We start from the raw sequence: 72,089 nt of genomic DNA, 5'->3' as shown, positions 1-72,089 counted from the left end.
TTAAGGTATAGAAAATAATTGGCTATTTTGATTATGACCACAATTAACTCATGAAGTAACTGAGAATTTCAATTTAAAACAATTAATGCATCAAGTAGTTTGGCCATCTCAATTCTAGCCATTTTGAATGCAATTTTGCAATTAGAGCCACATAAACCTAAAATTGAGATGCAATTGATTTTTTACTTGATTAATCGAATTTCTTGATTTAACGGAGTAAAATATTTATCAATTAACCATTATAGTTTTGAGCAATTAATTCAATAATTGTCTTTACTATTTTGAATTAAAATTTTGATAAATGTTTAAAAATTCTTGAAAATATAATACATATACAAAGATGATATACAATAGTATATTTGATAATATTTTGCCAAATGAAATGGAAAAATGTCATCGAAATAATTTTGTAAAATCATTTTTGACTTGTAAATGTATATTTTACTCCGTTTGAGACTCAAGAACTCCGAATAATTAAATAAATTTATTGGAGGGCAAAAATTAGGTGTCAACATTCATAATGAGACAACAACAACAACAACCCAGTGAAATCCCATAACGTGGGATCTGGGGAGGGTAGAGTGTACACATACCTTACTCCTACCAAGGTAGGACGGCTGTTTCCGAAAGACCCTCGACTCAATAAAAAGCATAAAAGAAGGTCAGATGATGCTAAGAAATTCAAAGCGATATGGAAATGCAAATAATGAAAGTGACACAGATAAAATAGGATAATCAAAGTACAAGAAATAACAGATAATAGCAGAAATCAAAGCACAAGAAATTATACTGCGATAATGCGACTACTAATAAGAAAGGATAACGAGACTATCTACTAGCCTTCTACCCTAATCTGGGTCCTCCAAACCCTCCTATCTAAGGTCATGTCCTCGGTAAGCTGTAACTGCGCCATATCCTGTCTAATTACCTCTCCCCAATACTTCTTCAGCCTACTCCTACCTCTTCTGAAACCATCCATGGCCAACCTCTCACACCTCCGCATTGGGGCATCTGTGTCTCTCCTCTTCACATGCCCAAACCATCTCAGTCTCGCTTCCCGCATCTTGTCTTCCACCGAGGCCACTCCCACCTTGTCTCGAATAGCCTCATTCCTAATCCTGTCACTCCTGGTGTGCCCACACATCCATCTCAATATTCTCATCTCGGCAACTTTCATCTTTTGAACGTGAGAGATCTTAACTGGCCAACACTCTGCCCCATACAACATAGTCGGTCTAACCACCACTTTATAGAACTTGCCCTTAAGTTGTGGTGTCACCTTCTTGTCACATAGCACTCTAGAAGCGAGCCTCCATTTCATCCACCCTCCCCCAATACGATGTGTGACATCATCGTCAATCTCCCCGCTGCCTTGCATAATAGACCCAAGATACATGAAACTACTTTTCTTCTGGATGGCACGGGTACCAAGCCTCACTTCCACGCCACCTCCCCGAGGTGCTTCACCGAACTTGCACTCCAAGTACTCGTCTTGGTCCTACTCGCCTTAAACCCTTTAGACTCCGCAGTATGTCTCCAACCCTCCAGCTTAGCGTTAACTCCACTACGAGTCTCGTCGATCAGGACTATGTCATCTGCGAAAAGCATACACCATGGCACCTCACCTTGAATTGGCCGCGTCAATCCATCCATCACCAAGGCAAATAAAAAAGGACTAAGAGCTGATCCTTGATGCAACCCCATCACAACTGGGAAGTGCTCTGAGTCTCCTCCTACTGTCCTTACCCCGGTTTTGGCTCCCTCATACATGTCCTTGATCACCCTAATGTACGCCACAGGTACACCTTTAGCCTCCAAGCATCTCCATAGGATCTCCCTTGGAACTTTGTCGTAAGCCTTTTCTAGGTCGATGAATACCATGTGTAAGTCCCTCTTCCTCTCCCTATCTTGCTCACCAATCTCCTCACAAGATGGATGGCTTCGTAGTTGAGCGTCCCGCATGAATCCGAACCGGTTCTCTAAAATAGACATGCCTCTCCTCACCCTCATCTCCACCACCCTTTCCCACACTTTCATAGTATGGCTTAGCGACCTGATACCTCTATAGTTGTTGCAACTCGGATATCTCCCTTGTTCTTGTATAGAGGATCATTACACTCGACCTCCATTCTTCGGCATCATTGCCGTCTTAAAGATGACATTAAACAACCTAGTCAGCCACTCCAAACCTGCCGAGCCCGCGCTCTTCCAAAATTCCCCAAGAATCTCGTCAGGTCCAGTCGCTCTTCCCTTGCGCATCCTACGAACAACACCCTTAACCTCCTCAACCTTAATACTCCTGCAATACCCAAAATCGTGACGCCTCCCTGTATGTTCTAAATCTCCCAACACAATGTCTCTGTCCCCTTCTTCATTCAAGAGTTTGTGGAAGTATGACTGTCATCTCCGTCTAATAAGACATTTCTTGAGACATCTCTTGTATAATGAGACATTTCTTGTATAATGAGACATTTCTTGATTTAAATTAAGAGAGACCACCTACTTCAAGAAGGAAAAAATATTATTTTGGACATTATTATTTTCATTCATTTGTCCAAAAATATAAAATACAATGCCAAAAAAGGGAAAAAGGGCCTTGGGGTGCGGGGATGGGGGATATCCAGTTGCTTGAACACATTCACTTTTCAATAAAAATACACACGTCTTGTTCTTCTTCTTACAATGTTACTGCGAATAAAAACTCATTTTTAATGAACAAAAAGGTTTTGACAGTTAATAATTATAGAAATTCTGAAAAAGGAAATGTCGGTGTAAGTAATCTACTACTGAAAATGAACAAACCGTCAAAAAGGATTAAAAAGGCCCCTTCTCCTTTTTATTTTCTTTTTTCAGAAAACTTTGCTTTAATAAAGAATTCATTTCTTTCTAAACATTCTACACTCTGAAAATGGAAGCAAAAAAAAAGAGCACAACAGTACTTCATGAACTTAGTCAACAGAATGAATCAAAAAACAGGGCAAAATCACAAGCAAATGCATGCAAATAATCACAATAAATCTAAAAAGATTACAACTTGGTAAAAATTAACTGGAAAAAAAGGGTACCTTTTACCAACATCAAGAGTGCAAAAGTAGGGCCATTTTTGCAGAGCTAATTTCTACTTCTTATGAGAAAGAAAACCAAGAGGTGTAAGCAATGAAGTTGAAGAAAGGGAGTACTTTTTACCAACTTCAAGACCGCAGAAGTAGTGTCATTTTTGCTGATTTTTACTTCATCAAGGAAGGAAAGCCAATAAGTATGAGCGATAGGATTGTGTGAAAAAAGGGTGCGGAGAAATCAAGAAAAGGTAGAGATGCAAGTCCACACTATAGCAGTACCACAATACTTCTCCTTCTCTCTACTACGATGTGTTACTCCACGCTCATATAGGATATAACTTTGTTTTCATAATTGACTGGAAAATCGATTAGCATTTTCTGATAGGTGAGATCCTCAATAACGGAAGAGGCAAGATTTAAAAACAAAAAAGACAAACAGAAAGAGAAAAAGAAAAAGCCTAAGATAGAGATGTAATTAATGTTAATCAACACCGAAATTAGTTTACCGAAAAGAAAGGAGCGTTATTAATGTTTGGAACAACTCTTGTATGCAAGCAGCCGAGCAATATACGAAAAAGTAAAAAACATGCACATAATTGGCACGTATTTTTATGAATTTGAGAAAAATGCACATAATTTGCACGTCTTAATTAATTTGAAATGACCAAATGAATGAGGAAGTTTCTCGTGTTTTAACTAGGGGCACTTTAATCTAAATTTTATTTCCGCATTAAATATCAATTATATTTTAACAATATTTTAATTGATGTCGAAATATTAGTAACATGACACTTTCGCCATTCAAAGAGGGGGTGAATCTCCTTCAACAACAACATACATGCAGACCTTACCCCTACATGTAATAACTCCTTCACCCCCCCTATAAATACTCATTGCCTTGTTCATTCACTCCCAACACCACTACCATTGAATTCTTCCTTTTACAGACACCATAATGTCCAAACTTAATGAGAGCTCCTCTATGTTGGAATGACTGGTCTTGGTGAGTTTCCCAAGGAGTGCTTCTTTTGCAACTCCAAGTTCAAATCAGATCATGACATCTTCATCTATAGGCATATATGATTTTTTAATTTTTATATCTGATTGGAATAACTCATTCTTATAGGTGGGATCCTCAATAACGGAAGAGGAAATTTTAGTCCAAGCAAAAAAGAAAGACTGAAATAAGATTGATTAAAGATTGAAAGCTAAGACTTTATAGTTGCAAAATTGCAATTTGATAGACTGAAATAGATTTCAAATATTTTTTATTTTATTTGAAGTTGGAGTCGAAGATTGAGTTGTGTTTGGTTATACTTTTGGCATTCTAAAAAAATGAAGTATGATTATACTCCTTAATTTTTAAAAACTAGCAAAACCAGTAAACTTGACTAAATTACCTGAAATAAACAACCAAATCTACTCTAAAAGAGTAATATCACATAATGGGTAGTCACATTATGTCGTATATTGCATTCACAGAATTACAAAACTTAAAGCAATAATTGCATTAAGCATCAGGATCCCATTTACAATCTACTACATGCTATTACACTTCTTCAATAATACTATTAGAAAGATCCATTTGATAGGGTTATTTTTATAAAACCAAAAATTTCGGATAAAATTAGAAATCGGAAAATTTTAACTGTAAAAAATGAGTTGGAAAAGAATTTTGGAGCACTTTTTCAAATTTAGAATCCAACTCCAAATTTGATTCGGAAATTTTATAACCAAACACTGAATATAAATATATCCTGTTACTTAAGCACATTTACTTTCAAACCAAATAGAACTCATTTTTAATAAAAACAAAAATAAAGAAATAAAAATGGTAGGAACAATAGAAACAGGAAAAAGGATACTGGCATTCAATAATCTTAAAAATTCTAAAAAATAAAAAATTAAAGAAAGTTTGTGTAAGTAATCTCCTCATGAAAAAGTACAAACTGTAAAAGAAATAATAAAAACTAAAAAGGTCCCTTCTCTTTTTCTTTTCTTTTTTTGGAGGAATGGTTTTTTTAGCCTTTAAAAACCATTTTTAGTTTTATGACCTTTTTACGAGAGATCTTCATTTTTTACACATAAAAGATCTTAAAAGAACACATAAGAGATCTTTTTTTTTCCACATAAGTGATATGGAAAAAACACATAAGAGATATGAAAAAACCTTTTTCTTCTATTCAAATTTTCTTCCATGAGGAGGACCACAAAAGCTAAAGAGAAAAATATTCTTCTCCACTAGAATCGAACCGCGAACGGGAATGCATTTTGAACACCCGGGACCGCTTGAGCTAACCTTTTGATTTTCTTCAGGGTATGCAAAACATATATATGTACATAAACACAGAAACTCTACCCTATATATTGTAACGACCCGTTAGGTCGTTTTGGCTATTTTGACAATTTTACCCCTGTTGACCCTTTCCCTAGCTTCATTAGCATATATTTGACTTGTGGTGGGTGGTGCGATTCTCGAGACAATCGGGTGTGATCTGAGTGAGAAAATGGAGTTTTTGGAATTTCATAAGTGTAACGACCGAGTCGTTATACGCGTTTTGACCATTTTACCCCCGTTGACCCAGTTCCCAAGGTTATCGAGCGATTCTAGTGAAAATTGGAAGAATTAGCACCCTTAAGTGAAAATGTTTGATCAATAGTTGACTTTTGGGTAAACGGACCTTTTTCGTAATTTCGTAGATTTTGTGAGGTTAGGAGGGTCGTTTATGACTTGGTAGGGTGTTTGGTTCGGTCCCGAGGCTCTTGGGGCATTTTGGGTACTTGGTTGGAAACTTGACTTTAGCCATTTGGGGGTTGACCGAGTCAAGGTGACCTCCGTTAGGAATTTCGAGGTCACGAGTGAGTTCGTTGCTGTCACGACCCAAATCACGGATCGCGCGGACACCTACCCATTCCCTCATGGTAGGCGAACCCGACCATTAGTCAATCATACAAAACAACATAATGAAATAACTAAGAAGAAATAGCAGTCAAAAATCATAGATAGATAATCATGTAGAATCTACATCATACTATCCCTCGAATCTAATCTGAATAGTACAAGAGCATCTAAGTACAAATGTCTAGGAAATACAAGTCTGAAAATAAACGTTTGTCTCACAACGGGAAAAATAAAGACAGCAGGATTGAAGAGTCTCCGGGCAGCAGATCGAAACATGACTCACCCTGGAAACTCATCCACGAAGGCCTAAAGTTGAATCTGCAACAAACTCTGCACTCAGAAAAGAATGCAACAAGGTAGCATTAGTACAACAACAAGTAATGTTCGGCATCAAAGGCCGACAATAATAAGTTCGCATATACGAAGAAAAATCAACAAATAGGCATATAAGCAGTTAAATATAGTCACTAAGCACATTCACATAAGACTTGCAGTAATATGATCCACAATAGATCTCAGTAGTCTACAGTTAAAGCCTAAGCGGAAACCTCTAGTCCTCGAATTCATCAAGTGTCTAGGTAGGTGATCAACAAGCACACATCAACTCAAATAAATCATCAACCAAGAACTCAATGCGGAAACATGCCATGCAATACAATAAAAGCAACAACCAGAATTAGTGATATAAAAGGAGGTAATATGAATGCAGGTGTGATGCAATTGTCACACCCCGATCCTACTAGGGTGTGATGGGCACCCGACCCCATATTCGGAGCCGAGCGAACCCGCTGACTCTTATTACATACCTACTTTCTTTGGATTCTTAGATTAAACAAAAATAAAATACATAGTAAAGCTTTCAAAATCTTCTGTCGTTCCCAATTAAACACAATTTGTAAACATAAGGGCTCGTATCATAATGTATAATAGAAACGCATCGGCTCGTGGAACCATTTTCAAAACTCCACCCGCAAACCCACGACTCCCGCAAAGTCTCTAACTCGAACATGACATCATAGCATAGGACTCTTGACCCGGCAACTCCGAAATAGAGATGCCAACTCCCCGGAACATCTTCTCGAATGGCTTCATCAACACCGCGCGCACGAAACGCTTCCCCCGACACAAGAGGGGTCCGAGCATTGTAATATGTAAGGCATGAATAGTAACATAATAGGAGATATAGCTATGAGTAGCAACATAGTAAAAACGCTCATGAGTAATAAATGGGAACCGTAGAACATATCATGTCTTGTAGAAGTAGTACCGTACATCCGAGTGCCTCTCAAGGCGGACATGCATGCTTACTACTCTTATATGCATCCATAGCATCACATAACATCATTAGCCCGCGTCCGGGGTAATCATCTCATTTAGTGGTGATCATGCCCGGCCCTCTAGGCTCCTGTAAACATAGCAATCGGTGACATGCCCGGCCATATAGGCGCGGTGTAATCATCCAATAGCACCCGCCTTAGCGGTGACATGCCCGGCCATCTGGCACGCACAACTTAAGCATGCACAAGAGCCCAATCAAAAGCTATAACTTTATCGGAGTGACGTAAGGTCGGAAACCTCCGATTACATTATGGAATAATCATCATGACTTTGTCTCGAAGGGACTATTAATATAAGGCGAGACTATCAATGGAGAGTAACATGGCATGGGAAACATAACACGGATCATAAGACATCGTTCGTATAATTGGAATCTTTAAATTAGTCATTATCCATAGATAGAGTGAAGAAATCAAGAAATAGCTTAACATTTCCATATTGTCATATTCCTGGTAGGAACATATCCTCGACATAGTCATCATAGGCATTTACTCATATTCGACATCATCGTTGTCATTATAAAATCATATCCGTCGTTTTAGTCATAAACACTTTCAAAATCATAAAACTTGGTTTTTGGAGAAAGAGGAATACTTTGGAAAACATTTGTAAACTTTTAGGAAGGAAATCATGTTTTAAAACCATTACTTTTAGCTTTTGAACATGAAATCGTTATGAAAACGTTTAACACATCTCCCATATGAATCATGCCATAGAAAGAAGGGAATGATACCTGGGGCCGATTACTAATTATCTAGGTTTGTTGCCGCTAGTCTACATTCAAGACGATTAACGCAATTGTTATTCATTATCATATGCCTCTCTTAACCCTTCAAATACATTTACTTATAATCTGCCGAAATTTCGGAGATCTCCCCCGAAATACACCGTCCCGAGAATATGGCTACAATTCATCCATTAACAACAATCCGAGAATTCAACTCGGCCAAACCAACAACAATGCCAACAATCTTACTAACAACATTCCATTCATATTCAATTCAATTCAATTCAATTCAATTCAATTTAATTCACATAATCTTTCAACAACTCAATCAACATTTTACTTTACCCGAAACCTTCCAATTCCACAACAACCATACATGTCATCATCATTCATATACGTTAACTTCAACATCATCCTTCATTCAACACCACATAATCCACAATGACAACAACTAGAATATCAAATCACATCAATTTACCACAACTTACCAAATCCTCTACCATTCGGCTACAACACTTCTCACATAGATTTTCATGAATTTTCATTCATTTCTATACATTACAACAACAACCAACATACTACATAAAATAATTGGTTCATCACCCTTACACAACACCAACATACACGGCCAACACACCACATGCATACGGAACACAACATCAATATTCTTCATGAATTCCATCTATTTCTACACACCACAACATTCACAAGCATCCATAACATGGAAAAGAAGGTTGAATTCTTACCTTTTTCCTTCAACTTCCTCACTTAGCTAAGGTTGGGACTTTGCACCAAAGAGCGATTCTCTTTGCTTCAACAAATATACCATGTTGAAGAGCATCCTTGAATTAGTAAAAATACATGAAGAAACAAATTTTTGGAGCAAGATTTCCAAGGCCTAATTTTTTTCCATGGTTGGCCGAATGGCCCTTTCATTCTCCCTCTCTTCTTTGTTTTCTTTCTTTCTTTCTTTCTTTCTTTCTCTCCTTGTTAAAATATGACCACCCCTTTCTTATATATATACATATTGCATGCATGTGAGGGGCACATGCCCCCTCTCTAGATTTTTCTTTTCTTTTTCCCCTTCCTTTATTTCTAGAATTTTCTTATTTTCCATGGCAAAGATGACTTATCTTTTTGTCATCATTTTCATTTCATTTTTTCTAGAAATTTCTTGAAATAACAAAGAAGACTTAATTGTCTTCCTATGTACACTTTAGCCCTCATAAAAAAAATGTGAGCATACACTTACATGTGCTACATTTTCGGCCAACATAGCCATTCCATGAATTTTCTAGAACATCATAAATTCCCATTTTACCCTTAGCCTTTCCGCAAAATTACCATGATGCCATTTGCAAATTTCCCTTTTTGCCCTTAACCTTTCCCAACATTTCCATACTAATAATAGTCATAAATAATATTTATAACAACTCGTCCATTAAAATAATTTTTAAGAATGGTCTCGCCCTTAACTTCCCACGACGACCTCGAAATTTCCAAACGTGCAATATACGGGCTATAACAGCAATGCAATGCACTATTAAGATATCGTACACACATATACGATCCACGTCTCGATAGTCATGATTATCCATGCACCAGTCATTCCGCATACAACCCTGAGATGACTTTCACAACACTAGCCACTCCGCATACAACCCAGAGATAGCTTCCATGTCAAATCTACCCATAGGCACTCCGCACACAACTCAGAGATCATTTAAATATTAGATTTTGAACGTTCTGAGGCACTTCGAAAAGGGAAGGCTCAAGTCTGATTGTTAATGGCACCCGTTCGGCAGTCGAGGTTGGTTATGGCTTACTTTAGTTAGACTTTATTAGCGATTCATATATGTTATGTATTATCGATGGGGGAATCATGATAGGTCTTCGGATATGGTGTGGAGTTGTGATCTAATTAGGTTGGTACGATTTCTAATTATCTAGGTTTGTTGTTGTTATTTATGCATTGATTGACATGTGGTGTATTTGATTACGTGATTTGGAGTTGTGGGATGTGATAGACTCATGTGTAGTAGTTGGGACTTAATATTTGATACGTTTCCATGACGATTGATGATTCATGCAAGAATTGATTGGCTTATGGTTCTTTTTGTGATCTGCATATCATTCATTGGCATTGATTGCATTGATTTCTCATTCTTACATTAATTGATTTCTCATTCTTACATTCATACATTCATTCATGATGGAAATATTATGGAAAATAGTTTGAAAAATGAATTGTGGAATAGTTTGATGGAAAAGGTTATGGAAACCTTCGAAAAGAAAGAAAGAGAAAGATGAAAGTGTATTGTTATTGCTATCGATCTGAGGTATATACGGACGTACAGTGAAAGGGTCACAGTCAGGCGGTACAGTGATGGTACATGGACTTTTCAGGTCTCCCATAGGTCATGACTATTGAGACGACAAGATTCCGTTCGTAGCATATGTGTACAGGTTTGAGTTATTGGCTATTGCATTGCATGGCATTCATCTCATTTGCATTGCATTCTTCATTATCCTATCTCACATTGACTTACTGGACTTGTTGGTTGTGTTCGTGTTGTTGTTACTTTAAGGAATTATTGAGGACTTGACAGACTTGTGGTGTAGGAGATTAATCTTAGGCGATGACTCCTTTGTGATATTCTATAACTTTGATGGTTAAATGCCATGATTGTTGATTCTGTGTTTCCATATGCGTGAACTAATTCTAGACGGCCTATGATGCTTACCGATACGTGTGTGTACTGATACTACTCTTGCTGCACTTTTTCCGAACCGGGATCCTCGTCGAAACCATGATTCTAACCTTGAGGCTACCTTCTTGATTTATTTGCATCCCTGGAGTCCATCTTATATCGTCTATTATTCATTCTACTAGATAGTGTTTTTATGTATTCAGACTTAAGTATTACTCTTAGACATCATTTTGGATAGTCATTATTGTATTGTGACTTCAGTTCTTGGGGGATGTATTATGACTTAGTATTTTTCACCCTTTGACTATTTATGATATGACTTAGACTTATTAATGATTGTTTTTATTATTTATGTTGATTCATGAATCGCCTAAGAAAATGAATTAAGGGATGGTTTGCCCACCAGGTGGGTTAGTATGGGTACCATCACGATGGTGATTTGGGTCATGACAAGTTAGTATCAGAGCCCTAGGTTCACCGATCTCACAAGTACAAGAACATGTCTAGTAGAGGCTTGCGGATCGGAATGGAGACATCTGCACTTATCTTCGAGAGGCTTTGGGACACTAGGAAAACTCCATTCTTTCATTCCATTTGTGCTACTTGGCTCTAATTGGTATCTAGTTGGTTCTAATTGGTATCTAATTACTCCTTCTATTCTCTCACAGATGGTGAGAACTCATGCCAGAACGGCAGTTGATGAGTTACAAGTGTCGGTCGTTGGGGCCGCGGCACTTGGTAGGTGTCACGGCCCAATTTTGCAAAGTCGCGCGGGCACCTGTCTATCCCACCTCGATAAGCGAACCCTTAACCCAACATTCACAGACACAATATATATAGCGGAAAGATTAAAGTAATGTAAGTCTAACATATAAATAGATAAATAATGTGAAAATACATCAAACCACCCCAATATCTGGTCTGGTCATACAAGAGCATCTAACTAGAATCTACAAGTCTGGAAGTGATAAAAATACATCAATAGTGTCAATATATCTCAGAATATCAAGTAAGACATAAATAAAGAAGAATCTTCAAGGCGGCAAATGTCCTCGTGCTCACCCTGAAAGACTCGAAACAAAGAACCCTCAAACTACTATCAGTCACGAGGCGTAGAGGTCGAACCCACCTGGAACTCTACATTCATAAAAGAATACAGCAAGTGCAGGTCAGTACAACAATAAGTACTGGTAGGTATCATAGGCCGACTATGATTAGCTAACATATATCAAGGCAATAAAGTAAGATAAACAGGTAAACCAACACGGTATAAGTCAACACGAGCCGGTAATCAAGTACAAGTCATCACCTATGTTATAGCATCTAAACCCAACTGTGCCAAGTCTCGGTACATTCAATTCGAATCCGTATTTCACAAATACATCACAAGAATATCGCAATAGAAGCCATGGTACAATGCAATGCAATGCAATGCAATAATGTATGAAGTGTGAATACAATGCATATGCACGGTACACATGTACCCCGATGATGGAACATCACATCTTGGCAGTACAACCCATGGGGACCCGCGAAGTCCATGTACCCTCACGATTCCGGCAAAGACCTTGGCAATCGCTATCAGCACTCATACCTCGATTATGGGATAAACATCGAACATCGGTCCTCACGTCACTCTCATCCAACTGAGCCTAGCTCATAACAGTGTTTCCTTGTATATCATCAATGTATCAACAAAAGATATCATGAAGGATGAGAATGCGTGCAACGTATGAGTTCAATGTCAATAATCAAGTCAATATCAAATGTACCACACATGGACACAACAACAATATCAATAAAAAGGCTACACAATAAGTCAAAATAGAATCACAGTCCTCGTCTCAAAACAGCAACAAGTAAGGTGCTATAATATCATCATCAAGATATATCAATAGTCACTAATATCTACTATCTCCACGTGGAACCGAGCCATAACAATAGAACAAGCTAAGTAACAACACAACGGGGTGGCTAGCCCCAAATCATATAACAAAGCCCAACCTAAGGCAATATCTAACCCAACTTCATACCCAAAGGTTGACATGCATTCTCCGACAATATCATCTAATATATGCTTCGCTAATCAAAGTCTCACCATGGGATAAACCGTAACCTACCTGGAAGGCCGAACAGCAAACTCTCCAACAATCACACCTTAGTCTTTTCTTTCCTTTGAGCCTCGAGATAATCTAAGCATATTCAAATCATGAAATTAGAATCAAGAAGAACACCAATTAACCCCTACTTCTATTCAAGACCCAAATTCCCAACCTATCGAATGGGGTTTATGAACTAGAAAGGGGAAATTAGGAATCTAAAGGTCTCAACATGAAATTAAGCTCTAGGTGATCAATTCCCATCAATTACAAGCTATAAGAACCAACAATTTACTTAAATTTGGATTCTATAAATTCGGATTCTAGGCAAAACCACCAAATTTAGGTATAAACCCTAACTTCTAATCCCATAAATTAGCCACTAATTTGGAAGAATAATGCAATAATAGGTTCTAGTCATCAATTCCATGCTTAAATAAGCTAACACAATCAATAAATCAAGGTTTAGAAGCCTAGAAAGAAGAACTCATCGAACCCTCTTTTAATAATCCACCCTTAAGGAACTATCATGATAATAGAATCCTAAGGTGATTAAGGAAAATGGAATAGCAAAGAAAATAGAAGAACTTACCACTAAGAGTTTCTCCCAAGAATCATCTTGAAAAGCTCTCAATAACTCCAAGATCGAAATAATAAAGAATGAGGGACTTAGGGCTTTTAATACTCATTTACTGAAATAATCTGCCCGATATCGCTTCCGCGACAATGAGACTGCTGCGGTGGTCCCACCTCGACGACCACTCAGACTGCTACAGCGGTCAGCCATCATTACACTTAACCATTGTTGTGGCAAGTCTACCGCTATAGCAGTGCCGCTGCTGCGTAATGGTGCCGCTATAGCGGGCACCAGAACCAGAATTCCCAAAATCACAATCTCGACCCAAAATTCTGACTGTTACCTGAGGTCATCTGCTCACATGCCATATATGCAGGCACATATAAAAACATGCCACTGATGCACCCGTGTACTCAAAATTCCAACGGAGGTCTTGTTAACCGAGTCAACCCTCGATACCTTAAATCTAAATTACCAACTCAAGTCCCAAAATGCACCGAGTGCATTAGGAATCGAACCAAATATGCACATAAGTTCTAAAAAATCATCCGGACCTCTCGGAATCGATGGACTTTCGAAAAAGGTTCGTTTACCCAAAAGTTAACTTTGAGTCAATCATTTTTTGTTTTAAGTCAAAATTTCCCCAAAAATTACCCAAATCTACTCTGATAACCTCGGGAAGTGTGCCAACGATCCTCGCAGGTCAATACATTATCTAATAAAGCTTGAAAACTGATCAAAAGGGTCAAAATGCAATAACGATCAAATGGTACGTTACAGTAGGGGCTGAGCTAGAGACCGTAGATGTGGCAGAAGCAGAGGGGAAGCACCGGCTAGGGGAAGGGAACCCATGGTTGGTCAGGCCCGAGCTAGATCCGTCTCTTACAAGCCACCAGCGGATTATTATGATGAGGTCTTTGAGGAGGAGGAGTTGGGACCAGCACCAGCTCAGCCTGATATTATTGCCACTCGCCTGTCTGATGCTTTGGTTTGAGTTTTGAACCTACTTGAGGGGTGGACTCGGGTGATTATTTTACCGGCCACACCAGATGGTCTAGGGGTTAGATTAGCCGAGCAGATTCTAGAAAGGTTTCGTTCTCTATGAGCACAGCTTGTTGCAGCTATGGCTCCCCGTATGGATAAGATTCCAGGACCAGACATCTTTTCTAGGCTCGTAGTAGGCCCAGTAATGACCGGAGAGAGCATGACTTATTTTGGAGGTTCACCAAGATGAAGCCTTCTATTTTCAACTACACTCAGTAGGAGGAAGACTATGAGTTTATCATCAACTATCATGAGAGGCTCCATAAGATGGGGGTGGTGGAGAGCCACGGAGTTGATTTTATGACCTTCCAGTTATTGGGTGATGCCAAGCTTTGGTGGAAATCGTACGCTGAGTACAGGCTAGTTGGGTCACCTCCGTTGACATGGACCCAGTTTTATCAGATCTTTTTGGAGAAGTATGTCCTGTGTACTTTGAGGGATAGGAGACGTGAAAAGTTAAGTCACCTTGAGCTGAGGGGGTCATCTGTTTCTGAGTATGAGGCTCGTTTTCCCTCCTTGTCTGGATATGTGCTTCAGTTGCTTCCCACAGAGACGGAGAGAGTGAGGAGATTCGTCAAAGGATTGAACACTCGTCGAAGCCGCGCACTTCGCAAGGGACCACGGGGGTTGCATTTTAGGATTTGCAGATCATCTCACCCCCGCCGAGCCGAGGCAGAGAGCAATGGTAAGAGTGATGATAAGAGGGCCTACAAAAGGGAGCAGTTTTAGTGGTTCATTCTCTAGAGGGCGGGGCCAGCATGGGCAGAGTTCCTAGTTCTAGTCCGATCGCTCGATTCAATCAGCTATGCAGACATCAGTTAGAGGTTCTTCAAGGCCCAGCCGCTACTCTTCAGGACAACCAGTCCAGGGTTCTTATTCTAGGTTCTCAGATCATAGAGGGTATTCGGGTTCTTCGAGCCTTTTCGCTCAAAGAATTTCCATACTTGACGGTTTGCTTTGAGTGTGGTAAGCCGAGACATTTTAAAATAAACTGTCCCCGACTAAGACAGAGTGGTCAGAGTGGTCAGAGTGCTCAGTATCAGACTCCACGGCTCTGGCGTCATCTATTAGAGGGGGTGGATCTTATGGTTGAGGCAATGCACAGCCTAGGAGGAGTAGCCACTCATCTAGCAGAGGCAGATCTCAGTTTGACAGAGGTAGATATCAGCTCGGTAAGGGCGGAGCACAGTCAGGTCAGAATGGTCGCGGAGGTTCGCAGGCTAATGACGGACGGGTTCATTGTTATGCTTTCCCTGGCAAGCCAGAGGCCGAGGCTTTCGATGCTATCATCACAAGTAATATCTCAGTCTATCACCAGGCGGCTTCAGTTTTATTCGACCCGAATTCCACTATCTCTTATGTGTCTAAATATCTCTCTGTGGGTTTAGATATGGTTTTTGATCTACTTGACGTACCTATTCATGTTTCTACTCTGGTCGGAGATTCAAAGAGAGTAGTAGATCGAGTTTATCGGTCCTATACAGTTATGTTTATGGGTTATGGTACGTAGGTAGACTTGGTGATTCTGGATATGGTAGATCTTGATGTTATCGTGGGCATGAGTTGGTTGTCCCCTTATCATGCGATCTTGGACTGTCACGCCAAGATAGTCACACTAGCCATGCTGGGTATTCCTAGACTCTAGTGGAAGGGTACTTCTAGTCCTTCCCCGAAGAAGATTATTTCATTCCTTCGAGCCAGGAAGTTAGTTGATAGAGGATGTTTGGCCTAATTGGCCCATATTCATGATACCAGTGTTGACACTCTGTCACTTGATTTTGTACCTATTGTAAGCGAGTTCGCGGAGGTGTTTCCTACAGACTTGTCGGGTATGCAACCCGATCGTGATAGACTTCTATATTGATCTAGAGTCGGGCACTCACCCTATTTCCATTCCACCATATCGGATGGCACCTTCTGAGTTGAGAGAGCTAAAGGAATAGTTGCAGGATCTTCTGAGTAAGGGTTTCATTAGACCGAGCATCTCCCCTTGGGGCGCTCCCATGCTTTTTGTAAAGAAGAAGGATGGGTCGATGCGGATGTGTATTGATTACCGCTAGTTGAAAAAAGTCACCATTCAGAACAAGTATCCTATTCCCTGTATCGATGATTTGTTTGACCAGCTTTAGGGTGCCTCAGTGTTTTTCAAGATTAATTTGAGGTCGAGCTACCACCAGTTGAAGATTCGGGCCGAGGATATTCCAAAGGCGGCCTTCAGGACTCGCTACGGTCATTATAAGTTCCTTATTATGTTTTTTGGGCTTACAAATTCCCCGGCAACTTTTATGGACCAGATGAATGGCCTTTTCAAGCCATACTTGGACTCTTTCGCGATAGTTTTCATTGATGACACTTTGGTGTATTCACGAAGCAAAGAGGATCGTGAGAGACACTTGAGGATTGTACTTGGATTGTTAAGGGAAAAGGAGCTTTATGCAAAATTTTCTAAGTGTGAGTTTTGGCTCGACTCTATAGCATTCTTGGGACATGTTGTGTCAAAGGAAGGGGTTATGGTAGATCCCAAGTATCAAGATTCAAGATTGGGCTAGGCCCACTTCGGACCGAGGTCCGAGTTTTGTGGGTCTTGCCAGTTATTATCATCGGTTTGTGAAAGGGTTTTCTTTAATTGCTTCCCTCTTGACTCGTTTGACTCAGAAGAATGTACCTTTTCAGTGGTCCGATGATTGTGAAGCGAGATTCTAAAAGCTTAAGATTTTGTTGACTTCGGCTCCTATTTTATCTCTACTAGTCGAGGAGAAGGACTTCACGGTGTATTGGGATGCTTCGCGTATGGGTTTGGGCTGTGTTTTGAAGCAAGAAGGTAAGGTGATTGCTTACACTTCAAGGCAATTGAAAGTGCATAAAAAGAACTAGCTTTGGGATACGGATGTGTATTGATTACCGCTAGTTGAAAAAAGTCACCATTCAGAACAAGGATCCTATTCCCTGTATCGATGATTTGTTTGACCAGCTTTAGGGTGCCTCAATGTTTTTCAAGATTAATTTGAGGTCGAGCTACCACCAGTTGAAGATTCGAGCCGAGGATATTCCAGAGACGGTCTTCAGGACTCGCTACGGTCATTATGAGTTCCTTGTTATGTTTTTTGGGCTTACAAATGCCCCGGCAACTTTTATGGACCTAATGAATGACCGTTTCAAGCCATACTTGGACTCTTTCGCCATAGTTTTCATTAATGACATTTTGGTGTATTCACGAAGCAAAGAGGATCGTGAGAGACACTTGAGGATTGTACTTGGATTGTTGAGGGAAAAGGAGCTTTATGCAAAATTTTCTAAGTGTGAGTTTTGGCTCGACTCTATAGCATTCTTGTCACATGTTGTGTCAAAGGACGGGATTATGGTAGATCCCAAGAAGATCAAGGCAGTTCAAGATTGGGCTAGGCCCACTTCAGTGACCGAGGTCCGGAGTTTTGTGGGTCTCGCCAGTTATTATCATCGGTTTGTGAAAGGGTTTTCTTTAATTGCTTCCCTCTTGACCCGTTTGACTCAGAAGAATGTACCTTTTCAGTGGTCCGATGATTGTGAAGCGAGATTCTAAAAGCTTAAGACTTTGTTGACTTAGGCTCCTATTTTATCTCTACTAGTCGAGGAGAAGGACTTCACTGTGTATTGGGATGCTTCGCGTATGGGTTTGGGCTGCTTTTTGAGCAAGAAGGTAAGGTGATTGCTTACTCTTCAAGGCAACTGAAAGTGCATGAAAAGAACTACCCCATTCATGAATTAAAGTTGGCGGCTGTGGTATTTGCTTTGAAGATTTGGAGGCACTACTTGTATGGGGTTCATTGTGAGGTTTTCACTGATCACCGTAGCCTTCAGCAAGTGTTCGATCAGAGGTATTTGAATTCCAGACAGTGCAGGTGGATGGAGTTACTAAAGGACTATGACCTGACCATTTTATATCATCCGAGCAAAGCCAATGTGGTGGTTGATGTGTTGAGCCGGAAGGCAATTAGTATGGGCAGTTTGGCCTGATTGGTAGCTCAGGAGAGGCCTTTGGCTAGGGATATTCAAACTTTGGCAAACAGGATGGTGAGGCTTGACATTTAGGATTCAGGCAGGGTTATGTCTTGTGTTGAGCGAGGTAATCTCCTTTAGAGCAGATCAAGGCACAACAGTTCGATGATGTGAAGTTGTGCAAGATTCGTGACAAGGTGTTGAGTGGAGAGGCCAAGGAGGCAATTCTTGATGGTGAGGGAGTTTTGAGGATTAAGGGGCGTGTTTGCGTTCCTCGGGTTGGTGGATTGATCAAGTAGATTTTAAAGGAGGCCCACAGTTCTAGATATTCTATTCACCCTGGTACTACTAAGATGTACCGTGATTTGAGATAACACTATTGGTGGGGCAGGATGAAGTGGGATATAATTGAGTTTGTTTCTCTGTGTTTAAAGTGCCAGCAGGTTAAGTATGAGCATCACGACCCAAATCACGAATCGTGCGGGCACCTACCCAAGTGGACCCATACCTTATTCAACGTCTAACACAACATAATTAAGTAAATAAGAAGATAAACAGTCTCAAATCATAGATAGGTAATAATGTGGAATACTACAACATGAACCCCCGAATCTGGTCTGAATAATACAATAGCAACTAATTACATATGTCTAGAATATACAAGTCTGAAATAATAAATCTGTCTCAGGATATGAAATAAAGACAGTATGAAAGAAGAGTCTCCGGGCAGCGGATCGGACCATGGTTCACCCTGGAAACTCACCTATGTGGGCCTGAAGTGGAATCTGCAACAAAATCTGCACTCAAAAACGAACACAAAAAGGTAGCATCAGTACAAACAACAAGTACTGGTAGGCATTGTTGACACCCAATTTTGTCCCGCCTTTCTTCCAAAATATTGTTGACACCCAATTTTGTCCCGCCTTTCTTCCAAAATATTTATTTGTGCTTTTAATATTTTTGACAACTTAAGAATAGTTATTTACATTTTATTACAATTTAGCTCTTATTAATATCGTCGTTTTTCATTATCCAACTATAGTTGTTGGCTATTATCATTATTATTACCGTTATTATTATTATTATTATTATTATTATTATTATTATTATTATTATTATTATTATTATTATTATTATTATTATTATTATTATATTGCGATCACTTAATCATAATCGTCATGATCAATTTTAACATCTTATGCATCGCATTTATTTTATATATATATATATATATATATATATATATATATATATATATATATATATATATTTAGACGATAGCATTTACTTACTTTTAAACTTTATAAATATTATCGTCAACTATTACGATATCATATAATTTTAATTTTTAATTAAGTAATATTTTAGCACGCGCTAATATTAATTAACTAGAGAGCATCTTTCATCTTAACTTAGAAGCCCAAGAGAAGGCTTAAGGAAGAAAGGGCCATCAGTTTCAGCCCAAATTCGCAGCCCATTAACCAATAGAAGAGTCCAGCCCATAATTCTTTTAACTCATTGTTTTCAAACCTAATTCCTATCCCACATATTCAGCCGCACATGTCTCCCTCATCCATTTTTCCTTTCAAGCAAACCTCCAGTACTCTACATCAATGGCAGTGGCTTGCCCACTCCATTTTCATAAAAGTCTCCAGATCTTGGCGTGTCCACTGACAGAAGGACACTCCCCCTTTCATATTTGACCAAAACTATTCGAAATATAGAGGTACATGTCATCTTCACTCAATATTTTCACTCTTCCTTCTTCCATTTCGAGCACAAATCTGACCAAATCACGTGAAGGTCTACAAGTTCGTCCAAAATCTTCAAACGGGCATTTTGACTCAAGATTCAAACCTGATGCTCTAAGAATCCCACCCAAAAACATCCCAAAACCCTAGCTTGCAGTTATAAATATTGGTCTTGCATCCATTTTAGGACCACGATTTTTTGGGAGCCATCACCCCTCACTTTAAATTACTGTTGAAACCAAACTTCACTCTAAAAGAAAAAAGGGTGCTTTTGTTTCTGTCAAGATTTCGAACTCAAAGGGTTTTTCGAGTTCAAAGTGGTCGAAGTTTGAGCCTTAGATCGGTGACCTAAAAGCCCTAGTTCGCTGCACCCAAAAAAGGTCAGTAATTCTCCTTCTCCTTTTACTTCAATTCCGTTCTTTGTGTTTAATATTTTTTTTTTTTAGTTTGTTTTATGTAGATTCCAGAATGTTAATTAAGGTTTAGTTGTCTAATTTCAATAGGAATATGAGTTAGTCGTAGCTTTGTTTCGATTTTATGTGAATGCATATATCTTTTGTGCCTTTATTGAGCTTATTTCTCTTTTCGTCGAACTTGCGAAGTATGAACCATTTACAGCTTTGTTACCCTTTGTCTGCTCAAAAAATGAGTTAGTTTAAGAGGATTAACTCAAAGTATGGGCTGCTAGATGATATGGTTTAGTTTTTTTTTTTTTCTCTTTTTCAGAGTACATAGGAGTTTAGTTTTACATTATAGTATTTTTTTCATTTGAATCTGCTCTTGTCTTCCATTAAATGGTTAGCCTTTAGTTGTTCTTTGGTAGTTTAAGAGTATGCTTTTTTATTCCTGAAATTTTGATCTGAAATGGTTGATAATAGCTGCTGCTAATGTGATTTTCTAAATCTATAGTATAAAGTTCATTTAGGCCTTATCATTAAACATATCATGTTGCGGGATTAAGTTAGGTAGAGGTTAATATAACAATTGATGTATGGGCTTTCTATTTTTAAACATTATCAAGTTAGTAATTTTATATGAATGCGAATAGGTTGAATCTTCCATTCGAAACTCAGTCTCCATGATCATTTAGTTTAGAATTATTATTAGTATAGTTAGCCAAATTCTCAAACTGGTCTGCTTCCTGGCTTGAACAATGTTTTCATCTTTTCCTTTCCTATCTGTTTTTCCTTTAAGGTAATATGAGAATGAATTTGCTTTCGGTTAAGTTGTTTTCTTTAGTATTTTGATAAAATGAGGTGATCCACTCTTCATTTGAAATCGTACTCTATTTCCTGGAAAACATTTGTTGTTGGTTAAGATAGAGGTCGATCTTGCCCTTTAGTATGCGTTTAACTTAAGATATGATATGCGAAATTACTTGGTTCTTACACATCGATCTTTCTTAAGTTTGCCTCTATTTTCAGAATGTTTGGTTTGGTTAAATTGATCTGCTAACTCTTGTTTTGAACGTGATTAAGTAATAACCAGGAGAGTCTAGATGTTGTTCAAATGTTTCTTTTTCCGAAGAAATGACTAAGTTTCAATTTGCTAAGTTTTGAAGGATCTTTCTGTTGAGGTTTTTGTCTCTAATTTAGATCAGCTAGCTAAGTTCAACAATGTTTCCATCCCAGTTTTTTTTTCTTCATTATCCTGTTTTAAGGAAGTGTATTTCTGATCGTAGGGTATTTTGACATACCTCTTGTGTGAATATGCCTTCGCTTTTCAATATCAACCACTATTTTGAACCGTTCCACATTTCTATTCATTTAGTAAGACGATGAGTTCTAAGTGTTGTTTCTTAATAAGTCATAATACGAAGCACCTGTTGATAACGTTCATTAAGATCCAATCGTTCAAATATTTTGTAAGAATTTTCTTTATTAACATGGACGACATGTTTACGAACAAGTCTAAAACCATAATATGTACAGCATGTTTAAGGTGTATGTTAATTATATAGGAAGGGTTGTGAATATCTATTATGTAAAGGTTTCTGGTTCCCTCGATTAAAATCATGGCATAGGCTTATATTTAAACAATGTCTATTTAAATGAGAGTGGAATTAAGGTTAAAGTCTAGTCTTTAAAATGACTTATATAACACTTCTTTGAACTCTCTGAATTTTAGTTTGTGCTTGCAATTAAGTTTTCATGTTTGTTTCTCTTGCAATCTGCATCTTGTTGGACGCTGATGGTTATGCTATTTAAGAATTTATCTTTGTCTATTTGTTTTCCTTATTAAATCTGCTCATTTCCTAATCCTTTTCTCTTTTTTGTTTTCATGACATATGGGAGCATTCTTGAGTCTTGCATTGAAACTCGACATCGCTGCTAGGCTCGAGACTTGCATTTGCATCTCCAATAGCACCTCTCATCCTCTGAAAAATGCACCTGAACAGAACGCCAAAAGAGAGGGGAGAAGTAGTGGATATTCTCTCCTATCGTGTCGATCGAGTTTTGCTTCATGATCTGCTAATATTTTTCTTAGTTCCTTTCGTGGATATAGCTAAATTAAATTAAGTAGTTAATCCAAGTAGTTTAATAATGGATATATAGAGTTCTAGTATGTTTTCTTTTCGTAGTAACATATTTAATGGTTATATTTAGTCTATTCTCTCGGTTCAAGATTTGTTATTCTTTTACAACGTAGGAGTTTAAATCGTATTTAAAGGTTTGTTAATCCAATTACACCAAGTGAAGCATGGAGTCTAATAACTTTTTTTTTTTTTTAAAATAAATAAATAAATAAATAATACTAATAATAAAACGAGCCTTTTGAAAACTAAAAGATCATCTTTGCTTTGTTTCTTTAAATAAAAGGAGTACATTTTTCTGTATGTTCTCAAAATTTATTTCTAAAGGTCCAAATCTCCATTTCAAAAAAAAAAAAAAAAAAAAAAATTCTAAACGTATAAGACAAGATTTCCTATGAAGTATAATCACTTTGTTGTGACTTAGTTAATCACTACTATTGCTTGATTATAACGATTAGCTAGTATATTAAGTACTAAATCCATTGTGTTACCAAATGCAAAATCCTTCACTCAATCACTGAAATACTTAAATAGGAATACTTTTTTCTTACATCACCAATAAAATATTAATATACTATATTTTGTCAGAATTTCTTGTATTAATCTAAGTTTGGTCGGTAACCGTATTTAACGGATTCTAATGGATGCCTAAGACCTTCCCATTAGGATATTTAGAACCCTTACCTAGAATTTATTAGGTTAGTAAGACCTTTAAAATTAGAGTTTATTTAGGTATTTATTTAGTTAAAATAGGTGTCCTAATTCACCGTTAAAATAATTAGGTGGCGACTCCTTGAATTAAATATTTAGGAATCACCAATATGTTGTACTCCGCTTTGATCCGGTTAAAATGGGGTATAACAAGCATCACAAGCCGACAACAATTAGCTCACATATATGAAGAAAGAAATCAACAAATATGCATATAAGCAGCTAAATATAGTCACTAAGCACATCCATGTAAGACTTGCAGTAATATGAACCACCATAGATCTTAGTAGTCTACAGTCATAGCCTAAGTGGAAACCTCTAGTCCTCGAATCCATCAAGTGTCTAGGTAAGTGATCAACAAGAACACAAGAACTCAATGAATCATCAACCAAGGAATCAATGCGGAAATGAACCATTAGATGCAATAAATCTATTAATAATAATCAGTGATACGAGTGGAGGTAATATGAATACAAGTGCAATGCAATGCACTGACCAACTATCTCATACCGTACACATATGCTACGGAGGGAAATCCTCCACATCTCGATAGTCACGACCCATGGGGGACCCACGAAGTGCATGTCAGTCACTCCGTACACAGCCCAAAGATGACTTTCACAAAACCAGCCACTCCGCACACAGCCCAGAGATGGCTATTATAACAAATCTATCCATAATCACTTCGCACACAACCCAGAGGTGACTGTCATCCTTCACTTCCTTATCATACGTTTCCATAATATTTTTCCATCAATTTCTCCATTGGAACCACACAACAGCACCATGAGAAATGCAAGATGATATGTATGCATGAATGTCGAATTCAACAATGATCATGAGGGTGAATAAACATAACAGCATCAGTAAATTAATTACCAATACAAACTTATGCCCAAATCTATGCAATGCCACGTCCGGAACAATTTCCCTTCGGACCACATAGATAACATCAAGTAATATATGCAAGGGATGCCATATGAAATATGCATGTAGCAAACACCACAATAAGAAGCCTTGGGTGTTTCAATTTCTCTCTTGTCATTATTAATATCAAATCACAGTTCATAACAATGAATCATTTAGAATATGTATGAATGATAATCATGATATCAACCTCAAGTATAAATCCTAATCCAGCCTAATTCGTGCCTCTACATGAGCACACATCACAAAAAAATACCGAATCTAATTATTCCTTTATCAATGATAAATGACAAGATAACTAAGAGATGAACGTATCACAATCGCAACATAAAAAATAAGCAACAAGCCCAACACCACACACATGGCAACAAGCCAAATCACAATAAACGAGGCGGCAAGCTCACAAAGTCATCAGCAATACCAGCCTAAGAATATCCATCCCAACTTCATATCCGAAGGATTAACATGATTTCTCCATCAATAACTAACTTCTACATATGATTCCCAAATTAAAATCTAACCGAAAGGTAAGTCGTAACCTACCTCGATATCGAGCTGATGCCACGAACAATCAGATTTGAGCCTTGCCCCTCTAAAGAGCCTCCAAATACTCAAAGTCTAGCCATTATTGAATTCTAAGTTAGAAATGAGAAACAATGGTACCCATATTGCTATACATCTGTTTGAATCAAAATCAACTAAGTAAAAGAGGGAAATCGAGCCCACAAGGGTAAAACGGGTATTTCAAATATGGAATAGGTAACTCAACATTCTAGAAGTTTAATTATACTCTCCAATTGCTAATTTAACTTAAGTATTGATCAGTTTCATCATTCAAAGCCAAACCCCCAAATTAGGCATAAATCCTAACTTTTCCGTATTCAAATTATCAGCTAGAATGGAAGATTCAAGCCTATTGGTTGCTAATTAATGAAATTCCATACTTAGATTAGTCAAATCCATCAATAGATCTCATGTTTGAAGACTAAAATTTAAATAACAAATTAAGGTTAAGACTCATCTTCTTCCATTAGTGTTCTAGATTCTCGCCATTGATTCAAGCTTAGGAAAGACAATAATGGATAACAAGGTTAGAGAATCCACTCAGAAACACCTCAAATCGCTCTTGAGACACTTAGGAGAAATATTTTTTGGGAATGGGAAATGAAGGGTTTAACTTACTTTTTAAGGGAACAAGGAATTCCGCCGTAGTGGATCCATCAGTAGCCGAATTCCGCCACAATGATCCACTCGCAAATAAATACATCTTACCACCATCGCTCCAAATAATACCATCCGCTGGAGCGGACTTCCATGGAACCCACCTTTCAGCGCCCGCGGACCAAACCTCACCTAGGCGGATCCGCCGGGGGGTATCCAGTCTCACTGGGGCAAGACACTAGCCACTAGAATATTCCTGATTTTTCACTAAGTCCTTCCCAGAACCTGAGAATCACCCGATACCTCCCAGATGCAAACCAGACATGTAAACATACATAAAGATATGCTACGGACTCACTCGTGGTCTTGAAATTTCCATCGGAGTTCTATTTGACCGAGTCAACACCCAATGGCCAAAAACCAACTTTCCAACCAATAACCCAAAATGCTCCGAAGTGCCTCGAGAACTGAACTAAACATTCCACCAAGTCATAATTGACGCTTCGGACCTCACGGAATTGACGGATTTCTGAAAAAAGTCCGTCTACCCAAAAGTCAACTATCAGTCAAAGATTTTTTACTTTAAAGTTCTAATTCTCATAAGTCACCATAAAACTCACCCGATTACCTTGGGCACCATATCTCCCACCCCTGCGGGTCAAAATCATACTAACATAGCTCGGGGAAGGGTCAACGGGGGAAAATAAGTCAAAATGCAATAACAACCAAACAGGTCGTGTTTGGTCGTTACAGGATCTCAGTACCGCTTTTTACCCGCAGACTGATGATCAGTATGAGCGAACGATTCAAGTTTTAGAGGATATGTTCCAGGCTTGTGTTATTGTTTTTTATGGTCATTGGGACTAGTTCTTAACTTTGGCCGAGTTTGCGTACAACAACAGCTATCACTCAAGTATTAACATGGCTCCATTCAAGGATTTATATGGGAGAAGATGCCGATCTCTGAACGGTTGGTTCAATGCTTTTGAGGTGAGACCTTGGAGTACCGATCTTTTGAGAGACTCATTGGATAAGGTGAAGTTGATTCAAAAAAATCTTCTAGCGGCTCAGAGTAGATAAAAGGAGTATGCAAATCAAAAGGTCCGAGATCTAGAGTTCATGGTTGGTGACCGGGTTCTATTGAAGGTTTTGCCCATGAAGGGTGTGATGCAATTTGGGAAAAAGGGCAAGTTGAGTCCGAGGTTTATTGGCCCCTTTGAGATCCTTCATCATGTTGGGGAGGTAGTTTATGAATTGGCACTACCTCCAGGTTTATCGAGCGTTCACATGGTGTTTCATGTGTCCATGCTGAAGAAATACCATTCGGATGAGTCTTATATCATCCAGTGGGATTCAGCTCTATTCGATCAGAATTTGTCTTTTGAGGAGGAGCCGACAGCTATTTTTGGATAGGGAGGTTCAAAAGTTGAGGTAAAAGGAGATAGCTTCAGTGAAGGTTCAATGGAAGCACCATCCAGTTGAGGAGGCTACATGAGATACCAAGGCTGATATGCGTAGTAGATATCCCAGCTCTTTACACAGTCAGGTACCTTTCCTTTGTTTCATTTCTTATCCGTTCGAGGACAAACGGTTGTTTAATTGGTATTTGATGTAACGACCCATTGCATTTTGACCATTTTACCCAGTCAACCCTATTCCCGAGGTCATCAGTGAGTTTTAGTAAGATTTGAGAGAATTGGAACCTTAAAGTGAAAAACATTTGACTAATGGTTGACTTTTAGGTAAATGGACCTTTTTCAAAATTTCGTCGATTCCTTAAGGTCCGAAGGGTCGTTTATGACTTGGTGGGGTATTTGGTTTGGTTCCCGAGGCTTTCAGGGGTGTTTTGTACACTTGGTTAGAAACTTGATTTTAGTCGTTTAGGGGTTGACCTAGTCAAGGTGACCTCCGTTGGGAATTCCGAGTTCACGATTGAGTTTGTAGCGTGTTTTTACTTGTGTCTGCATATTTGATTTGTATACGGGAGGTCTCGGATGGGTGTCAAGATTTTGGGTTGAACTTGGTGAAATCTGGTTTTCTGATGTTCCGTTTCTGCAGAAGTGGGTTCGCATCTGCGGGTCTGTCCATGAAAGACTTGGTCCCCCAGATGCGAGTGTTAACGTGGTTAAGTAGTTCCGCAAAGGCCAAGCATTCTTCGCGGTAGCGATTCCGCATCAGCAGACAGGGTGTCCGCGGGTGCGAAAATCGCTAAACAGAAACTTCTCTTTTATTTCCCAGCCTCTAATCATTCACTCTATCCTCAAATTCTAAACCTAAAGAGTGTTTGTGTGGGCGATTTCTAGAGCTTTCGGGGTAGAATCTTCCTTGGTAAGTTCCTACTCCTTTCTTTGTGGTTTTCTTATATTTAGGAATGGAATCCATGGTAGTTAATGAGTTATTTGGGGAAGATGGGTTTATGAACCTTACGATGTTGACTATAAATGTCACGACCCAACCGGAGGGCCATGACGGGCACCCGGAGCTAACCCACCGGGCACCTCTCATCGTACATTCATATTCATACCTAGGTGAGCCACATGGCCTATTAACAATTCTATGCCTCAATAATACCATTTCCAACGGCTAACACACTTTTATATATCAACGTTAATAACTATACTCATACACATATATATAAGCCGACAAGGCTAACAAAATAATATACCAAAACATGAGCCGACAAGGAAAAAGACATCTACTATACATGACTGTCTACGAGCCTCTAAGAAGAGTATGAATATCATCATAAGCACGGGACAGGGCCCCGCCATGCCCATATGTATATACACAAAAGAATAGTACCAATAGTTGTGGCTCCGAATCAAATGGAGCTCCTCTAAGTCTCTGAACAAGCAGTCTATGGGTCAAGTCTATCTCCCTGTCCACCTGCGGGCACGACGCAGCGTCCACAAACAAAAGGACGTCAATACGAATAATGTACTGAATATGTAAAGCATAATTAATAACATAATGGAAGCATAAGGAATAACATAAGATATAAGAGTCATAGGAGAATAAAGTCATTTATGCCTCTAGCATCGTTCATCGTATTTACTTACCCTCTTTCTAATGGGAACATTCCATTTCATACATTTATACTTATAGTAGTACCATACCCGAGCATAGAGGTTCGGTGACTCACATACCCGGCCATGACAAGACTCGGTGTTATACATACCTGGCCCTACCAAGGCTCAGTGTTATCCGTACCCAACTGCAGTGGTGCGCGTGCGATAGATGTCATACCTGGCTATATAAGCTCGGTGTTCTTAGTAGTCATACTTTAATATATAAACATGTATACAGGTGTTCTTAGTAGTCATACTTTAATATATAAACATGTATACATAGGAGTACATACATATCCTCAACATCATCATCGTCATCATCATTTTCATTATATCCTTCCTTAGAGAATCAACTATCATAGGATGGGACCAATGGTATCATGAGATTTATCAAGGATCATGAGCCTTAGCGATTCTAGGAATGAAGTCATCTTGGAAGACAATATGGAATTCACATGAAGGTATACAATGATGGGATCATGCCTTAAGAAAGAAGGGTTAGCCTTACATACCTCTTTGTCTTCTTAACTACTTGGCGTTCACCGCCCAAGCTTGAGAAATCTACATTTAAAAGGATTCATACCGTGGTTAAGTCTTAAAGACACTCTTGACTTCAAACTAGAGCAATTCATGAGCAAAAAAAAATTGGGCAGCATTTCCCCTATTTCATCGGCTTCTACCATATTGCGAAACAACTCCCAAACAACTATAAAAACATCCACAATATCATAGTCAAGTAGTCATATTCCATTAAGTCTCAAAATTCATACTCGTGTTCAACTTATAATAACAACTTCACACCAACCCTTTGCACATTTTCATACAACGCTTCCTCATTACCATTATTACCTTCCATAACAAGATTATATCCATATCATACTAAGAATCATGACTCAAGTTAGCTTACTACTCAAAAACATCATGGAAACTACATTTAAACCTCATCTTCTACTTTCTCATTTTACCCAAGTTGTTCAACAACTAAACATTCTTGATAACATGTAATAAGCATGAAAACTAACCTTTTATCTCATAAGAATGAGCTTTGGAGTAAGCTATTAACTTATATGAAAACCCTAGCTTCAATACCCAAAGAATTCTTGAAGTCTACTAACCCTAGCAAGAATTCTAACACATGGATAACTTGGTTCTTGCCTCTTGATCTTTAATTTCTCTTGGATTTTGGTTTGAATTAGCTTATAGACCAAGAGAGAGGGTTTTGGAGAGCTCAAGGATCTGTTTTGGGGAAATAATGAGTCCAAATGATATGAAATGAAATATATATAAAGCGTAACTTAAAATCCCGTCGGGCAATCCTGCGCCCACTTTGACGGGCCGTCAAAATGCTCCGTCAAACTGCCCAGCCAAACATGGCTCACTGTGACTATTTTACGCTGGGAAAATACAATTTGACGGGCCGCAGAAATTTCTGCGGTCCGTCAAACTGGTACGTCAAAATGTCCTGCGCGAGCAGTCTGTCTTAAAACACCCATAACTTTTTACTCCGATGTCACATTGACGAACGGTTTGTTTCGTTGGAAACTAGACTCAATGAACTTCAATTTGGATAAAAGAAACACACCTAAAATCCTCATATTCTAGGAGATATACCTCTCCCAAGTTGGACCAAAATCCTGTCCAAAAATTTTGCCAAGTTTTCCCAAAGTTCCGACAAACTCAATTCCTTAATTTGCTTGTTCTCAAATCCTTCCATAACTTATTTCATGAGATTAAACCCCCATAACCATAATATAGGAATATATAATCTTATATATCCTAGAAGATAACTCCAGTTTCCACGATTAGGACAACTAACACCTAACGAATCTCAACGGACGAAACTACGAGGTGTAACAAGAAATCTCTCTTAATCTAATTGGGTTGTATTGATTTATATTTATTTACTGATTTTTACTATCTAATCATTGGGTAATGAGCTTCTAGGATTGAATCTTCCTTTATTTCAAGAATCAAAGTTATGAAAATTAGGGTTCCTACCCAAATTTGGGGGTTTTCTTCTATTGATGAAATTAGGGCAAATTGGGAATTAATTGGTTTTGATTATGAGTAATTGAACTTATTAAACTTCGGATTGACCTTTTCCAACCTATAATTTCCCATCTTATCTTTTGTAAAGTCGTAGTCACCTTTAGGGCTAATTTGGGGCTTTTTCTAAAATTATGGCAATATTTATATCTTTGGATTCGTAGTCTAATGTAGATCGTTGAAATGTTAGACTTTAAAAGTTTTGAGGCACTTCGGAAAGGGAAGGCTCAGGTCTGATTGTTCGTGGCACCCGTTCGATAGTCGAGGTAGGTTATGGCTTACTTTAGTTAGACTTTGATTAGCGATTCATATATGTTACGTAGTATTGATGGGGAAAGCATGATATGTCTTCGGACATGGTGTGAATCCAATTAGGTTGGTATGATTTCTGATTATGTGAGATTGTCGTCATTATTTATGCATTGATTGACATGTGGTGTATTTGATTACATGATTTGGAGTTGTGGGATGTGATAGACTCATGTGTAGCTGTTGGGACTTAATATTCGATACGTTTCCATAACGATTGATGATTCATGCAAGAATTGATTGGCTTATGGTGCTTTGTGATCTCCATAGCATATTTATTGGCATTAATTGCATTGATTTCTCATTCTTGCATTCATACATAAATTCATGATGGAAAATGTTGTGGAAAATAGTTTGATGAAGGAATTATGGAATAGTTTGATGGAAAAAGGTTATGGAAACATTTGAAAAGAAACAAGAGAAACATGAAAGTATATTTTTATTGCTATCGATCCGAGGAATATGCGGACGTATAGTGGCAGGGTCATAGTTAGGCGGTACAGTGACGGCACATTGACACCGCGGGTCCCCCATGGGTCATGTATATTGAGACGTCGAGATTCTGTCCGCAGCATGTGTGTACAGGTTTGAGTTATTTGCCATTGCATAGCATTCATCTCATTTGCATTGCATTCTTCATTATCCCATCTCACACTGACTTACTGGACTTGTTATTTGTATTCGTGTTGTGGTTACTTTGAGGAATTATTGAGGACTTGACAGACTTATGGTGTAGGAGCTTAATCTTAGGCTATGACTCTCTTTGTGATATTCTATAACTTTAATGGTTATGATATGCCTATCTGTTGACTTGTTGATTCTGTGTTTCCATATGCGTGACCTAATCTTAGTCGGCGTATGATGCTTACGGGTACGTGTGTGTACTGATACTACTCTTACTGCACTTTCTCTGAGTGCAGAGTTTAAGCCAGGATCCTCATCGAGACCACGATTCTAGCCTTAAGACTACTCTATTGCTAAGATTCTAAGGGTGAGCTACCTGCCTGTCTACAGCCCTGGAGTTCATCTTATATTGTTTATTATTCATTCCAATAGACTGTGTTTTTATGTATTCAAACTTAAGTATTACTCTTAGACATCATTTTGGATAGTCGTTCTTGTATTGTGAATTCAGTTCTTGGGTGATGTATTATGACTTAGTATTTTCCGCACTTTGACTATTTATGATATGACTTAATCTTATTAATGATTGTTCTTATTATTTATATTGATTCGTTAATCAGTTAAGCAAATGAATTAAGGTGATGGTTCGTCCACGGGGGGTTAGTGTGGGTGCCATCACGACTGTGATTTGGGGCGTGACACCGCATAACATTCATTGAAGGAGGAAACGCTCCCTAAATTTGCACGATTTCCCTTCAAAGGCGCTGGTCTTTAATTTTTGTCCCTCAAATTGCTAGTCTTTAATTTTTGGCCTTCACTTAAAAAGGTGGCCGAATACCCTGAGGTTCTTGGTTCGAACCCCCCTCAGTCAAAAAAATCGCAAGGCATAAGTTCATATGAAACTATGTCTACTCGCTATGTAGTTACATAGAAAATATGTCGGACACGGCAAGGGTTTCTATGAAACTACATAGAACCTATGCCTATAGGCATAGTTACGAAATTGAGGCATAGATTCTATGCACCTTCGCCCGAATAGGCATAGGTTCATAAAAACCTATGCCTTGCGAAATTATTATTATTTTTTACTCAGCTGGGGATCGAACCCAGAATCTGTGGTGCGAAAAGGGTACTTTAGCCTACAAATTTTCATTAATGAGTAGGGCCAAAAATTAAAGACCAGCGAATTGAGGGCAAAAATTAAAGACCGGTCCGTATGAAGGGCAATCCACGCAATTTTTTGAAGATTTGTCGTATGATCAACCATTAGAGTTGGACCAAATTTTCCTGAACTGTTTTCTTTTTCCTCTGTGTTTATGATCTTCTGTTAGCTGATGGGCTGATTCATTTGGCTTAAACTTTGGCTTTGTCCTATTCTGATTTCTGAAACTGAATTTGGATGCTATAGCAAATTATGACTTGTCTGTCTTGCATGATTTTGTAGAAGGGAGTAGAGACTCAAGAGAATTTTGTCTTTTTCAGGAGTACAGCAAAAGTGTGGCATTGATGTGTAAACAAATGGTCGTGTAACTTGAATTATAATAAGCCAATCAGGAACAATGATTGAATCTTTAGTTGTAGCTCCTTTTGCTTCATTATACTCCCTCCGTCCCATATTAGTTGTCCTCATTACTATAAATATCCGTCCCAAAATACTTATCCAATTACAACATCAAGATAGAATTAATTAAATTTTTCCTAGTTTGGCCTTAAAACAATTGTTTTTTAAAGTAACCAATTTTTATTAGAGTGCAATTAATTGGAGAGAGATAAGGGTAATGTAGTAAAAATATAGTTTATTTATGAGTTCTTAAAAGGAGTGTAAAGGGGAATGTGGACAAATAATATGGAACGGAGGGAGTATTTAGCCACTTCTCGTTCTTAAGTATCCAAGTGAAAAAGAACTATTCCTGGAGTAATACTCTAGTACAATTCTTTAACCAGGTAGGGGGAAGACCAAACAGAAACATACAGCTTATACATCTTCAGTACCTGAGTATATTTAGAGCTTTACCATGATATGATTGGTTCTCTCACGTCCAATCCATGAGCCTCTTTGTGTCCCTTTGTAATCATACACATTTTTAGAGTCAGAAAATTCTTTTAAGTTTCTTTCAAGATCATGTCATTGTTAGAAGCCAAAACAATGCATGGAAGAATAGAGCTAGAGCAAAACCCCATGGCATTAAAAACTAAACGTTAATTAGACAAAACTTGTACTTTAGAAAGACACATAACCACTTCACATTTGCTACTCTATCTACATTTATCTCACTCTTCATCCTTTACATGAATAATAATAGGTCCTTCAACACAAACTTTTCCCTTCCCATTTCTGCTTGACAATTCCAAGTCCATCCATGTAAGCTCAGTGCTTTCGGACACGAGATTGGGCTCTTTTCCGACTATCCACTCATCCATTGGGTCAAGAACATCACCTGCAACGTCATTTCTTCCTTCGGGATCAAAAGCTTGTAACTGCAAATTACAGTGGACAAATACCAAGTCCCGCGTCCTCTGTTTCTCTATCTGATTCATCCCTTCTGTAAATAATGTCTCGATCAAGCTCCTTTTCAGCCTATAATGTGAAGCACCATTGCATGTCTGACTAAGGATTCGAACAGCAAGCCTTTGCAGTTCGGGACAGTCACCTCCATATTGAGACCACCAAAGTGCTGCAACCATAACTTACAGGTTAACATACAAATTAAAGGACTTTTTTCATTTTATATGCATATTTATTCATATAAAATATGCAAAACCTATTCACTGATTATGTATATTATATGTATATTTTACTTAATGTTCAAACCTATACATTTGCTGCGTATTATTCTTTGACTGGTCCAGAAACATCATCCCCAAATCAAATTAAATAGCAAGGTAAAAATAGCAGAAAATGTATAAAGCATACCACCTGGGGAAATATTTGATAATTTATCTTTGAAACTTCCATAATGAAACGTGCCCTTTCCCAAGCGGTACTCATCAATTTGCGACGTGATCAAATCCTGTATATGACGATCGTCTGCCATGCGAACAACACAAAAACAAAGACCACAAGAAACTTCCACATCAGTGTGGAAATCATTTGAATAAAAAAGGGTTGGGTTCAAAAAGTAACCCGCAGCATGGAGATGACTATGGAGATATTCATCCCATATTTTATCTATGGCTTCCCAGAATCTAGCATAACGGGATTTCTTGTCTTTGAATTCCTTTTTGATGGTCTCTTTAGCTTGATCTAATGTATCATATATAAAACCAACTTGTGGCTTATTAGTACCATTTAACAATTTTATAACTTCCACCAGAGGAATGGTTGCCTTCACAGCCATTAAAGCCCCGGTCCAAAAGGTTAGATCTTCAACCATTTCCGACATTCTTTTACCCTCACTTGTAGAAGCCAAGATTGAGGTATGCCAATTAGAAGACTGAAACATCATAACTAAGTGTTCTTTCTGTGATACAATGTTCTCCAGAGTCAAAAAGGGCACAATTGACTTTATCTTTGAAGGTTTCACTAGCTCATCCGGACAAGCATCTCTTAGAAGCTTTAGGACAGTAGCATGGCTGTAAATAAATTGGGTGAGAATCTTTGCCTTGTCCAAAACTTCTTGTATCAGGTCTATCTTTGTGAATTTCTGTAACATAAGTTCAATGCAATGAGAAGCATCGACTGTCCAAAACACTGTCTTACGTTTTTCCATTAATTTCTTGCCTGCTTCCATCATGCATGCAGATGTCGAGTATGCAACTATTTGGACCACATTTTCAACTCCCACTTCCTCTACAACTTCCTCAAAGAATAATAGCATAGCATCAACATTTCCATTGAAAGATGAAATATCTGATGTACGGAGATAAATAGTGCCCCTTGGGCAGTATACTAGGATATTAATCAGATTTCGACCGTTTGAATCTACCCATCCATCTAGCAAGACGCTACACCCAGTGCTTGCCCATGAATTTTTCACCTCCGTTACACGTTGTTGCATCTCTTTCACTGCATCCTGGAGGATCCACCCTTTCAATTCCCAACAACTAGGAAATTTTATTGTCTCCCGCGGCCTAAGGGTGGCTTTTACCATCCTTTGGAAGCTAGGTGATTTGATAGCATCAAAGTCAACTCCTGCTTCATAAAAAAATCTCCCAATAGATTTTGAAATCTCTCGTGACGATGAATCTACAACACAACTACCAGCTACTTTTGAATTCACTCTATGATGCTTTTTATTTCCATTTGGTTCACCATCACTTTCTTGAGGGCACCAGTTCCGCTTCAAAGGAAGATTTGGGTGGTGAAGTTGCCCGACTTCCTTTTTAAAATTTCCATTTTTCTTATCAAGCAGCTCAGCTTTCAGTGCTTCTTTTACAGGTGTCGGAGCCTCCAAGCAAGGAGTTACATCTCCACGAACGCCACCTAAGTGGTATTTCAGCCTGTTAAAACCAGAAACAACTTTACCACAATAGTTGCACTTGACTTTTGACTTCGTCTGATCAACCACCACACCATGTTGACGAACATCTATTTTATCTTGAGTCATTTCCCACGGTTATATTGAGTGTCTTCAACTGCAAAACTACGATCCATGAGTTGTTAGTTTAAAATTTTGAGAAACTGAATAGAACAAATATACAATCAAGATTCTAATGAAAAATGCAAGCGCCAATTTCACCTGAAGCATGGCATCTTTAAAAATTACAACAAAAAGAACTACATGGAAACAACAACAACAACCACCCAGTGAAATCCCACGACGTGGGGTCTGGGGAGGGTAGAGTGTACGCAGACCTTACTCCTACCAAGGTAGGACGGCTGTTTCCGAAAGATCCTCGGCTCAATAGAAAGCATAAAAACTAGGTATGTTGTTGTTGTTGTTGTTGCTGTAGTACTACTAAACACACCCTTAATTAGATCAGCAGAACTGAATTATGAGTCAAATGGATTTTTTCACACTTTTAGCTGTAATTCCGTCACACAAGGAGACGACACACAGTCAAATACAAAAACAAACATGAGGTAAGTATGCACAACTTTTAACATACTTGATGTGAGCTATATCGAATATGGGAAAAATATGGATTATATGCACCAAAGTTGTGGTCTAGCGGTCAAATGAAGTGCATGAAAACCATGGAAGACCAGGGTTCAAATCCTAGTAGAGACGTAAAAAAACACTAGGGATACTTCTCATCTTGATATGGCCCTCTTTATTTGACCACCCCTTTCTACCAATACCAATTTCTTCCCGGTTCAACAAAACACAAAGTTTTATTATCATTATTAATTTTTGGATAAGTAACACAACAATACATTTCTTTAACACTTATATATTGAGACATTTCTTGATTTAGATGCTATTAAGAGAGACCACCCAATTCGAGGAGGAAATAATATTATTTTGGACATTATTATTTTCTTTTCTTTTTTCTTGATTTCCACCAAATTCGGCGAGGTGCCATGGTGTATGCTTTTCGGGACGTCCGATTGGGACTAACTCGTACGCGCATTCTTGGAGTCTAAAGGTTTAAGCGAGTAGCCCTTGAAGTTCGGTGAAGCACCTCTAAATCCATATTGCAAGCTGAGGATTGATCGATGATGTCACACATCGTACTAAATCCAAATGAGGCTTGCTTCCGAGTGCTATGCAAGAAAGTTTCACATTGCGGGTAAATCTCTCGCTCCCGAGAAATGTTGAGATGGATGTAACAAAGACGACTCCGAACCCCAGAGACGGACATTAATATTTTCATTCATTTGTCCAAAAATATAGAACGCCAAAAAGGCGAAAAAGGGCCTTGGTGGGTGGGTGGGTATATCCTGTTACTTGAGCACGTTCAGTGTCGAACCAAATACACACCTGTCTTGTTCTTCTGCTTACTGCAACTAAGAACTCATTCTTAATTTATTTATTTATATATATATATATATATATATATATATATATATATATATATATATATATATATATATATATATAAAGGATAGGAACAACAGAAACAGGCAAAAAAAAAAAAAAAAAAGGTTTTCGACATTCAATTATACTAGAAGTTATGGAGAAAAAAATTATCTCCTCATGAAAATATATAAACCGTAAAAGAAATAATAAAACTAAAAAGACCTCTTCTCCTTTTTTCTTTTAAAAAAGAGCCCATTTCTTTCTGAATATTCTACACTCTCATGAAATGGTTGCAGAAAAAAGAAGCACAGGCACAGTACTACATGAACTTAGTCAACAGAATGAAGTAGAAACAGGGCAAAATCAAAAGCAAATGCATGCAAATACTCACACAAAAGCTAAAAAGATAACAACTTGGTAAATGCTAATCGGCAAAATTAAAAAAGATAAAGAAAAGGGGTACCTTTTAACAACATCAAGAATGCAGAAAGAGAGTTATTTTTGGTGAGCTGATTTCTTACTTCATGTGAGAAGGAAAACGAACAAGTATTAACAATGAAGCTGAAGAGAGGACTATATGTGAAGAAGGGTGTAGAGAAATCAAGAAAATGCAGTACTATGGTGGTGCTACTGTCTGTTTACTGCCATGTGTCTCATTTTGAGTAGTACAATTTTGTCTCACTATTTTTTGACTGGAAAATGGAATTGGCATTTTCTGATAGGTGGGTTTTCTCAATAATGGAAGAGGAAACGTTTAAAAACGAAAAGACGACAGATAGAGAGAGAATAAAAAAAAAAAGAGCCTGTGATAGAGTTGTAAATTTTTATTTTTTTTTCCAGTGTGATAGAGTTGTAAATGTTAATTCACATAAGGAAAGAGCTTTTCTTCTTTAGCCAAATACTCATATAACCCTTTTTTAAGTTGAAAGAAATCATTAAGTTTAGGGTGTTAGTTTGAAGGGTATTCTTAAATTAAAAAAATATGTTGGGAGTATTTTTAGACCAATAGTCGGATGAAGGGTATTTATGAGCCATTTTTCATACGTTAGGGATATTTTTGGCTCTTTTTCATATTAAAAGTAAATGTCTACTTTACTTGTCTAGTTTGATAAACCAAGACATTCACCACTTTCTTCCTAATTTACCCTTATTATTAACTACAATCATTTTCCAAAAACTACCAAACAACCTCTATTTTGAACCGGAGCACAAGCCAAGATATCACAGTTGCCAAATTTCTTTGGTGTTACGGTGGTGGCTGATTGGTGGTTAGATAAAAAAAATTAAAAAAAATAGACGTGTAAATGAAGAGAAAAAAAGAGAAATAGTGGGAAAAAAATACAAATGATTATATTTCTAACATTTGTGATGATGTAGCACTGATGTGGCATGCGAGTGTGGAACATTTCCTCACCTATACTTGGGTTTTACCTCATTCGGCGATATTAGTTCCACTTTAAATAAGAATAGAGAGGTAATAAGTCACCCGATTAGTTGGAGCGTGAAACGACTTTTCGAGATAAATTCAGGTGCAATCCATGTCTTTTCCCTTGTTTCAACCAAAACATATTCTTGTTTTTCCACACTAATTCACAAAATCATCTTCAAACCATTATGCAGGGTCGTATACTCTAGTACCTCAAACGACAAAAACATAATCTCAACTAAAAGGTATTATGAGTTAACAATTAAAGAGATTGGATCAAAACTCTCTTAAGCAATCACGTCTTTATTAGTTTCATATTTAAACTATCTCTTATTTACATTACCCTCCTAAATTATAACGTTCAAGTGCTACCCCCCCCCCCCCCTCCACTAAACTACGCCCCTCCACTAAACTATCATGCTTTATTAGTTGTACACTTAAACAACGCCTAGTGTACATTAGCCTGCTGAACTATAATTTTCAAGTGATAAAACCCCCTAAATTGCACTACTAAAAAAACAAGTCAAAGCCGAGCAAGAAAACCAACCTTAGGTAAACCGACCTCAATAGGGAGGTCAGTAAAATCTTGATCGATTTTGGAAACAAGGTCAGTATTTTTTACTCTTAAACTATGCAAAAGGTTCAAATTAACCCTTCATTTAGAAAACCTAATCCTTAATCATCAATACTTTTTACTCTTAAACTATGCGAAAGGTTCAAATTTACTCTTCATTTAGAAAAGTTAATCCTCAATCTCGCAACACATGGCATCACCGACTGCTAAGCTTTCACCATTTAATAACGTGAAAAGTTAATCCTAAATCGTGCGACACCTAACATCACCAAGTGCTAAGCTTTCACCTTTAAAAATAAGGGTAAATGTTCCATTTCGCATAGTTCAGGAGCAAATTTAACCCCAACTAGTAACTGCATTAGCATATTTAACCCCAACTATTAATGGAACGCAAAACTGTTCCATTTTGCATAGTTCAGCAAATTTGACCCTTTTTTCCCTAAATAATCACTCAAATACATATCTAAGGAATTATAAACGTTAACATATCCCGAGTGTATTTGAAATGCATTCGCATATCATAATCCAACTCTGCCTCGTTCCCAAACAATCCCACCCGCTATTCACCCAAAGGGGAAAGAAAAGAAAGTTGGGCGGAAGCACTATTTTTATTCAGCCAACATGTCAATATGATACAACAGAACCATGCAACATCCAGAATTCATCTTACGATGCATCTGAAGTTTGTTAACCTACGGCACTCATACATATACATAATTCCTTATTCAGATAGCGGATTGCTCGTGTATTATCCAGATAGTAGATTGCTTTGCGGCTGTGCTATATGCTCTAGCTCCAGTTGCTTCCTGAATTACCAGTCCCAATAATCGAATAATAAGGTCTAGCATTCACCAAACCTTGTTCACCCCTCAGCTTCCGAATTCCAGATATCTCATGGTGGAAGCTTTCTTGAGTCACTGGATGGCCAACCCTGCAGAAATAAATAAAATAATTGATTAATTTGATACCTTCAAGCTGTGATGATTTGGCGATAAGGACTTCCAATTGTTCCTTACCTCCAGATATTATGAGAATCAATACTCTTGGCCATGATATAATGCATTGGCGATGCAGATCATGGGTCAACAACTGAAGGAAATACAGCCCTGCCCAGATAAACCTGTTGCATCTCCTCCCTCCATATCTAGGAACAATGAAGTCTATAGGTCAAATACAGGATTTGACTCTTTAAAAACCAAAGATTCATCTCAATGGAAGTATCATGTTAAAAACCAAGTATCAAATAAATAGAAACAACCCAGTATGAAAATTTTGTTTCATAATTTTCAACCCAAAAAAAAAAAAAAATTAACAAGAACGGAGATCACTACTCCTCCGTCAATACCACAAGATGCAACATTCAAGTCAAAGAGACGATCTTGAAAATGCTGTTATTTTGGAGCACAAATAATCCCACATACAGAAAAATAATGGAAGTCTGAAAAGGGTCTTTACAAGCAGAATTCCAATGCAATTCTCCACTTTGAGGATCTAAATCGGGAGATCATTATATATTCTAGAATTAGTACTTACCATATCACGGAATTCGAGCCTGATATGAGGCACATTTGTCCTATGAATGTCATTTCCATCTGGTCCTCTCCTGTAATACTCCTTTCCAATCCAGTGGGACTAAATATTGAAGTGGATTATGTCAGGAAAATACACACAACACAAATATCAAAATTCCCAACCAGGGATTAGCAGCCATATATAGGTAAGGTAAGCAATAGAAGGTGAGCCAGAGAGCTGGATGTCATTGCTGATGCCACTGATCTGGAAAGCAACGCCTCGACAGTGAAATGGAACCCCCCACCCCCAAAAAGGAAACAAGCAAAATTATAACATGATCGCAATTAAACAATTACAAGTTATACCACTGAACCTCCATGTTCCATGTACTCATCCTTCGTGACAAACAGAAAATGGACACAGTTTTTTTTTTTATTTCTGTTTACAGAAAATGGACACAGTTACTGTCAAGAATAAAAGGGAACACCTAATGAAATTCTACTACCAATATGGTCTTGATAAAACGTAGACATACGACATATAGATGTAATTGGATTTACACTTCAATCAGATGCATTGCACTTCAGGCATCCATGGGGATCTACAAACTTCAAACTTTGGATTTGAATTGATAAATTTGCACTTGACTGGATCTTAGAATATCCCAATTTTCTATTTGTGTTACACAGAGAAGCAAATCAAGCAACTTCACATAAAGCAACTCAGGATTCAAAAGAGGATCAATGCATCTACTGATCAATGAAAATTGGTGAAAGAGTAGATTGGTGGCAATTGGGAAAAAGCACGAGCTTGATGAATATTTAGAGCTGGAAGCAGATTACCATGCTATTAGCATTTAAATTTTTTAGGAGACACACAAACCTTTAGCGCATGGGAGAAACCAGACTGGTACACTGAATTACGGGCAATCTCACATAAATCACATGCACTCAACTTCCAAACCTGCATGGCGGAAAAATTTACACCCATTGACAAAGTGACATCATCAAATATTTCATCCAAGACACAACTTATTCGAAAAAAAGAAAAACTTATTCAAAAAAAATATTTCATCCAAGAAACAACGAATACTCACTGAAGCAGCTATACTGTATTCTTCAACCAGGGCTTCTTTTGTTAAGTGAATTTGCAAGGGATCATCCGTTGAAAGAGAAACATTCAGACCCCTCAAGAAGAACATGGGTAAAGGATTCCGATGGTAGTCCAAAAATAAAGAGTTATTACTAAGAGGAGACATTGCCAGACCAATCTGACAAAAACAAGTCATGATTGATAATCAGAAAACACACATGGCCAGAAGAAAAAAAATCACTCTAATATCTGTATTTATTACCTGGGCCAAGTAGTACAAGTATTGAAGAACAGGAGACTTTCTCAAATTAATACCATGAGCAATATTATGGGCTGTTAAAAATGTTGCCGCAAGGTGGTCAATATCTCCAGCCTGTAGACAGTAAGACATCTAATCAGCAAACAAAAGTAAGTCATAAATTAAAGAATTTGGAAATATGCCTGAGTGACTACCTCCCCAGAATGTGGCCGGAATTTGATGGTCGTCATGCCTTTTGACTCACGCAGCTGAGATGTAATTTTGCAAGGGTCAGAACCAACATATCAAAAGTGTTTGAGAAGAAATGTCAACAAGATATTTGAATGATAGAGAGATCATTTCTCTACAATATTGTGGTAGACAGACCTAGAGCTGTGATCCTGAACTTGCAACACATTCATAGCAAACTAGGACCAAAACTCATCATTTTAGTCTGAAAATGGATTTTACTGATGAGGTAAATATGCAACCACTCTAACTTTCCTTTACAGCCAATAAAACATAACTGCAATTATAACCATTGAGTTTTTTCCTGTCCCAACCCAATACACCAAAAAATCAAAGAAAGAAGAACCCACAAAGAAATATAATGTTATCTCAAAGTATAACATTTCTTTTTACTTTAATCAAAAAGTTAGTTTTTTGCCATCTTTCTCGAGCAACCAGCAATATTAGTTAGAACCACCTCACGAATATGATGTATTGACTCTGACCACATTTTATGAGAAATTTTAACATGGTTTGGAATACATTAAGTGATGCCAGACACTGAAAGTGGTACTGTTTAGCCAAAATTGTGGTAGACGGAAGAAAAGGCACAAGGCTTGAAATGTTAATCCACTAGTCACTTCTGTGGGTTGTCTGGAGAGAAAGACATAGCAGAGATTTTAAACGGATAGAGATGATCTTTTTATGGTTGACTAGCAGGTCATCCATATATTGAGAATTACCTTCAAATATCACTTTTGTTTCTTTTGGGACTAGAATATCCTTCAACTATCACTATTTTCCTCAGAATATAACTAAACACACAAAACCCTTCTTCTCTCCCAGCTGGCATGCCATGTCACATAAAATTCTAGTTTTTTTTAATAATAAATTTATATAACTCATCAAATTCATTTAACTCAACTCAACCCAAACCCATTTAACCAAACAATTAATATTTCTTCTTTTTAGTTTGATTTTGTTTTTGTTCGATCTATATATTGATATTTGTTTACTAGTTAGTAATATTATTTTAACATTATAAATATCTGAATTCTCGAATATTTTTTTATTTTAACACATAAAAACAGTGGATGCACCAAAAAAAAAGAAGATACAAGAACAGTGGACATATATTTATCTGAGGTATCTCTAATAATATTTTGTGCCAAAATAAAAATAATTTGTTTATTCCTTATAGAAAGAGAAATAGTAATGTTTAATTAGATTAAATAATTGATAAATTATTAAAGAACGAAAACAATGAAGTTACAATTTGCGGGTTACTGCAAGCATCTCCCCCACAAGAAATTTCTTTGGTTCTCTCATATTCTTACCGTTAAATAGATAACTTAACTTTGATGTTTTCTAAAAAAAATTATGATATTCTTAAAAGTTCCTCTGAAAAATAATAAAGCCAAAGAATATCATAAAATTTTATTTTAAAAAAAAAAAACACTATTAAATAGATAACTTAACTTTGATGTTTTCTTTATGTTTTCTAACCGTTTTAAATGGGTATAAGACATGAGTTGCTTGGTTAAATGAGTTTAGATTGGGTTGAATTAAATGGATTTGATGAGTTGAATAAATTTATTAAAAAAATAGAATTTTATGTGACATGGCCTGCCAATTAGGAGAGAAGGAGAATTTTGTGTGTTTAGTATATTCTGAGGAAAATTGTGTTGGGTGATATTCTAGTCCTAAAAGAAACAAAAGTGATATTTGAAGGCAATTCTCAATAAACGGGTGTGACCTTCTAGGGAATTTACTCGAGTAACTATGATTATGAGGTCCCTGTAGGTAGAGAAGATAGGGTGTTCTTTTGTATAAAACCATACTTTTTTGTAGGTTTTCGCAGAAAACATAGTAGACCAAGAGAGGCGAAGATATAAGACTCAGGAAAGCATAAAAGATAAATAATACAGCCACCAGATAGCAGTGCCTTCTAGGATCATTTAAAAAAAAAAAAAAAAGATATTGCTTCATACATTCTGGTCCATTCATTCACATTATTTCTCCCACTTTCCCCAAAGTAACCACAGATGCAAGATCATTACGAAAAGGTTTTAGTCCTATCGTCTGTTTTGATCAGAGAAGGAAGTGATGATGACAGGAATAAAAGGGGAAAGAAGGGGAAAGGAAGAAATAGAAATGAAGTAACTTACGAACCTTATTCAAGGTGTAGAGATTTGCATAACAATAGTACACATAGTATGAGTATGCAGGATTGAATACATTAGTCCACTGAGCAGGTGTAGGCATGTGTTTGGTAGGCCTTCTTTCTGGTTTGCTTTCATCATCCACCAAATCCAATCCAACAACCTTTAAGTTGACAGAACAAGAAGTGAAAGTATGAACAAGAACATATTGTGATTAAAGGATAGAATGAAGTGGATGATTGTTGCAAATAATCCAAAGGCAGCAGATTGTAATTGACGAAACATGATTCCACAGTTATGTACCATTCTCCTTTTCTCCTTCTCAATAATCTTTTAGGTTAGCTACTTTATTTACTAGGTATATGGACTCAACCAAGATCTTTACATTCGCCAAATGTAGATGCATGCCCAGATATCACCAAACAGAGGGAAGGGAAAAGTAAATCGGAAATACAACATAACTGGATTATATCCAACTAGATCCCAACACGTACTAGCATAGAGCATTCTTAGTACTTCCTAAAATTCCCACCACAAGTCTGGCTCAAATTTGACAACCAAATCTTTAGTCCTCAACCGAACTCGGGCAACCCATTTCACATTAGTAAATAAAAGGAAGATAATTCAAATGTTAGAAAATCATACCTGCTTCAAGAAGATATGCAGGTGGGGATGTGAATCTGGATCGACAGTAACCTCAAACAAAGGCAGAAAGATGTTGTCGAGGATATTTTGAAATGACGTCACAATCCCCATTTCTTTGTATATGTTATATAGTCTCGGAAGCTGGAGACAAACAAAGCATAGAATAAGAACTACAACATCAAAAGAAGTACAGAATCTTTCTCATACCCTGCAGCACACAATTGAAAGCCAAATGGTCACCCATTAAAAGAACCAAAACAAAACAAAATAAAAGGATTAAGACAATCTGGCATGAGATACCTAAAGTTCTATTTTGAAGGTAATCTGCCTAATCCAAAGATTCCTAAGATTTGACACTTAGGACTATTTTGTAATGTTAATTTTCAATCTTAGGAATCTTAGTTTAGTCAGAGATTGAAAATTAAGATTATATTAGATGATTTTCATGGTCTTATTGATTTATAAGACTATTTAGAGCTGGTTTTTCTTTGAACATCAAGTAACCTATGACCAAAAAACTACTTCAAAGACACTTTAGTCATAAGAGCGAAGTGCCAACTCTGCAAGATTTAATTCTATTCACATCTAGCATCAACATCTAGAGTTTTCGAGGTCAACCCCCAAATTTCAGCGTCTAGTCAATAGTGCCTACTGTAAGAGTACCCTCATCAATAGCTTAAGGAAATCACCTCAAACACACACCTTGTTGTTACCTGTACATATATCACCTGAAGTCCTAAACTAATTGGAAATTGACAAGGAACACACATTCTTTTTCCTTCCCCAAAGAAAGTAAGTCAAGAAGAGTAACGTAACCTACAAGAATGTGCGCTCTGTTCAAAATCACAACCACTTAAGGCGAAACAACCTAAAATGCTTACAATTGACCAGCAATTGCATATATTTCATCATACCTGAATCAACCAGACAACATTCTCACTGTACAGTTCATTGTTCACTATCCAGCTTGCAAGTTGGTCCCACTCGCTCATCTTTCGGCCATATATTGATATCCTGTATTCTGCCATCTACAACAAAATGGACAAAGATTAAGAGCAGCCAAATGCAAATGACAAACAGAACTAGTGTTATTAAAAGATGTCGCTTAGTTGCTTAAAATGATGCGACGCAAGGAGTTATCGCTTCATGGGCAAAGCCACGCGCTTCACAAAAGTGTTCACTTCAAACAATAAGGCGCAAAGTCGGTTCTTTAATCTCAACTTTGAGGATTCCAGTTAATACAGACCAACATTACTGTATATCAGATACCAAAATATGATAAGTCATATACATCTGATATTTTCTAATATCGTGATTTTTCATCCATTCACTTCAAAGAAGCATGTGCTTCATTTCTCGTTTCTCTTCAAACCCCATGGACCTTGTAGTTATTTTCCTCTTTTCACGTATAAGAACACTGGACAGAACAGGACTCGACCATGTGAAATATTTTTTATTTCTTTTCTTAAATAAATGTGCCTTTCTTGTGGGATTACACAAGGTATGTTGTTGTCGTCGTTTTTAAATAAATGCACCTTCAGATACAACATCATTCTAGTCATGTTTTAAATTTTAATAACAATAGAGAAGAACATCGTATTGCAAGTACTGTGAACTTATGCAATGCAATTTCGACCGAGGCATAACAATAGTCACCCCCAAGGCCACAGAGCTTTCAGATTGCATTTGGCAGTAATAAAGTTAGCAGAGTCACCAGTTTTTTGTGACGATCAGGGGAGTGTATGAAACATGTTAAGACAAAATAGGAAAAGGGAAAAAAAGAAGAGGATAACAGTTATTTTTACAAAAATGAACTTACTTGATATTTGCTTGCAGAAAGATCAGAAAATACTTGCTTAGTCAGCTCGGCAAGAAAACGGCCTGCAACAGAAATCATAAAATATGATTATTAAATAACTTCATAAAATTGAAGTCAGTTCAATTAGTTTATTGGAAAAACACAATTCAAGTTACCCAATATCAAAGAGACGCTTCATTTTCCTCAATTAGTTTATTGGAATAACACAATTCAAGTTACCCAATATCAAAGAGACGCTTCATTTTCCTTAACGTACAATGGGTATGCTATGCATATTTAATGCACATCTTTCAAGAAACACTTGAATTTGCTAAAGTTAAACATGCCCATACCAGAAACTTAGCCATACACACTCAGATACGTACCCGTATCCAAGTACATGTATGATATGATATTTGCTTGATAACTTTGCAAACACATTACAACTTGTAACTGCTTTTATATAAGATAAATACAAAGTGATGATGGAAGGACCAAATAGGAAGACCATTTGAAAGATAAGACAAGAATACCTTGTATAAGATTATCCTGCTTCAGGAAAATCTCCCGCAGTCTACTTTGACCGCAGGGATTGTACTTCAGATTAAATTTGTCAAAACGATGAAAGGTGCTCTTGTCAGCATGAACATCTAATAGGTCAACATTGAGATCATACCTTTTCAACGAGAGTAAAACGATGAGATCAGATACAATGTTAATGTTAATAGCTAGGTAAAATCACATGCTCTTTCAAACACCAAATATTAGAAACTATTTTCTTACCCAGTCAAATCTAAGCTCTCAAATACTTCCTTTAAGGTCATATATGTTCCGTCACGAAATATCACAACCTGAAGAAGATTAGGGCTTTAGATGTCAAGAGAATCGGAGAACCGGAGCACACATCAGCAAGGAAATGCAAACAAAAAGTTACCTCATCTGGTTCCTTCCTCAACTTTGACTTGATAAATCTCAACAAATGTTTCTGATTCATACATGCTGAGTGATGAACATGTGTATCAACCTTCCTCACATTGTAGAAGTCACGATGAGGTGCACTTTTCTGAGCAAGGAACTCTCGATCCGCATTAAGCATCAAATGTAGATTAAATTTCTGGACAAAACTTAGCGTCAAAAACCAAATTAACATGTCATATAATCAGAAAGAAATAAGAACAGGGAGGTCTATACTTGTTCCAGCAGCAGTAGGCGATGGTGACATAAAGTTCGGATGTTGCCAGCTGCTATTACTTTAAGGATGTGATGGAAGTCGGTGAAAAAGGTCGTAGCACCAGCAACAGGAAAAAGTTTCTCCTTAGCTGGTCCAAGTGCAAGGGGTGAGAGGGGTCAAACATTAAGAGTAAATAGACTAGGAATCAGATGGGCCTTGTGAACTCAAAAAGGTAAAATGATGAAGTATAAGAGCTTCCTAGCTTACAATCTTTATTTGCATATACATGAACAACTCCATCATCCATCTCAAAGAAATGCTGTAGAAGTAATCAAGAAGTCAATTAGCAGAAATCATGAGTAATAGAACACTATATCGATTCCGGAAAATCAAATAGCAGTAGTAACATGTAGCATAACCAAAAATCTAGCATTAATGATAGTGATGGTTGTGTTTCTTGCACGTACATACTTACATCAGATTTTCCTTCAGGAGTGAATTCAAATGGATTTGGATTTGGCTTTGGGGTGCTTGGATCAGAAATTACTTCTTTCACCCAAGGAGCAACAGCCTCCTTGAATACGTAACTCTGCCTCATTTCAAGACAAACTTGCAAGTTTCGGTAGTCCTCCGCTTCATCGGCAGATGGAGTCTCTAGAAATTGCATTAAAAACTGTTAAAGGATGCTGGAACCTTAAGAAACAGCTATAATACAGAAAGTATATGTCCTCTTCATAGGAAGTTCCTTTTTCTTTTGTGTGTGTGTGGTTCTACATACTTGATAACCAGATTCAAAATTTGGAAAATGATACAATGTATTTTCATCAAGACCATAGCAATATAGTACTCCTCATACCAACATACACTCCAAATCAGCTAAACCCCAACATAAACACTCCAAATCGGCTAAACCAGTAGATTAAGCTTCAGGTAGCACATTGTACACTAATTCAATGCTCATACCCAGTTGGCAACAAATTTATCCAATAAAAAGAACGAAAAAAGAATGACAATGTAGATGAACATTGTGATTTCCCAGTTTCTTCAGATTATTCAAGCACATACACTTTGAACTCGAAGAAAGGAAAATAAACAGCCAATATAAATCAACTATTATATACAGAGGAGACAAGATATTATACAAAGAATCTCCATCTTGCCCTTTGATATTTTGTACTATGATGATGCTTGACAAGGAAGCTTGCTATCTTTTTATAGGGAGGTGGGTCTCATGGGCAACAAGAGTTAGTTCCCTCTCTTTCTGTTTTTCCCACATTCACTTATGATCACTGGTTCACCTGGTACATGCGGATTTGGGCCACAAGTTTCTACAGATCTCATTTCTTTACCTCTCTGATTTATTTATACTCTTATTTCAGGTAACAAAGAGGAAGACAAATAAAACTTCCTTTGAACAATACTTCAAGTAACTATGACATACTTTAGGGTACAGGTGAACAAGCTGAAAATGATGCACATTTAGGTATTAACTCAGTGTTATTTTGCTTTCTCTGAATACGAACTACCCTAAGTGTCCGAGATTCAAAAAGCATAGTGTCTTAGGAACATTCAATACCATGACAAGGACTGGAATACGAAAGGGACAATTACCACCAGGAGTTATCTTCAGTCGTACAAATGTTTCTTGCTCTGGCTCTTTCCGTAGAATATCTGCAGCTATTGGATCAGGTTGAACACCGTGCAAGTCACCAGATATACTGTGTGAACGTATCATACTTGTTGCAGCCACAGGTATTTGTTCCCCAGTGGAATCTGGGCCCTGTTTAACAATTTAGCAAATAGTTAGAAGTTACCAAAATAATGATATGATCATGAAGAACATGCATGAAACTGTGCTTGCAGTCATTATGAACACTTAAAATGTATTTTTCTATGATAAGTGCTATACTTGATTCAAAATGCCCAATGTATGTAACAACCCCCCCCCCCCCCAAGCCCAGTGGAGTGAAAGAAAAAATGGAGGAATATGAGGCCGAATATTCTAGTACCGCTTCCCCGTTAGTGTGTAGATACGACGTGTCAAGTTTGATAGAGTCAGCAATATCGTCTTCCTCATCTGATCCTTCTATACTTTCAAATGCACTTGCACTTGCAACTGGAGACTTGGGAGAAGTAGGTCTCAGAGAATGTGCAGATCTCGATTTCCCTTCAAAAATAAGAAAGTGAACACAAAACTTAGTGGAAAGCTTTATCTTCACGTACAGAGATCAGTTCTAATCAAAGAAGAGAAACAAATAACCGACAAATCTTGTAAGTTTCTGAATCAAAACGTATGAATAGAAACACAAAAAATGCACTTTTATGGAACGAGATCTTTCGTGCCTCTTCCGCCTGTCATAGGATAACTATAAAGAATAACAGAGCATCTAAGGAGAAATGTGAAACCAAAAGCTGCCAAGGCAAACACTTTTGCAACAGCACTCTATGAAGTTCAATGATGCACACAATTTGATGATAACCAGGGCACAGCACAGTGAGGGCAATTTTCTCCCTTCCTCAGATTCCATCTGACAACTGTTTCTAGTACTGTCAAACTTCAGGTCATGACTGTATGGGAGTTAGGGCAGTCTTATAAGGCAGAATAAATTACTTAAAAAATGCTTGATCGAATCCAAATCAGGGATTATGAATGGCCTCATTTGTTTTATCATAACTTCCTATTCATGTAAGCACATGGCAAGACATGATTAGCACTACTGTAGTCACGGTGTTCAAGTACTGGGACATGGAAAAAGTACGGACTACACGATGTACCTGAGCATTTTCCATATCTCTGCAATTATAGGCATGTAAACTACTACTGCACTTGCACAAAAAGTTCGGCAACTAACTTTTCACTTGACCATAAGATGTTTGTGCTACTGATCTTCTGTAGTCAGAAAGGATAATTGCCTTGTCAGTTGTCATTGCACACTCAATAGATATTGTCACTAGCAACTCGTACGGCTTTTCAATCTCTTATTTACCAATGGTTCATGAAAACTCAGCTAGGAAACTTTTTTGGGAGAAAAAGTAGACAGGTGTTTGAAAATCAAGTACTATTCGATAAGCATAGCGCTTTCTGGTTATAAAGGGATCATAAAAGGATTATTCAGCTAAATCAAAAGGCAAGTACATTGTTTTAATTTTTTGTCCTTTTTTTTGGATTTTGGATAAGGGCCCGTGCATTGATTTTACATTACTTTTATAACTGTGGTGTCTCGGTCAGTTTTTGAGCACCTGGACTAACCCATTTAATACATGTTATCTCTCATAAGAACATGTATGGGGTAACTGAGTCCACCAACGCATAGATTGATGGGAAGAAATCACGTAACTCTTTTTGGCTTTGCTAGAGTTTGAACATTGATTTCTCATGGTCCATTTCACCTTTGCTAAAAGCTAAACCACACCCTTGGATGTCAATGCATCGTCTTCACATGCCACTTTTTCGATATGTTAGATGTCATTAACCGATCTTAACAACAGGATCATTCCATACCAGTCCCTCTCGAACACCTAGGGTACTTGAGACTTTGCACAATACCCAGGGAACAATTACATGTATGCCTCCTATTTTGTCACTTGAACCTTCGGAGGGAACTTCAAAAAAAAAAAAAAATCCAAATCTTTCTATTTAGAAAACTAGAACAAAAGAAATGGGTGTAGGCGGGAGCTGATAGTTTGAGATGGTCAAGAGTCAACAGAGGGCTTTACATAATGAAGTCAAGATACATAACTCAGGTCCAATAACAACAGGAAGGTTAGCCGTGACAAATGCTATAAAAACCAAGGAGAGTTGAATGCTTTAGGTGAATTACTTTATGCGAAGCCTGCTTACACAAGATAGTTTGTAGACAGGCGGATTCATAATCTAGAGTTGATGCTTTGAGTGAAAAAAAAATGTTGTAAAAGAACCATTTATCTATGCATTGTCTTGTAGCAACAACCTATGCTTGAAACACTTGAAAATCAAGCAGGTGATAGTGTGATACCTAAGCCCTAATTGTTTGCATTTGATAGAGGTTTGAATCTGAATCATTTAGATGTGGATATTAAGTGCATTCGTTTATTTCTTTCACAACCACTTATTAGCTCTTAATACTTGCGAATTATTCAAATCTTGTACAAAGTCTTAATAAAATTAAGACGTTTGATTAAAAATTACTATAAAAGTAACATTTGTCGCTACTCTATTAATTACCACCACTAAACAATTACCACCGTTATTAAAACGTTCAATTAATAATTACTATAAAAGTAACATATCTCACTACTCTATTAATTATCACCACTAAACAATCACCACCTCCACCATTAGCCACTTTTACAACTTGCTACCATCAACCGCTACTAACCATCTCCACCATAAACCACTGCTATCACCCGCTACAACCATCAACAGGCTCCAGTGCCAAAAACCATCACCACCAACCACCTTCACCACTATTCTCTACCACAAACCGCTCCTACTGCCAGCCTCTAACCACAAGTACCACCACTAGTCACTACTGCCTACTTCTACCACACCTCACCACTAGCCACCATGTTAACCAGCACTATACGTCCATCAACTCTGGCCACCATTACTGTTCAACCACCTCAATACGATCCCCTGCACCACCCCATTACTACTATATCATCGACTACTATCACCGTCCCCAACCGCCACTAGTATCTATAATATGAATCATCAAAGATACAAACCGTCCTAATCATACAATGGCCAGATCTTGATATAATATCTTAATATTTAAATGTATATTCGAATTTAAACATATTAATTACAATAAAATAACTGAAGTCCTAATGCCTTCAGTTTGCAACGGGAAGGGAAGCAGCATTCATATAGCAGGAAAATTTAAAATATTATTGCTTTGTGCGTTAAATTGGTCTTCTGTACAGAAAAGAACAATTGCTACTTTGAAGGATGTAATACTTCCGCTATATGGCATAGTTTGACCGATATAGAGTTTTAAAAAAAATAAAAAAAATAAAAGGAAGACTTCTAAAACTTGTGATCTTAAAATGTCATAATATTTGTGTGGTTATAACACTTTTGAAACTTGTGGTCTTAAACATGTCATAACATTTGTGTGGTTATTAAAGCTTAGTCATTAAGGGTATGGGAAATTCAAGTTAAATTATTTCAAATTTAGAAAATGTCATTCTCTTTTTAGGAGATTACTTAGAAAACTGTGTCATTCTCTTGGGAACAGAGGAAGCATGAGATCTTTGCATAGTCTAAAATATGTTTGTATTGATTCTTCACTTTTTGGTATAAGGCCAAATACATAGACAACCACCTAAAGTGGGCACCACGCTCCATTTAGACATCTCAACTGAACCTTTTACCTACTGAACATTTAATGTAGATCTCAAATGTACCTATTAAACACCTCAAAATGGCTCTCTAAATCGTGAAGCTTACACACAACTGATGTGATGAAACGCCCAGTTAACAGACGACACGTGTCTATTCCTTTTAATCTTGTCTCATTCTTTTTTTCCCATTTTTCTCTTTTCTTCTCCACTGAAACTCTCTTGATTTCACCATTGACAAACCTTCAAATTTCCAGAAACTTAACACAAACTAGCACTTAGTAGAGAACTAAATGGGTTTTGATTATCATTCCCCGCCATTATATTCACTGGGCCATGGTTCCTAAAGCTCAGCATCATTTCATTAGAAACTCTTTGGTGGTAAATAAAGAATGGAGTTGTACAATGGTGTAAATGTCATGGATCTTTTATTCAGAGAGTGTATTTGTTAGTGGAGAAGAAAAATGAAGGGAAATAGCTACATAATAGATTTTAGAAAGGAAGAATGCAACCACTAACGGGGAGATTGGAAAACAGAGAAGTAAAGCAGATTTTTTTTCCTGATGGTGTAAGGGAAAGAAATTTAAATGAAATGAAAATGATAAGAATGAAGGGACAAAGAAAAGCTCCATTGATGGTTGCAGATGAAAGAAAAGAGAAAAAGGGGAAGGAAGAAAATTAGATGTAAACAGTTGCTTATTTTCCTTTTTTCTTTTCTTTTAAATGACACGTATATTTTTTGGCCAATTCTACATTGTAAAAGTTGTAAGAGTCAAAATTTAAATTATTCACGCACAGAAAAGAAGTGAAATACACGCATTATTACATGTCAGCATAATGTGTTCAATAGGTACATTTCGAATATACATTAAGTGTTCCATAGGCAACGGGTTCAGTTGAGGTGTTTAAATGGAATTTGGTGCCAACTTTAGGTGGCTGTCCATGTATTTGGCCTTGGTATAAAGTATAAACTAAATGTTGTACATGACATGGATAATTTCCTTGATTTTGTTTGTTCCTCCACAACTTTTTTAATGATACGGTAACCTAGATCTGCTCCACCCAAATCCTCACATGAATTAATTGTGTGCTCCATTTTGCCCCCTTGATGACTCAAACCCACAACTACATGGTTAGAGGTGGAGGGAGCTCTCTACTTGAGCTACACTCTCTTATCAATGGGGAAGGGATTTTTGTACAACTCTATACGTAATCAGCACACTCTTGGTGCTAAATGTGACTAAGAGGAAATTTACCATCAGTCAACCAATTACGCTTTACCTTCATGCCAAATCAGTACACGCCAGCTACATCTCTACATCCTTACGTCCTATTATATATTATTAAAACAAAATTAAGAAAAAAAAGATTCTTCGCTTTATCCCTGACATAATTAATGCACCATCATTCTATGCAAATGAAAATAAAGGGTCCAGATTTAATTGAAAATGAAGTATATCAGCAATTCGATAGGAAACAAAAAGAGGCATTATGCTTTTTGAGGAACCAAGTATCAAGATATCCAGTACCAAACATCAGGACCCAATAAAAGACACCAACTTGTTAATTCTACCTATTATTTAAAACTCATTAACTTTATAATAGGCTAGTTGGCACTAATTATAACTGCAATAACAAGTCTATCTCAAGCATATACGTCTTTAAATCATGCCTGAGCCTTTTATCAGTATCATTTTTACAGGTAACTAATTCTTCCTCATTTGACTAAATTTTCCTCCATCTGTATCATAATCCAAAATGATTAATTTCCAAAAAAAAACACAAGTTACTATACTGGCCTTGAATTACCATAGGAAACATATACTCCCTATGTTTCAACTTGTTGTCTTACTTTCCAGAAGAATGTCTATTTCCTTTTTTGGCAACTCTTTAATTCCAACTCTCGACATGACATATTTAAGACCACAAGATTAAACGGCATTTTGGTACATTCTACATATCTTTAGTTTAAGACCACAGGATTCAAAAGTCTCCTACTTTCTTAAACTCCTTACCAGACAAACAAATTGAAACGGAGGGAGTATCTTGTACATCAAATAAGTACCCCCTCCGTCCCAATTTAAGCGTCTTTCTTTCCTTTTTGGCCTATCCCAAAAAGAGTGTTTCTTTCTATATTTTTTTAAAAGTAGTGCTTCTTCTATATTTAATAAGTTAGACAATTCAAATATCCTACATGGCAATTGCAAAACTCCAAAAATCAAAAAACATTATAGCACATTATACACATCTTTACTTTAGAACCACAAGATTCAAAAATCTCTTTTTATTCCTTAAACTTGACACTTTTTCTACTTCGATTATCGCATTATTTATCTGTGGCTACTGTTTCCTTTGTTCCAGGATGCTATATAATGCTTTTCTATAGTATTGGTCGTGGCTTCATTACTTTGTATTTTCTTTTCTAAAATTGTTTTGAATTAATATTCTTGAGCCGATAGTCTATCGGAAACAGCCTCCCTACCTTGTGTGGTAAGGTCTTCGTTCACTCTACCCTCTCCAGACCCCGCTTTGCACGATTATACTGCGTTTGTTGTTGTTGTTACTACACTGGCCAAGAAACAACATACCAAAAACACATATCCAGCATACATTAAACAAGTAAATAATCTTTAACCACACACCTTCAGCAAGGGAGCGAAGCCTAGGCAAACCAACCGGAATAGAATCCACATGTATTCCACCATTCCTCTTATCATCAACAATCTCACCGGAATTCGCTGACGTCACATCAGGTAACGAACCGGAAGAACGCCGCCGGTAATAACCGTTCCTCCTTCCTCCTTTGCTCCGGCTACGGTAGTAACCACCACCGCCGACGTCATCTGCCACGTCATCAGGGTTGTCCTTATCTATGGTTTTAGCAAACTCTAATAACTGATTTAGGGTTTTACGGTGCATATAATAAGCTGATACTGCTACTACTGATGCTCCTACTAGTGCCGCCATCGCTAGATGGACCGTATATGCATCCATTTTTTAATTTGTTTTGGTGATTTTTGTGAGCAAAACAACTGGTATGTAAAACTACTGAGAAACCCTATTACTGAACAGTAGAGAGTAGAGACTCAATAAATTTTCAAGAGAGAAAAATGTGATTTTTGGAAGATTAGAGTGAAGCTTACGGGGATTATTTATAGGGAGAAACTGAGTCAAGTGGAATGAGATTGGGGGGCGGCGTGGGGTTGGGGGTTTGGCGCGGGAGTGGGGACAGCACATTATGAGAGAATTCCTTATGCCATTTTTTGTTTTTTGTTTTTTTTTTTTTTTTTTTTTTGGCTTTCCCTTTGGTGTTTGGTGTATTGATTGGAGTTTCGATTATATCCGAATTGGTGCAGCGTATTATTTAATTGAGGAAAGCGTTTTTTATTAAGGATTTTTTTCATATTCAGGATTCAAATCCGACCTTAAGCCATAGCTTAATTGTTTTCTACTCCCTTTGTCCTAATTTAAGCATCTTAGCAGGGGCGGAACTAGGTGGTCGCTCCCTTTGACGAAAAATTATTCTGTATATACAAAGTTAAAATTATATTTTTTATATATACAGTAGATGTTGAACCCTTTAACTTCTTCGTTTATTTACTCGTTTATATTTTTGAACCCATTTAGTGAAAATCCTGATTCTGTCATTGCGTCTTAGTTTTGACTGGACACAAAGTTTAAAGAATAAAAAATAGACTTTTGAATTTTATGGTCTCAAATTACACGTGTATAATATACTAAAATATTATTTGAATCTTGTAGATTTAAACTTGTCATATTAGAATGATAGAATTGTCAACTTACTAAATGTAGAAAAAGACACTTTTATTAGAACATACTAAAAAAGAAAGTGAGACACTTAAATTAGAACATAGGGAATATTAAACTACTGAAATGGGAAGGGAAAGTGTAGAAAATAAAGTCGAGGAGTTAAAAAGTTGAGATTTTTATGAAATGCTGATCATCATAGCAGCATTGGGACAACATTAGGAGAGAGTTCTCTGAACATATATTTCTAGGAAAACAAATTTGTGAAAAATTGAAAATGTGTTTATGATATTAAGAGCTTTTGTATACTATTTTTTAGGTAGTATTGTGGTATTTCTAATATACTATATTATGAGTAATGAGATGTGTATATGTTGTCATTAAGATATGAGATGTATATCATGTTGCGACAAAAGGCACTATAACTTTGAAATTCTATTGTGTAAATATGTGATCTATGTATATAAAATTTTACTTATTAGTATTGAACGTGCATTTGGTGAAACAAATCCGAACTGTAAAATAATTATTGCAGTGTCGTCTGAGATATTGTGATGAGTGTGTCAAATTGTATGTTTCATAAAAAGTAAATATATAAAAGATTATATTAAAAAGAGGAAAATGGATTAAATTTCAATTAAAACATTTTTTATCTCGGAGTTAAATGTATTAAATATCTTCCTAATCAAAAAAATATAGTATTAAATACCTTCGTTTAAAAGATGAACACTATTTCTAAATTGACCAAAAAAAGTGTTATGGGACGTCATCATTTCGGAATGGATGAGTGACGTTAGTAAACCCCATTTGATATATGGTTCCAAATCTATTATTTTTGGAGAAACATCAACTCATTCAGTATATAAACTTTTGAAGGGTTTTGGTAATGATTTTATGGTTAGACCATAATGGATCCACCATTGATAAAATCAATTTGGTATGCCCTGTTTATAAACATTGGCACAAATTTTTATAAACCATGAGTGTTTCCTATTAGGATTCTCATATAAAAGTGTTTTATTAAAGCCACAATATAATCCCAATAATTAAATTTAATCGACTTTTTATTCCAGGTGATATAATCACTTGTTCTTTAATGGGCTTATTCCCCATTCATTTGGAGAAAATACCTTTTTTATGATGATTTTTGAAAAATTATACATCTTTTTGCTATTAGCAGGATAAAAATGCTGGAATTCAGCTGACCCTGTATATGATAGAATCATTTCATAATTCATCCGATATTTATAAGTCGGAATAGCGTATGAAGCTGTATCAAAATACCTCTGCATTATTTGCCAAGGTTCATCCTTCCACTGGAGATCATCATTCTCAAGGAGAATTATTAACTCTCTTTGAGTGTTTTCTTCATATGAATCAATGTCCTCATTATCATCAATGGTGAGGGCACTGGAGTATGATGGAGGCATATTATCCCCTTTTTTCTGTGCTTCTATAAAAGCAAGATATTCAGCATATGTAATTTGCTTCTGGGTATTACCAGAAGTTTCTGCAATATTATTGGCTATTAGCCTTTTGTTACCTATTTGGGCAAGAACGTGCCTCTGCCGTCCCTTTTTGTCCTCTTCCCCTTCCTCATCGAGGGGAGGTGTCAATGTGGGTCTCATCACATATGAGAAAATGACAGTTATGAACTTAAATATTCTCTAGTGAGAAAATCGGGAGACTATTATCAATTCCCTTTTATAATGGATTTCAAAATCAAATGGTGCTAAAAGAGCTTATCCGGGCAAACATTTGTTTAGAAACATCATGTTTGCGATCTTTATTAAACATAAATTTTCTTTTGTAAATCGATTCTTATCAAAAACTTTTGATTATATAAATCATCTTGGAATTTAAGAACACATTTAACTATAGCAAGAATTTCTTTTGCCATAGTAGCATAGTTCTTTTGACTATTATTCCATTTGCCAGAATAGAACAGGACTAAATATTCTTGTTTATCATTTGGAGAAAGCTGTTTAAGTATTCCTCCATAGCCAACATCAGAGGCATCAGTTTCAATAATTTTTTGCCAGTTAGGATTGGCTAAAGTAAGACAAGGAAGATTATTAACTTTTCTCTTGATTTTTTGAACTGCTTGCGTATGAGTATCAGTTCAAGGTTTTGGAATCTTTTTTAATCTATCATATAAAATAAAAGTGTCTTTCGCCAAATCTTTATAAAATGGCGAAATATAATTTAAACTTCCAAGAAATCTTTGGAGTTGAGTTTTATCAGTAATAATATCAGGAAATTTAGAAGCAAATTCTATACTTCTATTAATAGGAACAATTTTTCCCTTTTCAATATTATGACCAAGAAATCTAACTTTTGTTTGAAAAAGTGACATTTTTGGCTTAGATATAACTAAACCATTTTGAATAATAATTTTCTTGAATATATCAAGATGTTTGAAATGCATTTCAATAGTATTTGAAAATACTAAAATATCATCGATATAAACAATGATAAAATTGCTATAAGCCATGAAAATATCATTCATAATTTTTTGAAATTCTGAAGGGGAATTCTTCATCAAAAGGCATGACATTCCATTCAAATTGTCCAATTGAGACATTAAAAGCGCTTTTATATTTATCTTTCCTATTTATTTGGATTTGCCAATAACCTGATTTTAAATCAAATTTAGAAAATATAATCGCATTATGAAGGCGATCTAATAAATCCTTTTTATTAGGAATGGGATATCGAGTCCATTTTAAAACCTTATTAAGGGGTTTATAATTTATTACCAATCTTGGGACTCCTCGTCCCTGTTCAGCATGTTTATTAACATAAAAAGCTGTGCATGACCATGGAGATTTCGAAGATCTTATAAGACCCTTTTGTAAAAGAGAAGAAATCTCATTTTTGCATAATTCCAAATATTCGGAATTCATTTGACATGGTCTTGCTTTAGTAGGAATATTATTTTCAGAAAAAGATTCTTCATATGGAAGAGTGACAATATGTCTTTTCCTATCCCAAAAAGCATTAGGATGGTCACTACAAATTTGTAGAGAAAATTAATTTTTTATAAGCTCAATCTTATCCTGTAATTTAGGATTTTGCAAAATATCTTCAATTTGAAGAGTATAGATTTCTTGTTTAAGAAAATTGATTTGCTGATTTTTATTCATCAGCCGATCTTTGATTTCATTTAAAATCCTTGAAAAAGGTTCAGTTATAAACTCAAATTCGATAGGCTTATTATCATAGGTTCCTATAAAACCTTTGTCATCCATCCATTGAATAGAAAATAATTTATGGATGAATGGTGTTCCCAAAATAACAACAACAACAACAACAACCCAGTAAAATCCCACATCGACGGGGTGAGAAGGTAGAGTGTACGCACCTTACTCCTACCAAGGTAGGACGGCAAAGACCCGCCAAGAAAAGCATAAAAGCATAAACAAGTCGATAATGCTAAGAAATTCAAAGCGACATGTAAAAGCAATAATATAAAATAAAATAATGCAATCGACAAAAATTACCAGGGTAATGAAAGCACGGAAATAGTAGATAATAGCATAAATTGGAGCATAAGAAATTATATATGCGATATCACGATTACTAATAAGAACGGGTAACGGGACTATACTAGCTTTCTACCCTAATTTGGGTCCTCCAAACCCTCCTATCTAAGGTCATGTCCTCGGTGGCAATGTGCCATGTCGTGTCTAATTACCTCCCCCAATACTTCTTCTACCACCCCTACCTCGTCCGAAACCATCCATGGCCAACCTCTCACACCTCCGCACTGGGGCATCTGTGTCTCTCCTCTTCACATGCCCAAATCTCGCTTCTCGCAACTTGTCTTCCACCGAGGCCACCCCCACCTTATCCCGAATATCCTCATTCCTAATCCTGTCGCTCCTGATGTTCCCAAAATAACTTGGTTTGAAATATTTTTTACCAATACAAAGTTTTCAGGAATACAAACTTTATCTTGCGTATATAAGCTTTGGGTAATTTATAAGTTATACCCATTTTTTTTGCCACTAGCAGTGCACCGTAAACTATGAGTAGTTTTTTGAAAATACTTTGAAGGAATTAATCCTTCTTGAATACAACTTAAATCGCTCCATCGTCAACTAGAGCAAGAAACTCTTTTTTGAAATTATAATCGATTAAAAGAGTAACTTTTATAAAAAAACTTAAACGAAGTAATGATATCCAATTTTGTTAAAAAAACTGGAACTAGGACCGCTACTTTCACCTTCCTCCATAGTAACAGTCTCTACGGTGTTATTAACTGGTAGGTTCTCTACAGTATTATAAACTAGTTGTTCTATGATTTGTTTTCTTTTTCCCTCAAGTTGCGAGACCCGATGATCTAAGGTAATCTGGTGTCTCCTAAGGGTAGAAATTTCTTGCTTAAGGTTATGAACCTCTCTTTCTAAATCTTGGGTGGTTGCCGGTGTACTTATGATATTCCGGCGTTCTTGGAGGAGTTGTTTGACTCCAGCCATAGTATAAGGTCCTGTAGGTTCTCTAATTTCTACAGCCGTTGGTTCTTCTTGGGGCTGCTGTTTGGAACCTATTTGGTCTATGATTTGGGACCTAAGATTGGGATCCTTAATGTATTTAAGGAGGTCAACGAGGTTATTACCATCTAAGACTTGGAGACTGTTTTCATTAAATTGGGAAACAAGTTTATAAAACTCATCGTCTTCCTTAGTTTTAACACAAGGTTGTCCTATTTGACATGGTTAACACTCATCATCTGAGCTAGTTGAGATATAACTTTCTTCGTCTAACACCCTAATATCTTCATTTGAAGAGGGATTGGAAGAACTATCACTATCCTTACCAGAATCATCCTCTGGTCCTGGGTCTGAATTTAGCAAAATCTTATATAAAGATTCTCTAAGGTCATCATCTATGTTAAGGGCTCTAATCTTCTCCTTAATCTTATAATTTTTATAAAAATGACCTATTCTGCCACACTTATAACAGGCTTTTGGGTTTTTGGATTTAATAAAATCTTTCCTTTCTTTGAAAGTCTTTTTGCGCCTAGCTCTTTTTTGCAAGCGCTTCTCCTTCCATTGCTGGAAGTCTTTATGCTTTTTCTTATGCCTATGAGGCTTCTTAGAAGATTGCGGAATATCCATACCAAATTGTCCACAAAATTCTCCTAATTGTTGTCTTTCATTAAGACCATGGCGCTTGATCTGCTGGTTAAGCCTAATTTCATTACATAAGGCTAATCCTTCCTGCATACAAGTACCAATCAATTTACCATAAGTATAAGAATTATAATCAATACTTCTTTCCCCTTTCCTAAGAGCCTTTCTAACTCTTTCTGCAAAAAGAGGAGGGAGTCCATCTATAAATTTGGACTTCCAATGAGAGTCATTACTCTCTGGTAATTCCATAACCCTGCAAAGAAAAACATCTTTATACCACCTAAATGAGGTTAGGGTCTTGCATCTAAGATTTTGAAGCATGGTACGAATTGATTCATTATTATCCGTCCATCTTCCTGAAAAATGTTCAACAATATTAATAACAAGTGTATAAACTATATTAGCAACAGGTTCTTCACCTTCTTGCTTAACAGCATTCAAAATAGCATGACGCTGTGTATTGGTTAAATAATTATCCCACCAACCTTTTAATTGGCCAGTGAAACCAGCTATAATCATATCTGCAATAACCCTTTCAGTATTTTTATTAATCTTGCAGATAGTGCTGTACATCAACATCCTATGAATAGTACAATAAATTTGACGTTCACTATAACCGTCAATATTCCATTCATATATTTCCTTACCACTATAACTGTTGGAAATAACATGTTCATGCTCCTCTAATAAAACATCTTGAGGAGTTGGTCGAGGATAGTAATACATCCTCTGGGTTGGCTTGACAGCATAATATTCATCGATTTTATTAATATCTGATGCTATGCGAGCCTTATAGTCAATATCAGACAAATATTCATCCTCTGCTATTAAAGGACTAAGTTTCAAACCTTTAAGCTTTTCATCCAAAAGATCTGCCAATTCAGACAAAGGTTTTAATTTGAAATTATGAATTTCAGGAGGAGGCTGTATACTTGGGGTAGCAACAACTTCCTTCTGTTTCTCCTTATCAGAAGTAGATGCCTTATTAAGACAAGCTAAAAGTTTATCAACCTTTTCATGAAGTGAAAATATTTGTTCGCCCAAAATTTCTACTATTTAGAAGAGGGAGTTTGGGGGCACTTTTTCGTCGTCCGTTTGTGGACCCCCCATAAAAAAAAAAAACTTTTTGGGCCCCATATTAATCAACCCCTTAAAAAAAAAATTGTGAAAAAAAAATAATAATTTTGGGCCCCATATTAATCAAGCCCTAAAAAAAAAATTGTGGGCCCCATATTAAACAACATCGAGTATTAAAAAAAAGTGGAACTCACCACATCCAAAATCAGGAGAAAAAAAAAAGTGGACCCCATATTAACAAAATCAAGCAATATTGAAAAAAAAAAGTGAATCCCATATTTAAAAAACAAACGCTGTTAAAAAAAATGTGGGCCCCATATTAAACACGATGCGTATTCGTAGCAAACACTAATATAATAAAGATTTAGATACGAAGCACAAACTACAATGTTATATTAATCGTATTTTGAACATAGTCTATATATATATTGTGAGTATTAAAAAAAAGTGGAACTCACCACATCCAAAATCGGGGAAAAAAAAGTGAACCCCATATTAACAAAATCAAGCGACATTGAAAAAAAAAAGTGAATCCCATATTTAAAAAATAAACAATCGTTAAAAAAAATGTGGGCCCCATATTAAACACGATGCGTATTCGTAGCAAACACTAATATAATAAAGATTTAGATACGAAGACAAACTACAATGTTATATTAATCGTATTTTGAACATAGTCTATATATATATATATATATATATATATATATATATATATATATGCATAAAAATAGTGCAAACTAATAATGTCCAAAAGGGTGGGCCCCATACTAAATAACACCAAGCAATATAAAAAATAAAAATAAAAAAAAAAAAGAAGAAACTATATAAAAGCATGGGTTTAGACTATATATATATCCATTCTCCCTTAAAAAAAAAAAGGGTGGGCCCCATACTAAATAACACCGAGCAATTAAAAAAAAAAAGGAAGAAAAAAAATTGGAACTCACCATCTCTAAACTCATGGGAAAAAATAAAGCGGACCTCATATTAATAAAATCAAGCAATATTTAAAAAAAAAATTGAACCCCATCGGGCACTTTTTCGTCGTCCGTTGTGGACCCCCCGTAAAAAAAAAAAAAAATTTTGGGCCCCATATTAATCAACCCCTAAAAAAAAAAAAAAAAAAATTTTTTAGGGCCCCATATTAATCAAGCCCAAAAAAAATAAAATTGTGGGCCCCATATTAAACTTAAAAAAAATTGTGGGCCCCATATTAAACAACATCGAGTATTAAAAAAAAAGTGGAACTCACCACATCCAAAATCGGGGAAAAAAAAGTGGACCCCATATTAACAAAATCAAGCAATATTGAAAAAAAAAAAAAGTGAATCCCATATTTAAAAAACAAACAATTTAAAAAAAATGTGGGCCCCATATTAAACACGATGCGTATTCGTAGCAAACACTAATATAATAAAGATTTAGATACGAAGCACAAACTACAATGTTATATTAATCGTATTTTGAACATAGTCTATATATATATATATATATATATATGCATAAAAATAGTGCAAACTAATAATGTCCAAAAGGGTGGGCCCCATACTAAATAACACCAAGCAATATAAAAAATAAAAAAAAAAAAAAAAGGAAGAAACTATATAAAGCATGGGTTTAGACTCATGCTTCATCGTCCGTTGTCCCTTAAAAAAAAAAGGGGTGGGCCCCATACTAAATAACACCGAGCAAAGAAAAAAAATTGGAACTCACCATCTCCAAACTCATGGAAAAAAATAAAGTGGACCCCATATTAATAAAATCAAGCAATATTAAAAAAAAAAAAATTGAACCCCATATTAAAAAAAAATATAATATTAAAAAAAGAAGTGCAGACTTTTTATTCGTAGCAAACACTAATATAATAAAGTTTTAGATACAGAGCACAAACTACAATGTTATATTAATCGTGTTTTGAACATAATATATGTATATATATTATATGCATAAAAATAGTGCAAACTAATAATGTCCAAAAAAAAAAAAGTGCACCCCATAAAGGGTGGACCCCATACTAAACAACATCAAGCGATATATATATATTAAAAAAAAAAAAAAAGTGGAACCCACCATCTCCAAACTCACGATAAAAAAAAAAGTGGACCCCATATTAAAAAAATCAAGCAATATAAAAAAAAAGTGAACCCCATATTAAAAAAAAATAATGTCAAAAAAAAGTGCAGACTTTGTATTCGTAGTAAACACTAATATAATAAAGTTTTAGATACGGAGTACAAACTACAATGTTATATTAATCGTATTTTGAACATAGTGTGTGTGTGTGTCTATATATATATAGGGAAAAGTATTCAAAACACACTCAAACTATGGCCAAAATTGCCATAACACACCTCAACTTTGCGGGGGTCCTATGACCCCCCTGGACTTATTTTTTGTGTATTATTTTCGCTTTCAACCGGTGACTGGACTAGCAAGTATATATATCCTTCATAAGAGATGATAAAAACTATATGGACCGGTGTATATTTGCCACATGGCCGTCCAAATAACGTTTTTAATTCCCCAAATCCAATCTTAAATCCCCACAAACGGCTAGATCTTCTTCTCTTCTTCCACATTGAGTTCTTCCCCAAATTTTTTGGTAAATTTCTTCTCTTCATGTTTCAATTCTTACCCAAGATTGGATTCTTACAATTTCTTTCCCCAAATTTCGATTAAAATTCGGGTTAGCTATGGAAGAAACAAGATTGGATTTGAATAAATTTGTATGGACAATGAAGATCCAATGTTGAATGAGGAGGTGCGATGCGATCATGGTGTGTTGCTCCCATTGAAGACTTCAAATCGACAATCAATCCGGAAGAAGATATTGGCCTTGCCCCTACTATGGTTCGAAGAAGTGTAAATTTTTTCGATGGAGGGATCTTTCCAAAGTTGATGAAAGATCGAAATACATTATTCCAAAGTTGGTGAACAAAATGAAGGAGATGCATGGAGAATTAGCTTCAAAGAGAAGAAAATTAAGGAGATGGAAGAAGGATGTGGAAGTTCCGAAATTGCCAAGATGTTGAAAGAGATTGAAATAGAAGAACAATCTACCTCAAATGATGTGAAAATGAAGGAGATGGAAGAACAATCAAGTGTGATTAATCTGGGCGAAACTAAAAATGCAAAAGAGATAAAATCGAAAAAGAAAGGGATCAACAACTTTAGCTCTAATTTGATTTTCACATTTTGTATCTTGTTTTGTTTTGGTATTTGGATCGGTTGGTTAATGCGAGGAAATTCTTCAACTTGTCATGACCAATTGCCTTAGTGTTTCTTGTATTTTTGAAGTTGAATGGTTTAGTTTTGTGCTTGATGTTAGGTAGGCAGTGCTTGGAAAAATGTCTTTTGTGTTGTGGTTAATGTTAGGTAAGAACTACTTTTCCATTTTATTTTGTCTTGTGGTTAATGTATGTTAGGAATCCTTTCTAATTTTCTTTTGTTTTGTGTTTAATGTAAGTTTGAAATTGATGAATGAAATCCCTTTAATTTAGAAATCAAAGGTGTTACATGTGCTCCAACATAAACCTTGCTTAAATTGAAAACACGGAGACCAGTCTAATCTATTTCTATGATCTCCTGTTTTTTTTCAACAAGGAAGTGTATCCGGTCTCTAGCAGCGACACAGGCCTTGAAACACAATATATCCCCTGTCCTGAATCCGTTAGCATCTATAAATTCTTTCCATCCTTGATAGAGCCGCGTATGAGCACCAACTTTGTATTTCATTTTGTATGAAGTTAAAAAGTTCGAACCCCCGCTCGGGCATAAAATAAAAAATAATTTCGCAAGGCGGGGTAGATCGGGGAGTGTATGCAAATCCAATGCATACAATCTTTAAGAAAAAGTTAAAGTTATATATCCGGCATATACTAAATGTGCCCCTCAAGACAAAGTACGCCTCCTCAGCGTACTTTTAGTTAAACTATAACTAAAAGTCTATGGGAGGGAGAACATCTAAAAAACGTTAAACTTTGCCTTATAAGGCAAACTTTTTTTTTGGTTGAAATATATTTTATTCCATCCAAAAAACTTTTACAGATAATACTTTTCCATATAACTTTGGTTTATATGCTTGAAAAAATACATATATATGCTTCAAGGCAAATTTGCCCATAAGGCATAAGTATGCCCCCATCGGCATAAGTTTGGTAAATCCTTAACAAGTTTATGCCGATGGGGGCATACTTTTAAAGGCAAACTTTTATGCAATATCCGGCATAAACTTGTGAAGGAATTATCAAAGTTATGCCGGATCCGACATAAACTTGTGTAAGTGAAAGCCTATATTTATAATGTCTTTTGCAATAAATTCCCCACTACTTAACCCCCAACCACCTTAGGCTAATTTTGACCACCTTTAAATCCGGTCAAAAGCTTGACCACATTTGGTTTGCAACATTAATTTTGTTCAAAATGCTTGACCCGATTTGGTGAGCAACATTAATGCGGTTCAAATGCATGACCAATAGATTTCACTTGGTCCATAAAGCTGTTCTTTGAAAAAGAAACAATTTGCACCAACATAGGTTGCACATTCTGGACATTAAACATGTGCACCAACAATTTCAAATAGAAACAGACATTCTGGACCGGACATTAAACATGTGCACTGATGTTACTGCTGAAAGAGACAAGACTTAATAATAGAAACGACCAAGCATATATATAAACACTTGCACCAATATAAGTTTGTACAAAAGTAGTGCATCACATTCATGATGATGCAACATTCAAGTGCAGTAGCATAATGTCACAAAACAAGCATCTAAGCCACAGCTACTTTAGTTTGTTTATGAGCGCAAAAACTAACAACTACATTAACTTGTTCTACCAACTACCAACATATTAACACTACTTTCATGGATCCTTTGTCTGCCGAGTTAAGTTCTTTCTCACTTTTTTCCTTTTATTTACCCTCATCTCTTCAAGTGGCTTGATGTCATTCTTTCTTTGCCCTTCCACCTCACTCTAGTCCTTGCTTTGTGACCAAGGTCCCCGATAACATCAGTGACCTTATATGCTTTCTTGGAGCATTACATCAATTATCCTACTACTTGGCAAGCCATCATTTGACAAAGCAAAACAATTGTTTATAGTTAGTAAACTCACTTGCAACAAATATACCCAATCCAACAAATATTTCAGCTCTTACATTGTATGTTGTAAATCCATTTTACTGCGACAAATATACCCATTCCAACAGTCCTAGGCCTTTTGTAAGGGGTAGGCCTTTTGGCTGTTATGTAATTCTATTCTTGTAATGTTTAGACAAGAACTTAGCATTGCACATGTAATTTCTAGTAGTCTTGACACACCTATGTTTAGGATTGTAGGTTTTGATCATGAAATCATTAGTCTTCTTGTCAAGACTTGCATATAGCACCATGGGCGGCCATCCCTACACCTCACCCTAACCTTTTTGGGCTCATTGACAAATTTCTCTATACACCCCTTTGAAGTGCATATTTTGTAACGACATCCCTAAACTCATTCACGTCCTCAAAAACCATCCCCAACTCCCACATCACTTTTTCAACGGTTTTGTCAAAAATTATCCTTCTCCTAGCCCTCCTAGACCCCGACTCGTCATCATGTATCTGATTCAACACTATATGCATCGAAGCCCGACATACCGGCTCATCCCCGCAACCTTACCTTTCAAGCTTGTATCGCGATGGCAGCTTCATCAAAGCCCGTATCCGGACCAACTTCACTAACGAGAATTTCTCCGGGGTCATTTGGTATCCTTTCTCTTCTTTTCCTCTATATATGACCTCCTTTCGAACCCTCAAATTTATGCATCTTCATGAACATCATCACTTTCATGTTCGGCATCATGTTCATTAAAAAGTTCGGCTTGGTCGGACTTAAACTATCATCGGTGGGTAGTCGATTCAAGAATAAGAAATTCACTACTTAATGGGTCTTCGAACGGCGTTACTACTCTCTATTAAACACCATGCTTTCGTAGCAAACACTAATGGTTCTTTATTAAAAACAAACCCATCCCTTTTGATACCCCCATCCCTTTCTTTATTAAAAGCGACCAAAGATTCCTCATTGGGGCTAGTGTATTCCAACAAAGCAATGGGACCATCTACATTATCTAAATTATCAACCATGTGACAGATATAGATTTCAATAGTATCCCCATTTTCAAAACTTTGTGAAATTTCGAAAATGTCCCTATCAGTTTGGATTTCTACAACACTATCACTATTAGGTATCCTAACACAAAATGAACAACTTGTAGTATACCCTAGTTCTTTAATATAATCCCTTAGTTCAAAAAAGGACAACCTATCCACATCAATATCCAAAAACTCGTTATTTGTCCACCTTCATACTTTGGTTGTACTACTAACATCCAAAACCCCACCATGATACCATCTCATATGTTACTAATACAAACCCACTCATACCTGAAATTACAATTCAGTAATAGTACAAACAATCAGTACCACACATATACAATAACAATAGATGGTCAACAACAATCACAACCCCACACACACATCAAATAACAACAATTAAATTCAGACTTCGACAATACAAGGCCAAACGAAGTATAAAATCACATTTTGGGGTGAAAATAAATTGGACGCAATTACAACAAGAATACTATACGACATAAGATTACACATCTCTTAACCCCAAATAACCCCAATTTAAACTAGGAAAAACCCATAATTTTTTAACAAACCTATATAAATTCATACGACAATTCCATAAATCCTATATAATATGGAAAAAAATAAACTTTATGCGTACAAATACCGACAAAGAACAAGACTAACACAGGTATTTTTTCGGTTCACTAAAAGCTTGAAGATCAATCGACGATTTCGGGTCAAAATCCACCGCGATGTTACCACCTAAAGTTAGTTTAACTATGATTCACACCGATTTGCGCTTTAAAATGGTATTTGAGTGATTAATATATGAGAAATCGAGTGGAAGGAGAGAGAATTTTGGATTTCAAATTTTGGAAACCAAAATAATGAAAATGACCCGTCGATTTTAATTTTATGAGCGCGTGCATACACTCAAACTCGTTTGAGTGACTTTATCCGGTTAAAAAAAATAATACACAAAAAATAAGTCCGGGGGGTCATAGGACCCCCGCAAAGTTGAGGTGTGTTATGGCAATTTTGGCCATAGTTTGAGTGTGTTTTGAATACTTTTATATATATATATATATATATATATATATATATATATATATATATATATATATATATGCATAAAAATAGTGCAAATTAATAATGTCCAAAAAAAAAAAATGCACCCATATTAAAAAATCAAACAATATTCATGTAATTTCCAAAGTATCTCATTGAGTCAATAATGATGGATTCATTGCCACGTGCGTATCAATTCATTAGTGGGAGCAAATGAAATTGCTTTTCTTCAAAAGGTTAGGTAGTCAAACCATACAATTTTCTTTCTTTTTTTATATTAGCCTGAGATACGATCTAGCTATTAAACTTTGTATTTGCTATTCGCCATGTCATTTATTTGTTATGTTTACTAAAATAAATATACTTAAAATATTTATATTTTAAAATAAGATAGAATTTAATTACTTTTTTATTTTTATTCTTACTCCAATAAATGTGAAAGAGATTAATGTCGTAGAAAAATATATATCAAATGGAAATCAAATAATGAATAAGGTAAATGAGTCAAATCATAATTCTAATCGACGTTTTCTTAAAAAACCATGCAAAAGACAACATGACAAGTAAAATGAGCTAAACCGAGAATATTTACCAAAAATTAAAAAATAGTATTTCTTCGTTTAAATAGAAAATTAATTTCTACTTTGTTTTATTTTAAACATGTAAAATTAATTTAATAATTTAAATTAGAATTATCCAAATCAAAATTTGATAAAAAATAATAAGTATTTTACACTTTTAAATTAATCGAATTAAAATTAAAAGTATCAACTGATGCTTAAATATTGCTATTGTTTTATCTCAAAGAGAGGAAAATAATTTCTTTATAAACAAGTCTTCTCTTTTAAAAAATATTAATAAATTTGCCGATTTTGTATTCGTAGCAACCATTAATATAATAAAGTTTTAGATACGGAGCACAAACTACAATGTTATATTAATCGTGCTTTGAACATAATATATTTCTACTATTTAGAAGAGGGAGTTTGGGGGCACTTTTTCGTCGTCCGTTTGTGGACCCCCCATAAAAAAAAAAATATATTAATCAAGCCCTAAAAAAAAAATTGTGGGCCCCATATTAAACAACATCGAGTATTAAAAAAAAGTGGAACTCACCACATCATATATATATATATATATAATCACCATTCAAAGACAACTATATACACATAGATGCACTATAATCTAAAGTGTTGGGCCCGTGCGCAGTACGGGCATAGACAACTAGTATTCATATAAATATTAGTATAATTTTGTTGCCTTATCATGTTATTAACATG

General features: G+C 36.4%; 3 protein-coding genes across 5 annotated transcripts; all 3 read right to left on the bottom strand.

Annotated features, from left to right (window-relative positions):
* Nucleotides 1-521: 521 nt before the first annotated feature.
* Nucleotides 522-1,456, bottom strand: LOC132058438 (uncharacterized). The gene has a single exon (XM_059450936.1). The coding sequence runs from the start codon at nucleotides 1,394-1,396 to the stop codon at nucleotides 836-838; it is 561 nt and encodes a 186-aa protein (XP_059306919.1). The 5' UTR covers nucleotides 1,397-1,456; the 3' UTR covers nucleotides 522-835.
* Nucleotides 1,457-33,727: 32,271 nt separating this feature from the next.
* Nucleotides 33,728-38,247, bottom strand: LOC132056960 (uncharacterized). Of its 3 annotated transcripts, none has more exons than XM_059449364.1 (3): nucleotides 37,929-38,247; nucleotides 34,477-36,145; nucleotides 33,728-34,237 (listed from the first exon to the last, which is right to left on the bottom strand). In XM_059449364.1, exons 2-3 carry the CDS (start codon nucleotides 36,107-36,109, stop codon nucleotides 33,834-33,836), a joined length of 2,037 nt encoding a protein of 678 aa, XP_059305347.1. In that variant the 5' UTR covers nucleotides 36,110-36,145; nucleotides 37,929-38,247; the 3' UTR covers nucleotides 33,728-33,833. The 3 variants fall into 3 exon arrangements, with proteins under 3 accessions (XP_059305347.1, XP_059305349.1, XP_059305350.1); XM_059449366.1 differs by having other exon boundaries at nucleotides 34,477-36,137; XM_059449367.1 differs by having other exon boundaries at nucleotides 34,480-36,145; nucleotides 37,929-38,245.
* Nucleotides 38,248-40,286: 2,039 nt separating this feature from the next.
* LOC132056959 (AMP deaminase) lies at nucleotides 40,287-56,772 on the bottom strand. Its single transcript, XM_059449363.1, has 20 exons — nucleotides 56,276-56,772; nucleotides 50,321-50,478; nucleotides 49,923-50,091; nucleotides 48,787-48,965; nucleotides 48,579-48,630; nucleotides 48,332-48,459; nucleotides 48,075-48,254; nucleotides 47,924-47,991; nucleotides 47,674-47,816; nucleotides 47,162-47,223; nucleotides 46,257-46,370; nucleotides 45,343-45,483; nucleotides 44,708-44,860; nucleotides 42,523-42,576; nucleotides 42,332-42,442; nucleotides 42,074-42,247; nucleotides 41,860-41,940; nucleotides 40,999-41,097; nucleotides 40,482-40,609; nucleotides 40,287-40,396 (listed from the first exon to the last, which is right to left on the bottom strand). Exons 1-19 carry the CDS (start codon nucleotides 56,625-56,627, stop codon nucleotides 40,541-40,543), a joined length of 2,487 nt encoding a protein of 828 aa, XP_059305346.1. The 5' UTR covers nucleotides 56,628-56,772; the 3' UTR covers nucleotides 40,287-40,396; nucleotides 40,482-40,540.
* Nucleotides 56,773-72,089: the final 15,317 nt, after the last annotated feature.

This window comes from Lycium ferocissimum, chromosome 5 (assembly GCF_029784015.1).
Source record: "Lycium ferocissimum isolate CSIRO_LF1 chromosome 5, AGI_CSIRO_Lferr_CH_V1, whole genome shotgun sequence".
Classification (NCBI taxonomy): domain Eukaryota; kingdom Viridiplantae; phylum Streptophyta; class Magnoliopsida; order Solanales; family Solanaceae; genus Lycium; species Lycium ferocissimum.
This window is presented reverse-complemented; position numbering and strand designations above follow the sequence as displayed.

Excerpts from the sequence above, each read along its gene's own strand:
- LOC132056960 (XM_059449364.1), bottom strand. The coding sequence starts at position 36,109 with ATGACTCAAGATAAAATAGATGTTCGTCAACATGGTGTGGTGGTTGAT. Across the intron at positions 34,238-34,476 it reads ATCAAATATTTCCCCAGGTG|CACTTTGGTGGTCTCAATAT; the intron begins GTATGCTTTATA and ends TTATGGTTGCAG.
- LOC132058438 (XM_059450936.1), bottom strand. The coding sequence starts at position 1,396 with ATGTATCTTGGGTCTATTATGCAAGGCAGCGGGGAGATTGACGATGAT.
- LOC132056959 (XM_059449363.1), bottom strand. The coding sequence starts at position 56,627 with ATGGATGCATATACGGTCCATCTAGCGATGGCGGCACTAGTAGGAGCA. Across the intron at positions 50,479-56,275 it reads GCTTCGCTCCCTTGCTGAAG|GGAAATCGAGATCTGCACAT; the intron begins GTGTGTGGTTAA and ends TTATTTTTGAAG. Across the intron at positions 46,371-47,161 it reads TTTCTGCAAGCAAATATCAA|ATGGCAGAATACAGGATATC; the intron begins GTAAGTTCATTT and ends ATTTTGTTGTAG.